Source organism: Hetaerina americana, unplaced genomic scaffold (assembly GCF_022747635.1).
Source record: "Hetaerina americana unplaced genomic scaffold, ioHetAmer1.1.p SCAF_8, whole genome shotgun sequence".
Taxonomy (NCBI): Eukaryota; Metazoa; Arthropoda; class Insecta; order Odonata; family Calopterygidae; genus Hetaerina; species Hetaerina americana.
In genome coordinates this window covers 64,040,671-64,109,430 of record NW_027287427.1, presented here as the reverse complement: position 1 = coordinate 64,109,430, position 68,760 = coordinate 64,040,671, and the positions used below count along the sequence as shown (strand labels likewise).

Here is a 68,760-nt window from a genome sequence, read left to right as displayed (position 1 = left end):
GCTCGTTATTAGCGATCCTTTCACTTCAGCACTCAATGAGATGGGATTTACATGATAGTCCCTGAACAGGTACATGGTCTTTACCAAAAATAACCAGAGCAAATCCGGGGAAAAAATTAATACAGATGAAAGCACAAATTACTAAAACTCTTCAAAGTACTACCTTATACATCGATACACCGATGCTATCGCCTTTTCTAGTCGCTGTACGCTTCCTGGAAAGCGTCGATGGAAATATTGTTCAGAAACCTCGTCACGGTCTCCTTGACGTTATCCGGTGTTCCAAAATGGTTGACTTTCAAGCTCCTTTTTATTCTTGGGAACGAAAAGAAGTCCGGCGGTGCCATATCGGGGGTTTGGGGCGGTTGGAGCAGCGTTGGCACCTTGTGCTTGGCCAGGCACTCGGTCACGAGAAAGGTAGTGTAGGACGGCGCGTCGTCGTGGTGCAGCCTCTACAGTTGGCAAAAATCTTCTTTCTGATGCATTGCACTCTTTTCCGCAGCCGTTGGGGGCCTTCAACTTACCACTACGTATTTGCTCACTGTCTGTCCCTGAGATACAATGTCTTCGTGGATAACGCCTTTTTAGTCGAAAAATACGACGAGAAAAAATATACTTTTTTGGGACAGATTCTGTATAATAGTTGAAAGTTGAGGAGGCATATCCAAGCAAGCATTCGATCGTGGAAAAAATTAACCTCTCCGTAATCATTTGAGAACTACATATACGATATATAGTATTGCGGATTGATGCGAACTATAGTCAACCAAAGCTGACCAACGCAGCCGTATCCACAATGAACGGTGTTACGAGTACTTTTGACGTAATGCGAATTTTCCTAGTATTAAACTGCAAGTATATTGAGTGAAAATCTTCAGTTGTTGATCATTGGAGTGGAAGTAGGTGGGCCACTGTTCAGTTCAGTTGGATTTGCTAATAAGTTAGCCAGCCAGTCAAAGGGTTACAGTAATTTCCTAGCTCACTGTAGAATTAGTCTGGTAGGTATGTGATGAGAATTAATCATAAGAAAACAAATGGAACGCTGAAAAAGCAGAAAGGCATATAAGGTTTACCATTAAAAATATAAAATTACATAATATAAGAAGGTATGATCATTAAAGTTGGGGGACATAGACTAGAACAGGTAGAGCATTTAGCTATCATGTGTGTTGGAGGAGGGTTGCCAAATCTAGGGACTTCAAAATAAGATTTACGTTAGGTAAAGTAGTGTTTACAAAGAGGTGAGAGTTGATGATAGACATCCAAAGTAAATATGAAAGGACTAGTAAAACTTCTATTAAAGAGCTCACTAAGGTTCGAAAACTTAAGTTGTTGAGGCAAGATGAATAGCGTAGATTGGATGCTTTTGAGATGTGGCAGTGGAGAAGAATTGAAAAAATAAAATAAATAGAATAGAAAACAAACGATGAAGCTCGGGGCAGGGTGGGAAAAAAAGAGACGGCTATTGGGAGAAATCTGAAAAGGCAGAACAAGTGAATGCAGGATATACTGATAAGCAATGGAATGCTGAATACATAAACTAGACTAGGCAAAACAGTTCACCTAATTGGAAAGTGTTTTGGATGAGGGTGAGATGAGAGTGGTGGGGACACTAAAAGAAGAATTTCTTTAAGTTAAGAAGCGTTTACGAAGAGGCGGGATTTGATGACCGGCAAAATAAGTAAAAATGTAAAGAGAAGACTATTGCAAAATTTCATATGGAGGGTGGCTTCATAAGGCCCAGAAACAGAGTGTTGATATTGATAACTTGTAAATCAAACCTAACCGGGTTGAGCGGAGTTGAAGAATGATTGTAGAAATATCTTATTCAATGTGCTTGAAGTGCTATTTAAGTGTCGCCAAAATGAATGAAAATAATATTGACTGTTTTTGGAATACAAATTAGGTTTGAATTTGATATCGCTGGACTGTTAAAATTCTTCCCGATTTTTGTCGAAGATGTTTGCAGCCACTGCAGTCCCATGTACGCATCTTCAAGGCCACATTGTATCGCCACTTAGCAAAAATCAGTACAATAGCTAATAACTTATGACAATACCACACTAATCCGATCACCCCTCGCCGATTTAGGGATTATTTCTTACCGCTATACATAATTATACGCGTGCATTTGAAAAAAATGATTTGTATGACTTCCCAAGGTAATCGCTGGAAAGGTAAGTATATGGGAATCACATGTTGGGATCTTTTTTTTATTCGTTCCAGACTCTTAATGCGTGCATTGAATTTATGATGAAAGCTATGAAGGTTCAACTCATGAGTTGATTAGGTCTTTCGTTTCTACAGCGGCCGTCTGAAAGATAATCTACATACATTTCTTCTCTGAAACACACCTTTTTATTACTCAATTTTCTGAGTTCCCTGAATAAACCGCCGGTTGTAAATAAATCAGCAATCACGTTAACCATCACAGTCGTGACAGTGTTACGTGGTTAATCGTGAGAGGGTCGTGACTTTTTCACGGTGTCGCAATTGACGTCTGCTAAATAATTATCCTGCGATTGTTATAATTATCGTTGAGTATTCGCTGCTCGTTGTGTAATTGTTTCGCATTATGCATGCTACCCAGACTATTGGAAAGGAATATGATTACGTGATTCTAGAAACTTCATGCGTAAACTGTGCAATGTGCTCCTTGAGGTAAATATGATGCCTCTCTAAAGATTTTAATTCAGAAATAAAACTGAGGAGAGACATTTGAGCTAGAGGAAGAATTTTCTTTTCACTTAGCGTCAGAGGTGGAAGAAGCGAGAGGTAAATATTGAACAAGTTATTGTATGTGAAGATGATTTTCCTTCAAGAATAGCTATCGAAGGATAATTTAATTAACAGCGTGGTCCCATAAGTACCCTGCTTGACCTAGAGACGGCGGTAGTTATTTGAAAAATATCAATTTATTAGAAAGTGCGCAATCTATTAAGCATAAGTTTCAAATTTGAAGACGCCACGTTGTTTAGTATTTGTGTGGCAACCATCGATAGTTAGCACTTTCAGTGAAAAATTTGTGAAAATGGAGAAAATTGGTCATCATTATGAGACACAATACTTTTATTTGAAAGGCCTCAGCTCAACCAATATAAAAGCTGAACTGGATTCTACTCTGGGTGAGTCTGCTCCTTCGTTTACAACGGTAAAATATTGAGTAGCAGAGTTTAAACGAGGCCGTACGAGCTGTCAAGACGAGGAGGATCGTATTGGTTGACTGAAATTGCGCGAGCCAGCAGACTTAGTAGGCATTTCAAAATATGCGGTATATATTAACAGACAATTTGGACATGAACAAACTGTGTGCTGGGTGCCGCGTATGCTCACACTCGAAGCAAAACCATTGTCGTGAAAAAGTTTCAATTGAGTGTTTAGCAAATTTTCACAGCAGCTAAGCAGAATTTCCGCACCGTTTCATGACCATGGATGATACAAGGGTCCATTACTTCACACCCGAAACAAAAGAACAATAAACACTATGGATTCAAAAGGGAGAGCCGCCTCCAAAGTAGTCGAAGACCATTTTGTCTGCAGGCAAAGTCATGGCGTCGGTTTTTTGGGATGCGCGTGGGATAATATTTATTGACTATCTTGAAATAGGAAAAAATATCAACGGAGAGTATTATGCGAACTCATTGCAACCTTTAAGCGAAGAAATCAATTAAGAATGGCCGCATATGACTAAAAAGAAAGTGTTGTTTCATCAACACAATGCACCAACTCACAAATCCGTTATTGCAATGGCCAAAATTCATGAGTTAAAGTTCGAATTGCTACCTCATGCACACTATTCGCCAGATTTATCCCAGCCGGATTATTTTCTGTTCGGAAACTTGAAAAAATGGCTCGGTGGTGCTAGTTGTAGAGCACGTTAAATAGGAAAATTTACACTGACAGTAAAATGTGTTAGATGTGTCTGCTTACATTGCTTATTTACCACTCATGTGACGAAATCAAATAGGAGTTTACAATTGGTGTATCGTATTGAGTGTTAAAATTAGGAGTTTAAACTCCTAATTAAGATCCTGATTTTGATTAAAAGAAATTTGGATCCGATTTCTGCTACCAGGACAATGCAAATATCCTACAGATCCTATCCGCCAATCCCTTGTTGCAACTGTATAAATTGTAGATTGTAGCGTACCCAAACATATAGTAGTCTTAGACCTTGCGTCCACGATATGTTCTACGACCGTATTATCAAGGAGCAACGAACAAAAACATTCCAAGATATTCAAGAAATATTTTTTTCAGTTTAATGAACTCTAATTCTCTGTATGTGTACTGAGGAGTATATTATTTGATATGGGGACATCTAATTTTGATGTTGTAGCCTTTAGCAACTCATGAACATATGAAGTACATGTAGAGCAAGTTTACATGTTGCATTAGTCCATTTCTGGCGTAATAAGCCGTAAAGGTAGCCGTAAAATAAAATATCTTTAGTAATTACGAGTAATAATGTACTGCCTTATTCAGGTATCTTGTAGCAAAATTCAAGCCACATCATTCTTAGGAGAAAATGTGGTATTTATTTCATTTGTAATCCATAGCAAAGCCATAATAATGCACTACGTTGTGAGACTCTGAATTGCAACTATTCACTGAGGTATTTTATTCCAAGCAAGTCACTACTTCTTCATTAACATTGGTGTACAAAAATACAAATAAATAGTAAATAAAACGTCGGTGGTGAATACGAATAAGTGGCCACTTCCTCGTTCATGTGCTTTTCAACGTCATTTCAACTGCAAGGATTCCGAGATACGTATAATTCTTTGCAAGTAAGGTATGATTTTTGTTAGCATTCAGCACTGAATCGAAAAACCTAATTCAAAGATCAAATGGAATTTTTAGTACAGTTACATTGATCTATAAAAACACAACTATTGAATGGAATAATGATACATTTTCGTATCCACGCATCTTGTAATACCTAAACCATGTCCTTATAAAGGAAAAATGTGATTATATATAATTTATGATCAATAGCAAACTCACAAGGTTCTCAATTGTGATAAACTGAATTACAACCCTTCACTCAAGTATCTAATGTCATAAAAGCTTCTACTCGATAGCATTTGTTAAAAAGGCAAAATAACTCACATTTTCAGTAAAATGTAATGACTAAATGGGAGTAGATAGTCACTTCCTGATCTGAAAACCATTTTCTATAATGGTATCTCAGAAAGCAATTATCCAAACAATAAAGTCACTGTGATTTCCTTGTGTGTTTGTGTATATCGATTAGGAAGCACTCACTTGATAGGTGGTACCCTGCTGATCTTCACTTAGTGATAAAATTTCTTGAAATAAATGCCATTATAATTAATAAAATATTTATCCATGGTATCGCATGAGTCTTTGGTTTAGTGGGTGACTTGTTAGGTGTTTATATATCATCATATATTTACTTATAACCGTGCATGAACAAATATTCTATGATTGGCACTTACAGGAAAACTGTAATTGTTAATACATCAAGTTATTATTTACACTTACTTGTAAGCCAAGCTACCCTAATTTTTTTCTGACAATCAACTAGCACCAGGAAGTTGAAACTGCTGCTCATCCTCAACGTGCTCTCTAGATAGATGCGTATAATTTTCACAGAATCGACGACATGATTCCGTTGTCGTCGAGAAAGCATCTGCAGGAGTCCCTTTAGCCCACTGGGAAATTGCTGAAGGCCCACGACAGAGGCTTCTTGGAGCTTCTTATCACACGACATTTCGGCCCTTTTTGAACTGTCACACCCATGACTACATTTTTATCATGTCCATCACAGCATCACCGCATGTTTCACTCAATTGAGGATGAATTTCGACGGGTTTTAAACCACCCAAGGGGAAAAAACGGATGAGTATACGCTGGTCTGGTACCCTAAACAACATCATATTATATATTCAAAACGCTGCTAACTTTAGCAAAAGCTATCCGAACTCTTTGCGCTGTATGGTGCAGTCATCTTCATCATGTATTCATAAAGAGAGCCTGCATATTTTAAGCCAAATTTAATTTTAATTTGTGCTCCCAGACTCGAGGAAAACATTGACATTCTTTAGAACTTGGAGGCACATCCAAATAAAATTATTAAATTTATTCACTCATAAACATGGCAGAGTGTTGTGTTGTATGCTGTGGGTGTGCATGTGTCTCGTCAAATTTCCGTTCTGGCGCCGTCGGCAGACAATAAAATCAGCTTTTAAAATTTCCAGCCAGAATATTGCAACCAACTGGGCAGTAGCAAGTCATAATTGTTTATTTGACAAAACAGACGGGAGCGAACTGTAGTCTCGTGATGTGGAGCCTCTGAGGAACTGAATTCTTAAAAGAAAATTTTCTAGATTTTTTTAGATTGAGATTTATACATTAACCTTCAATCCACCACTACGGTGTGTGGCAGGGGGTGATTACACACCAGACTATCCTTGAAGCAAAACACGTTTCCCTCCTGGAGCGGTCGGACAACGTTATTCTGATCCCTTATCGTTCTTTTAGTGGAAGGTGGTAGAACTTCAATGAATGAATGATGGTAGTACTTTAAAGAACTGATTACTGAATATGAAAGGCGAAGACGGGGGGGGGGGGGAGCAGCTAAATCAATATCGCAGTAAGTGGCACAAGGTATCCATCTAGAAGGTGTTACAATAGAAGACTAGCAATTATGGCATCATAGGTGATCTAGTGACGTAACACTCACTACGTCCAATAAAAGCGCTCAAAAGTGCGCAGGATCTTTGATAAAGAATGTCAGATTCTTGTTATCCACGGCCTTGGTCTCAATAGTTGACCTAATGAATACGAAGAAATGGTTAGTGGCTGACCATTCCATAGTTCATTTTAATTAATGTCTCGATAGTTCAATCTCATCCGAATTCTAATTCTCTAATTTGTTCTGTTTTTTTGATTGAGTTTTCTGAAGTTGTAGTAGTAGAGGCGATCGATAGCTGAGGTCATTTGCGCCATTAGTGATGGATGGGAGGGGAGGAAGGGTGCAGAGAAACCCGGCGTTAGAATTAGCCTACTCTTATCGAAAGGGGTCCGCAATTTAACGTCCCATTCGACGGACAGCGTACTCACACAAAGCGCTCTCCACAAGGAACCTCAAGTAAGGATCTAGATACCAGTGAAAAAGATTTGCCGTTTCCAGGATTCGATCCCGAGTCTTCCGAGTGGAAAACCAGTGAGCTTGACACCGCACCATCCCGATCCCTTTGAAGTGGTGTCTTGAAAGACACTCGTCTAACGGTTGATATGACACCTCACATTCGATTATATGAAAATATTAACTGCCATTTTATCCATTGATTTATCTCCTAATAAATCATTTGAGAAAACCAGATTTTATACCCGAAGGTTGACTTGGTAGGTGATGCTCGATCTTAGCGAATACTAAGCCTTAAACGGTGTGTGAAATCATGTATCAGGGTAGAAGGGGGAAGCATTTCCTTTCCCTGTCCTTCCTGTGGTTCCCAAAAAGACCTGGGGCCCAAGTCTATAACTTGTTTTCTCCCGCGGAGGAGGAAGATAATTCTCTCCGAGAGAAAATGAGTCTCCCAACCCAAGTCCGTAACTCTGGGAGCAACTTCCGGGAGACTCTGGCGGGAGAATATTTCACGTCGGTCTTGAAAGATTTCTCCTTGGTAAAACTTAGCTCAACAGATTCAGGCTTGAGGTCGTGGAAGTTCATCATAATGAAATAAGGACAATTTGCACTTTTCCACAGTTTATTTAACGTACGACGCGTTTCAACTCACAGAGTCATCATCAGGTACAAGACCTGATGATGACTCTGTGAGTTGAAACGCGTCGTACGTTAAATAAACTGTGGAAAAGTGCAAATTGTCCTTATTTCATTGTAAAACTTAGTATTTCGACAGTGATTTGTCAATTCATTCTGAAGCTGTGAGGCACGGTATGGACCACTGAGATGAATTTCCGCATTTTAGGAGTAGTTAGATGAAAGCAATGATACATGGTTCTGTGGAGGACTTTTAGAAAATTCTCAAATCTTTTTCTTGAATTACCGAATCGCTAAGTTTCTTGTCAAAATGGTACAGTGTTTTGTTTTTGTGACCATCTTCAGCCTGTTTGTTTAAGATTTGTTGAATTCTGAGTGCGTGCAAACAATAATTCACATTTATGTTCCGAGTATTGAGGAGTTGATGTGTATTGATATTTGTTGTAAACGAATACCTACGTTCATAATACCTACGGTGCAAATGTGCAAGATTACAGCCAATGTAGATCTAATCTGGCTTCTTATATCTGTCGCAGTAAATAAATAATAGTGTTATGTTGTTCCAGGTTATAAGCTAATTGGTTCTTTTGTAAAAAAATTCTGCAAAACTCATGAAAGGGCTGTATTAAAATATAGTGTCATACCACTGATTAACTGTCATGTGCCATTGACTATCGTTACTTCTTAGAATTTGAGTTTAAGATGTCTATGTAATAGTAATATAATTATAAATATTTGTAACATTTTTCATTTGTTCGTAAATGAATGTGTTTTGTGTAAATATTACACTAATGCTAATTGCTCACCACATTCTGCATAATGTATCTTTCCGGTAATAAAGTACTCATGCATTAAAAATTGTAATCATATATTTTCATAGATTATGCTTAAAAAAAGACTTCGTTTAGTTTATGAGTTAGGTAAGAATTAGTTATTTTACAAATACCAGTTTATGAAGTTTTTTTACCTGTAAAACAAGTGTCTTAAGTTGTAGCAGGTTAACTAACTAGTTAGGCTGGTTTGAGTTTGCATTACAATGGATGAAAAAGGTTACTCTTACACCATTTGTTGATACCAAAATCTGCTATCTAGCTCTTGAAATTCATTATTAACTAGGAATGGTACGGTTTACAAGGTATGGGAAATTTATATTCTCTTCCTGCTGAAAAGTTTAAGATTATTCTTTTTCTAAGAATTGTAATGATATATGGCTTAACGCTATGATAATTGAAGACATTGGCCTTTCATTAACTAATAATTTATGCAAAGGCACTATCAGTAGAAGTCAGCGTCATTTTCTTTGATGAAAAAGCTGCAGTTCCCTAATTCAATCCTAAAACGTACATACACATCCTACCATATTACCTTAAATCCCACAATCGCATGCCTACGAAAAAATATAGGTATTCATCTACTGATGATTTATTTAAACAATTTAAAACTTTTATTTCATCGAAGCACTAAATTGGTGATCAGTTATTTACAAGGGCAATTGAAATTGTCAATAGAGCCATCAATATTTCTCTCACGTATCTTTCAAACGTGCAGTACCTTCAAATTACCATTTCAGAGCCAAAATTAGAATGCACTTAGGTTTCTAAGGTAAAATTTTATTATCTCAATAGTTTCAGCCTCAACTTTGTGGAAGTTCATTTTAATAAATGAAAAAGAAAAACTTTGTTTCAATCCACCACTTTATTTCAGGTACGACTAGTTTGTCTAGAGCTCAGGTACCTGAGGATGACGCCGTAGCGTCGAAACTAGTCGTACCTGAAATAAAGTGGTGGATTGAAACAAAGTTTTTCTTTTTCATTTATTAAAATTTTATTCTTTACTCCAAACATCTCACCGTGATTTGTACTGGCTAAACTTATACAGCATTAAATATCGCAATGTATTTCTTGAAGATGATCCAATAACAAATTACCTGCTTTTCTCCGGCGGTGAAATGATGGACTATAACACTACAAGGAGTGGGTAAATTCATTACTTAAATATTTATAGAGGATTAAAAATTTGGAAGAAGCTATTCCTTTTTTCTAGACTAAAACAGCTCATGGGATGAGCTTGGTTTGGCTTCGATCTAATAGTTTTTGATCCTCACGACTTCCATTTGCTTTTCTTTTATTTCTAAGATTACCATCGTAAACTTTTAGCTGAACGGCTAATGCTGGGTATGCATTCAAATGTTGTGTAAAGATTAATTTGATTACGTAAATTTGAAATGACCTATTATCCACCTACGGAAATAACTACGTTGATGCTAATCCACCAATGGTATTTTTTAGGAATTCATATTCCTATTAATCCAAACGTCCTGGCAGATTGTTGCGGTAACATTCTCAACCTATGTATTTGTCAAAATATTTATTAAATATGAAATACAATAACTCTTACATACTCGGCATAATACTCGTCTGCATTGTATGGATTTGGGTGACATAACATGTAACTAAGGAGTAGAGAAAGATGTCATTGGCTCGCGAAGCACTTCCCACAAGAACTTCTATTCTTCCATTAACTTCTTTGAGTACAGACGTTTCTACCTTCCGGTCGGCAGGAAGAGTTTTCTCGCTCAGTTACAGACTTGCGGTGGGAGAGTTATGGAAAAGGAAACGTTTTATCTATTCACCCTGAGAGAAAAGTTACAGACTTGAGCCCCTGATTCCCGAAAAACCACACAGCTTGGGCGAAGCTGATTGGTCTTCCGATTCACTCGGATCTGAACCCAGGGCCTGCGATCAGTTGCTAAACGAGGATGAAAATTAGCCCCTGTATCCGTTCTCTTCGTCACATCGTTAATATCGTGGAACTCCTGTTATATCGTGAGGGCATATGCTACATCAACATGATACATTGCAATTCCCCGCTTGGGTGTACTTGGGTGTATGGTATAGGGTGATTACGCACGCGGCAGGCAATAACAATATTAAACAATGCTTCAATATTAGTTACTAATGGAAAATTAGAATTTAGAAATAGTTATCACATTATTGTACATGCACTACGCTACTTAACTTGGAAAAAAAATCCTAAGCATGTGGGACAAGATGCTTTCCATTGAGAACAATAAAATAAGACTAAATAATAAAATAGCCAAGCACTACCCAGCTGGAAATCTCCCAAGCTTACCTAGGGACTTCCTTAGATTACTGATGAATTCCCAACTATTTTCCATGGTAATTGCGATGAAGTATAATGATTTCCATTAGGGTAGGTTGTTTGACATAAAAAGTTGTTTCCTTATCTCCGTCTTTGACATTAAATCTAATTCCTTATCTTTGAAGGGAAAAATGATATTACGAACCCGTTGGTTCTGCAGGTGATCGCTTTAATATTTCTAAAACGACCAGTTCTAATGTCAAGCATGACTAGTAGTAACGGCGTGAGATGGATTGTCAGTGACGGAAGACATCTGAAAGGGATAGTGGATCCTCTCTTTCGCCCCCTCCCCCGGGCATCCCCTCTCCCAGGTCTTGTCTCTTTTAAGAAGTCGCACCAATCCTTTCCCTCTCGCCTCAAGCATCCTCCGCCCATTCCATCCACATTCAGCCATCTCGCCCTTCGGTGCGAGCGAATGTTTATCGACACTTCCCTCCCTTCCCCGTCGTCCGTCCTTCACCCACTTTCACTCCACGACGACGGCGATTCTCCTGTGCGGCGGGAGGAAAGGGGGCTGGCGGGGGACTGTCCGCCATAGAGGTCGGTCTTTCGCGCACGCTCGCTTCGATTCCTCGTGCGTCGGTTGGTTCTGGGGCCAAACCGCGGGCGAAACAATTAATATTCGCGCGCTGGCGACGAAACTTCTGTTGAACTCTCCCAAGAATTTTTGGTTCGACGCCGTGTATTTCGTACAAGGGTGGAATGCAGGGCCGGAATGCGTGGTGGCCCTCATCATCTCCTTTCCCCTCTGCATATCATTAAGGAGGTTGCAGCGAGATTCTATGTACGTGTCATCCTCATAAAATTTTCTGTGTTTGTGGTCCTGAGGGCACTTCATCAAATGGTGATAATGAAATAAGGTCTTCTAGTGTCCATTGAGTATAGTTCTTGGTAGAAATTGATGTCAAAAATCCAAGATTTTATACCTGGCGTAATGGCAGTGGGGAACTATCACAAGAAAAATTGGTTAATACTGCAGAAATGCACATTATCCATACAAAAACTGATAAATTGTGAGCTATAATTTAAGAACTGTACAAGTGTTATCATAACAGCAACTAACCGCCTTTTTATAGCATTAATTACGAGGGTCATCCGGAAAGTAGTACCCGTTCGTGCCGCATGAAGTGCTGACGACGCGAGTAGCCGCTGGACGAGGTCAGATAGCTTCAGTGGCTTGTCTGCCTTCTCTGAGCCAAGTTGCGTGACGCTAGCATTGCCTGTGTTGTTTCTGTGATTGTTTACAATGTTTAAAAAAATTGAGAACGCCGCCAGTTGTGAAGTGAGGGCAGTGATTAAATTCCTCAATGCAAGAAACGTTCGCCCATGTGATATTCATCGCCAATTAAAGGAGGTGTATGGAGACAATGTAATGGACGAGTCGTCTGTTCGGCGGTGGTGTCGCAACTTCAACATGGGGAGGGGGAACACACACGACGATGAGCGTTCGGGGAGACCGTCTGTCATTACAGACCAACTGGTGAGCTCAGTTGACGAATTCGTGAGGAACGATCGGCGCGTCACAATTGATGACATCTGTGAGCATTTTCCCAATGTTTCTCGAACAATTGTTCATGAAATTGTTAAACACCATCTGCATTTTGCAAAAATTTGTGCAAGATGGGTCCCTCGCGTATCTCAATGAGCTGGCGGCGAAGGACTATGCAGCAGGAATACAGAAACTTGTCACACGTTATGACAAATGCCTTAATTTGCTTGGAGATTATGTTGAGAAGTAGTTTAAAGTATCCTCTTTCAAATAAAATTTTTTATGTTTGTTAATATTTACTTTTGTGTCTTTATTTCACGAACGGGTACTACTTTCCGGATGATCCTCGTACTATGTGGAAAAAACATCCAAAATTGAATAGTTTCTCAAATTGTCCCTACAGAACTATTCCAAAATAAGTTTTGGAGCAAGTTTCAATAATGAAAACAAAACTTAAAGTGCCCTAAACTGTATATTCACATTGTATCTGTTTACGACTTCCCCATGGTGTAGCACGTTGGCGTAGCGGAAAGTGGTCCTTGTGCGCTCCTAATACCCCAAGGGCTATACTGAGTGCAGTAATTAGAATTGCTCTTGCTAAGGTCACTCATGCCAGATGGGTAGAAGGGTAGTCCGCTCTGTTTTTCTGTGAGGTGGCTTCGACGGCGTCTGACTACAGTAGGGCAGCCATTTGAGCGATGTTGTCTCGTTTAAAACAGTATTAAGGAAGGCAACAGGAAAGAGTAAAGCTAGAGATATAAGAAGAATTGGGTTAAACTAAGAATCTTTCCCAAGAAGGAGGGAATAAAAGGATAAATATATCAAGGAGGAGGCTCGGAAACGTGGTTGTCCCATCAAGATGATTGACACAGATTGGAGGATTTTCAGATAATGGTGTGGAGAAGGACCAAAAAGATAAAATGGAAGGATTGGAAATCAAACGAAGAAGCACTAGGTGTGGTGGGGAATGAGAGAGGATATTAGGGGTAAATCCAAAGAATACGGGAAAGATGGATGCAGTGCATTTTGATTGACGATGTAATGCTGAAGACTGTCAAAGAGGGGAGGATATTAGGTAAGCCAGGTAGGGGTAAGAAAAGGATAGGAGAGTTGGACGGAATAAATGGAAATTTAATGCATGAGGAGTTGCAGACCAGTTTATTGTAGTAAGGGTTGTCAGCTTTTGTCTTTTTAGGAGAGGTTAGGGAATGTAGGAATGTGAAGTTTGTGTCCATCAAAAACATACCTTCAAAGGTAAAATCACGTAAAAATAATAATTCTAATCGGAGGAGTGCAATAATCCAGCGCGGACAGCAGTGGGCTACTTACCAGTGGGCACGGTTTTGATTCTGGGTGGCTACTCAGTGGACACTGACACACTAAGTGGGTGGACACACTCAGATTCACCCAATCCTGTGTGGTGCTTCCGTAACCAGATATTCCTGAATAATTATTAGCGGCACAGGTAAAGAACTAACCCTCCTCATTATCCTGGTGTGTTACATTCGCACGCCATATAGACAGGCTTCCCTAACCATGGGCTAAAACCTAGACGTGGCGAAAGGGCTTCTGTATTTTTGATGACCTCTTGAGCTGTGCAATGGGGAACAATGGTATTTGCTCTTTGTAGGGTCACCCATGTCAGAGTAAGATCCAGAGGTAATGTAGTCCACTCAGCGCCTGTTCCTCAGTGAGGCGGCTGCAAAGACGTCAGACCCCAGTGGTGCTGCTATTGAGTGATGGTGTCAGGTTTAAAACACAATTGAGGATGGAAACGGGAAACCACCTAAATCTTATTCCATGAACTGATAAACGATAGCATTATTTGACTGAATCCTGACAGATAGCAGACTCAGCCCAACCGGCCTTGTGCTTTTCCCTGCAGTGGAAGAGGCAAGGCTTCTGTGGTTGTTATCTCGTGAAATCCTTGCAAAGCGGCAGTGACAGTAGAAGGGGTGAAGATACGGAACCGAATAAGTTAGAATAGGGACTTGTCATATTAGGACAATGTTGGGGATAAAAAAATTAGAAATAATAAGACTAAAGGAAATATTGATAGTAAACGGCTGTGCAAAGTGAGATAGAAGAATAGCGGGGATTATTAGAGAGATAGCTATTGAGTAATATGCAGCAGAGGAAAAGGGAGCCAGCGAGAAGTGGCAATGTTATTGAGCAAAAAGGAAGAAGCAGCAGGGCAAGTGTCTGATATAATATTATTAATAGAAATAAAAGCTGAATCAATGTTCTTGGGCCTTGCTTAGGTGTTCATGCCACCAAACAATCATAGAGAGAAAGAATTCGGTCAGTTGTAAGATCAGCTAGAGTATACAGGTAATAACCTGTATAACCACGGTTGTTTCCGGAGGGAAACATTGGATAGTGAAGGGAACTCAGAACGCGGCGGCAGGCGAAGGAAAAGATGAGATAGGGGACTACAGTTTTGGATCATGCATTGATCGAGGGAGATAATGACGAGCTCCTCGTTTAAACGCCACAACAGGCTTAGGCACGTGTGAAAAACGCCGAGTGATTCAAAAATATATCAGTTGAACTATATAATGGTTAGGCACGCATTTAGGAACAGCGCGATCAATTCGCACAATTTCTTGGAAGCGGATGCGATTCAGAGTGTAATATAGACATAATGGCGTTTAAAGTTCGATGCAAAAAGATAAAACAGGGGAGGCAATTTAAGAAATGGAATTTATTAAATTGAAGAGTAACGTCAAGAAAGGTGTATCAAAAGCCATTCGAGAGAATGATGAATGTGGACAGGGAGCTGGGTACTTTAGAGTCAAAAATGGGAACACACGAAAATAGGAATACGGAAAGCAGCAAACGAACGAACAGAACCAGTAAATGGAAAAAGGACAAGAAAAACATGGATTACGGACGAAATAATCAGGGAGATAGACGAGAGATGGAAGTGGAAGAATTTAATGTAGAGTTTGGTAATGGTAAGAATAAAGAGTTAAATAATGTACTGAGGCGGGTAACAAATAGAGTAAAATAAGCGTAGTGGATTACGCAGTGCAAGGATATGGAAAATGTACAAATTAGGGTGTAATTGGGAAAGGAAATAAACACAGGAAAGTGAAAGCACTTTCAGGAGTTAGGATGGGAAAATCCGTGCATAAATAATAGCTTATTTAGGAAAATTATGAATTGAAATGAGGGAAATTTAAGAGCAATGGAATGAATACGTAGAGACATTAAATCGTAAAAATATTAGTCCAGCACGCTTAGACAAACGAGTACAAAGAGAAAATGGCATAGATAAGGATTTCGGTCTAGATTTGCTCGTTCGCGAGATAGAAAAGACATTAAAAGAATTGAAATCAAATAAGGACGAGGGGGTAGACGACATTCCTAAGGAACTACTTCAGGTTTAGGAGAACGTGAGCGGAAGTGTTTTTATGGACTATTTCGTAGCATTTATGAGGGAGGGATTTGGCTAGAAAGACTTCGTCAGATCAGTGTTACTTCCTATTCCAAAAAAGGAAAAGGCAGCCACATGTGAAGAATACAGAAATAACCATGTTGATCTCAGACGAACCTAAAGTAGTTCCCAGGTAAGAGGATGGAGAGCAGGGCAAATGATTACCTAGGGAATTGGATAGTTGGAGGCGTCACTTTGTGGATGCGATTCATACTGCAAAAGAAAATACTCAGTTCTTACACACACCTTAAGAATTTTTCCAGGATTACTTAGGGAATGATCAGTTTGGGTTTAGGAAGGGGAGAGGTACGCGTGATGCCATGGCAGTCATGAGGCCACTAATCGAATGGAACATAGGATACAATCAGGATGTATTTGCCTGTTTAGCAGATTTCGAAAAAGCGTTTGATAGAGTGAATTGGGCAAAACTAATGAGTATATTGTAGAAAATAGGAATAGATTAGAGGGACAGGAGGCTAATCCGCAGCCTGTGCATATCTCTGACTGCTCAGGTGCGAGTGGATATCGCGGAGTCCGGATGGGCAGTGTTAGGAAGAGGTGTAAGGTAGGGTTGCCCATTATCATTTGTCCTGTTCAACGTATCTGTTGAGGAAATTATAAAAGCGACATGATAGAACTAGAGGCCTGGAACATGATAGGACTTGAAAACGATATGGGAAGAACTGGAGATAGGAATGGAAGTCGATGGTAAATTCATCAAATTAGTTAGGCTTGCGAATGATCAAGCTTTAGTTTGTCAGTCCGCCAAGAGGTTGCATGCATTGATTAATGCATGGAAAAATTCGTGCAATAGGTATGATATGAGAATAGAGGTTAAAAAACAAAGTTAATGCGATTTTATAGAATAAGAAAGTCTACGTTAAACATTGAAACAGGAGTTCACAAACTAGAGCAAGTGGAACAGTTTACCTTTTGGAAATAAACATGACCAAAATGGTAGAAGTAGTAGGAACAAAAGTCGTTGAATCTTTCACAGAGAGAAGGGACCTGATGACAGGGACTATGAGTAAGAATGTTAAGACAAGGATCTTAGAAACTTTCTCTCTTAGTGTGGTAGCGGAAATATGGTTCTTTAAGGCACATTATAAGCGGAAACATAACAGTTTCAGGTTTAAATTTTTGGAATTCCTTCATTATGAGGGTAAAAAAGAAACTTTCTTTTCCACAATAAAGATTTAATATTACACGACCATGGTGTCGATGCTGATGATGATGCATAGCATCGGAACCATGGTCGTAAAATATTAAGTCTTTATCGTGGAAGTGTAAATTTTCTTTTTTGCCCTCATAATTATAAGCTTAGATTGGAGGCATTTGAAAAGTGTATGGGCAATAGATAGAAAAGTTGGAATTGACTGTGAGGAAAAGAAATGAGAACATTTCGGGTATGTTGGGTGAAGATAGGGTATCGTTGGGAGTAATCATAACGAAGCAGGAAAATGGTAATGGGATGTTGAAAACTGCAATAGTGGGGAGAACATTAGGCAGAGAATAAAGAGGCAGGAATGAAGAGGAGCTTACTGTAGCGTTGAATGCCAGATTGTATTTTTTGCAATGAGAGTAAATATGTTGTCGTACAAGCTATAAGGGATAGGCTGTGTCTATCCAAAGCTCACCTTACACAGTAGAATGGGAATGATAATACAGGCAGGCTTAGTTACTATGAGTTGAGTTCTACCCTTATTCCGTCAAACTAACTTTTTGGTTGATTACGTTGATGTTATATGGATGTCCATTAAAAAATAAGAAAAGGCTACTGAGTTGGTGATGATGTCGTCACAATTTTAACGATAACGTTCGTTTTTCCTCCACCCATGTCGTTGAACGGTTCTTTATCTCTCCCGGCTGGGGAATTTTATGCTCGTTCGTTCCCGCGTCGACATTTGCATTTTTTTACTAGTGCCATCGGCGAGAGAGAGAGGGGGGGGAGTAGGGGTATTGCCGGTTGCGGCAAGCCGAAGCTTTTAGTGCAAGCCATAAAAGAAGCATAAAACTATCTTTTTGTCGAATGTCGCCGTACTGAAACACAAGGTTCGTTGTTATTTGACGTAGTTCTCTGCGTCCATCCCGTTGCCCTTGGTTTTCTCTAGGAAATCAACTGTATTGATTAATTTGGTCATTCCCGTAACTCGGAGACTACTATAGGTACTGGCATATATATAAGAGGGAGTGGAAAGGTGCAACCTTAAGCTAAACAAAATTGAAACCAAGATAATAGCCTGGATTCGAAGTAGGGAAGATAAACCAAATAATACTAGGGCGAAGTCACACTTGAACGAGTGGAAGAGTTTTGTCATCTGCTATTTGGAAAATTTCAAGTCAAAAACCATATGTAAGAATAATATAGAAGCGACCGGTCGGTGAAATTAAAAACGACCCATAACTGGAAAGAGTCATACATTCCGAGTGAGGAATTCAAAACAGTTTAATATTCAGATCAAAATTCACGAGCGGCAAGTTGATCAAGAGGAAACACTTATGAAATAGACCGGAACGACCTGGTCTGGAGAGACAAAAACAGCTCACAAGTGGGCGAATGAAATCAATATAATCAAAGGGGAAGGCACACGGACTCCACTAAGTACTTTTCGCAGTTCTAATGAATATTTTTGCATCTAATGAATATTGATTTCACTATTTATTTTTTTTCTGTGGGGATTCTCATTAGTTTTACTCACAAAATATTAATTTAAGATAATATTTCTCGAAATCGAATTCGTCTTAAATTATATTATCACTGGTTATTTAAATGAATAGTTACTTTTTTACTACAGTTTGACTATTTGAATAACTAACTGTTTGAAGTCATAATTTACATTTTAAATTATACTATCTTCTTAGCCTTCCACTCATGAAAATCCTTATCCTTTGCTTTCCAACAAAGACTTCCGGATTTTGCTTTAGAAGGCCGTCTTCAATCTTGAGAGGAGTACTCTCTTCCCTTGTTCTTTGGGACCTCCGTAGGAAATCTGCGATTTCTTCGTTGGCCAACCTTTTTCCTAATTCCTCGGGGGTAGTCGACCAGATGCCCCAATCTAAGCCTTAGGTCCCTTCTTCTTAGTAAATACACCCCAGTATTTGATGTATGAAATTGTTCGGATTAAGATAATGTTCGATAAAACAAAATTAGGAAAGGATGTTAATGAGAAGGAGTATCAAAATTACACTTCGGCAAAATATCCTCCGAGTGCAAACCAAAAAAGTGAAAAGTATGAGAAGTATGGTCCAAGAGAATTCAAAAGTATGAGAAGACCTCGACCACGATAAGGAAAACCTTTTTCCTGAAAACGTCAAAAGAATGGAATCAGAAAGGATGGCAAACAGTATCCTCACATTCCAGGAAAGTATAAAAATAAAGTTTCCACGAGACTCGGGATGAAAGAAATCCATCGGGATTGAACAAAACGTGGAATCAGGGAATAGGACGCAGGATACGGAAAACGTGTTCAAAAAATTGTGGAGGTGAAGAGTCAGTCCAAGGAGAACAAAAGGAATATTTGCGGAAGAAGAACAAGCAGGAACGAGTCATAAAATGAAGGAATTTTGGCAAGAGAGAGATTAAAACTACTTGTATTGTAAATGCGATCCATAGTTGGCCGAAACGAAAATTAAAAAAAAAATACAAAATGCATGGCGCATCAATGGTGCTCCCAATACGATTGCGTGAACAATATTTCCTTTTCAGCACGAATAAATGCTTCTATAAACCGCATGTTCCTTAAAGCCGAAGGATGGGTACGGGGAATAACGATATAATAGCGTTATCTGGGGACTTCCCATGCATTGCCCAGCGTTAGTCACTCATCCCAGCGGTGGAACATTTTCAAAGTGCTTCTCTGCTCACTATTTGAAAATATTCAAGTGAGGATTGGCAGGATGGAAAGATGACCAAAAGTGAAATAAAAAAATCAACAAAAATAAACTTTTCGTGGGTGTGTCTGGAGGTCAGTCAGCTCTGGCCTGGGACTCACATCCCGGTGACCCTGGGCACTCTCTGCTATGCCCAGGTGGAGTGATATTTACGGTACCAAATCTTCCTTACTGAAACCGAAAACCTACTCCGCAAGTGCGGCCTTCCACATCCTGAACGTATGCATTACATAATCCTTCGTGTTTGGCATGCGAGGTGAGATTTGCCTATACCCGTACCCGAAATTTCAAACCAAACTTCAGATTGATTTCTCTCATTGTGATGATGATGAAATGCATCGAAATCCAAATCATAGTTAAACATTTTTTTATCCAGTAGAAAATTATACTTTTTGGTTTTTAATGAGTGATTAATTAATTACTGGTTTTTCTATAGTGATCCTTCCAATTGCAGAGCGTTCCCAACGTAGGGAGGAATATGGTTGTGGAACACTGGACATTCTCGTTATATCATTAATAGTAATCCTTAACTTTTTTAGATTGTATAGTTAGTTCCTTAGATTTTTAAATTCCACTCGACTCTCCTTTGAACCTATCCCCATACGTCTCCATGCATATTAATGTGCTGTTTTAAATTATCCCCGATCCGAAAACAGCCAAGTTTCGGATTTACACATGCATAGATTTCCACGGCATTGATCATTTGTTATCTGAATATTTCGGATTCTTACCGGAATATTTGGCTCAAATAGTGATGGCAGCTTCACTAGAAATCTGCTAGACTCTTTCGACCTGTAGAGGCTGGCGGCTGACAACAGTGGGCATTACAGTCCCTTCGTCTTCCCCGAGTTTTTCATCGAATTATTTCTCCTTCCGCTCAGAAAATTTTCCGTTTTACGATCCGTCCGATTGATAATAATCACTCCCCAATTGATCACCACATTCGTATTTTTTTTTCAATCTTCTTTTCCCTATAGAAGCTGATAACCATGCCTCGTCTGCGAAGAGGATAATGCGTTATGTAAGATTCCGTGTTTTCCCGTTGCGCTATTCCAGTGAATTTTTCGTGGCTTTTCCACCAGTTCAGGATTTCAGATGCCACGACGTTTCGATGGACAACTCCACCATCTCACTCAGGGTTTGATGGAGTTGAAGTAACTTCGCCGTTTTTTGTTGTAGCTGGAATGAAATGCATCCTCGGTCATTTGCTGCCCGAATTCGTGAGACACTTTTGTGCTTTAAGCATGTTGTTCTCCTTGTAGAAACCCTACCTAAATACCGCACGGATATGTATGAAAAGTAATTCAGTATTTCATCCTGTAAACTACGGAACTCTTTGCCTAATAAAGTAAAACTATCAAGGCACACATCCCAATTCAACGGGAACATGTTTGAATATCTGTCTACCACACTTCCAAAATGACCTTATTACTGTTCTATTAGGCTAAATATTTACGCTATGGTAACTATAGCTATTGTTTTATATATATATGTATATATATATATATATATATATATATATATATATAAACACGGATGTAGATTTGTAGAATATAGAGACACAAAGAAAGGACATTCACAATATGTTATTTGACGTTTCGACAGCTCGGCTGTCGTCTTCAGAAGACGGCTGTCGGTTCTGAAGACGACAGCCGAGATTTCGAAACGTCAAATAACATATTGTGAGTGTCCTTTCTTTGTGTCTCTATATTCTACAAATCTACATCCGTGTTTTTATATATTTGTTCGTCTCCGAAGAGCGTTCAATTTCGAAGATATATATATATATATATATATATATATATATATATATATATATATATATATATATATATATATATATATATATCTTCGAAATGGAACGCTCTTCGGCGACGCACAAATATATAAAAACACAGATATATATATATATATATATATATATATATATATATATATATATATATATATATATATATATATATATATATATAGATATACCTAGCCCATGGATCTGGTCATTGCATATTTTAAAATACTTGCTCTAAGTATTACCCACCCCTAAACGCTCACCTATCCATGACCGCGCGAAAAAAATCCCTTGTCAATGGCTTCTCATAACAGATGGGTAAGGGGATCCGGAATTTTGATGCAAAATTGCTCTGAGCGGAGCCAACCAACAAGCATTTCGGTCGTGAAATCACGTGTCCAGGGTGAAGAACTCTTGTTTCTCTGCGAAATCTCGAGTTTTCCGTTATTATCTAATATCTCACGCCTCCAGTGTGTTACGTCACACGTTTTCTGACCTCTGCCCACACCCTCGTCAGTATCGATCTCTTTTTTTGCTACAAATATTCAACAGGCCCTCCTCGCCTATTGCATTACCTCACACCAAACCCAAAAAACCCTTGCAGTGTTGCAAACTTCGGTGAAAATTATGCACTATATGAGTTGGCCGCGAGACTTTCCTGTCACCAGAATACGAATCTTGCTGTTTTTAGTCTTATTTTGTGTATGGCGTATAAGATTCACGTGTCTTTTCGACGTTCCACGTATCGAGTAACATGGCAGGCACTTATTGTACCCCTTCCTTCCCGATATCACACTGCTATACTTCACCGTCTTCCTCTTTCTCTGAATTGACATTGACAAACCCGCAGACAAGAAAAAAATAACAAATCAATGTTTAATTGAGGGTGAAAGAAGAAACCACATGGATTGGTTTACGGGAACCCGCGACCGCCAGTAGATGCTCACCACATACGCGGTCAACGTGCATCAAGGAAGACTGTTTTAACCAACCAAATAATTTATTCTCTTGTGAGAGAAAATTATTTGGATTATGAGTCAGAAGATGCAAAATTGTAAGTGGTGTAAAAATGTTTCGCGATATCATGAATCGTGGGTGACTAAATTTTTGCCTATGGAAACTTAAACACTATTGAAAGTTATCGAATCCGCATTATATATAATTTAATTATATTTTGTTTCAATAAGGTCAGCCATAAAAAGAAATTGATTGAAGTTACATCTATGTTTTTATAGTATGGGATGATGAAAGGTTTAATTTAGGCTACGTACTAAACTAAATGAACAGTACATTGAACTGCTGATTTCACTCATATATTTTATGACAGGTTTTTGCTAATGTTTTTTCTTTTTAATAAAAATATTTATTTGATATTTTCTTAATCTTTTTCTTCCAACCCATTTCTGTTTCTGTTCTCTAAGTTATAGTCTGTTCTAACGAGATAATTTACTTGGTCGTCTTATGTTTCTCAGTGCTCGATGCTCTTTAACCAATGCATTCTTCTCTCTTCCAATCATCAGATTGAAGATAATTCCATTATAACTTAATTCATTTTTCTCCCAGCATAATTACCTTCAGACCTATTCCAACCATCTTTCCTATGGTTTATCCATTCAGTAATGAGCGCTTTTTTATAAGTCTCGGTTTGGTAATTTTCTTAGTAAAACAACCCTGGATATGTTATATGCATGCAGTAGGTATGAATATTTAATAATGCGATTACTATACTTTTCCTTCTATGGAAGATAATTTAGAGTAGATAATTTTTCTTAACAGATGGAAAACTCACTGTCAAAAAAGGGCATTTGAATTATTTACATTCAATAAAGTCTAGGGATCGTACATAATTAACATCCATCATTTATGGAGAATCTATTCCTCGCTCAAGTTAGATAATCTTTAACAGTATGCATTCGATTTAAAATGGATGTTCATTCACATTCATTCACATGGAAATATATGTAAGGAAACGGGATAGGAACACATATAAAAGACGAACACGGGAATGGTGGGCAAGGTGGAAACGAGTAGATTACAAGCGTAAAAAGGTTTCCTTGACCAGGACTTGAACCACGGATCTTCGACTTGCCAGGTTAGAGCATCAGCCCCATAATATCTATATACATATTTATAATTATTATAATAATTATATATATTATAAAAATGATATATATTTATGATAATAATGAGCTTTCTACCGGGTTAGGGTAGACCTTTGATGGACCACGCACTGCTCACTACTTTAGTCCTAAATCCTAACTTACGAGAATAAGAATTTCCCTAAACCCATTACTTAATATTTTAATAACTCATTGGTCAGCTCTGCGTAGTTTATACTTCCTTTAATTTAATCCAAATGCCTATTATTTTCCTCCCCCTTCCTTCTTTCAGCAATTCTCCCCTCTTTCATAGTATTTAGCATCTTATTGCATCTCAGTATCTCCTGTATCCACTTGTCATATCTTCTTCTAATTTCTCCCAACAACTGTGTCTATTCGCCCAGAACTACATTGTTTGTTTTATTCTCAGTCATTTCATTTTTTCCCTCTCTTCTCCCACTTCCCAAAATTCTCCAATCTACGTTCATCCTCTTGTCTCAGCGATCAAAATTCCGAGCTTTACCAAACTACGCTTCATAACAAATGCTTCCCTGTCATTTCTTTGGGTCTTCCTTCAAGGTGCCTGTCACAAACTTCCGCCTTTCTGTAAAAGGTATTTTACCTAACACACTTCTTCTTTCATTGTCTCTACTACTATAGCTGTCTTCTTAAAAACACTTTCTTAATAGGAGAACATTTTTTCTAGTTTATTCCTTTCAACTTTAATGATTATCTTTACCTGCCTACTCCTTGAGAAACTCATTACCCGCGATTTCCTATGATTGATCTTCATTCCTTACCTATCTCTGTAAAGTGCCTGGTAAATGGTCTGTAAATAGCCAAGTAATAATTGCAAATCTTGAGCGATTGCCTAACAAACGACTAATCATCTGACTGATTTGAAAGTTCCCCTCATACTCGTACGAGTACTCTTTTCACTCCAGATTCCAGGCCTTCGCATTCCTCTCTTGCCATTTCCTCCATACATAGCATATATATATATATATATATATATATACACACACACATATATAGATATGTATACATATATAATTTATTTATATGTATATATATATGTATGTATGTATATATATATATATATATATATACACACACAAACACATACACAAAAAAAAATATATATATATATATATATTTTGAGGGTCGCGGTAGTCCAGTATGGGTTGGACTTCTGCCCGGAGGGTCCCGGGTTCAATTCCCGGGCAAGGCACTCCGGGCACCTGAGCTCCACCCAAGCTAAAGTGATTTTTCGGGCACCAGGTCTTCCTGGGAAACGATAACCGGCACAGGGAAAGGAACTGGCCCCCCTACCCTGATATGTGAATTTCACACGCCGTCGGGCTTAGTACTGCGTGAACTCAATCATCACCTACCAAACCGACCTTCAGGTTGATTACTGTGTTTATGGTTTTCTTTATGTATATTGAAACATGCACAGGTTCCGGTCAAGTTGTATATCCCCTAATCTACTCCTATGTTTAGCAAACGTTGATTGATTTAGCCTGGTTTGCCCTAAGAATCGCTTTATCAAAATTCAAGAAGCATGCAAATGATTCCTGGCTATACCTTATATTTCAAATTAAAATCACTTAAAATTATTCAATCACTCCAAACATTTTCTGATGCTGGGAACTTTGTAACGGACATCTATGCTACAAGATCGCTATAAATTACCAAATTTTAGTGATTTTTGATCAAATATATAAGCTTAGTTTTTCCGAAGTAATTTGCTTTCGTGACTCATGAATGAATATTCAGACTGCCATAGGAAATTTAGATTCTTGCATCGTGATTTCCCACGTCATTGGACACCAACATAGATTTTCAATAGGGCACCGAAATTACTACCAACACGTCCATAATCATGGTTCAAACTAAAAATTTTGAGAATGATGTCGTTGACGGATGGGAAAAATGTACATTAGTACTTGTAACATGTAAAAATCATCGCTTAAGTATTGTTAAAATTTTTGTAAATACTATCCGCTTTGTAATCATTGACGGTCGTCTGAATGCTTTCCTTTCTTGTATGTGCTTGTTTGAGTTGAGTGTGATAGCGAGTCCTTCAGTTCGAAAACATTTGACTAAGAATTCAAAATATAAAATCATTATTTAAAAATTCCTAATTTAAAACTTTTACCATTGCCAAACAATTCAAGTTGTAGTTATTAACGTTTTTCCGGAAGAGTATCCTCTCCGAAGATATGATCGTAGGAGCTCATAGATCGTATACATGTTTATGTAGTCTTAGATGTAAAACTTTTTATTCAGTGTTAAAAAAATTTCCAATAGCATTTCAGCGGCTCAATGAGAGTTTCGTAGAAAATAATATTTGTCCGAAATTGAATTTGATGCAATACATGCATACGTCTATCATTTAGCAAAAACTTTTGGCTTGCCTAGCACTACAGTCCAAAGGTTTGATAGGTATGTGTACACCTACGATCTTGCATATCACCAATCATCTAAATTGCTACGAATCACAACCACAGTAAGTTGATAGAGGAAACTAATGAGTTAATAAATTCCAATTAATAAATATGATAATCATAACATGTTCAGGTTTAATTTTGTGGAATTCTTTCATTCTGATGGCAAAAAAGAAACTTTACATTTCCACAATAAAAGTTTATGCCTAATATAGAAGCGTAGTTTCTTTTCTACCCTCATAAATATGATAGTGTTAAAAATATTGTAGTCTATAAGAAAAAGTAATATTTAAAAGTTATTTTGTACCGACGAAATTGATAGTGAGAGCAAAAATATGATTTTAATGCATCTATTTTTTTTGGCAATGAAATAAAACAGTATTGAACTGTTGGTAAGTTATATGGACTTTAATCATCTCTGATTTCCCATGCGAATCTCCTTCTTAAGCAGTTTCCTTTTTTTTCATTTTTGCGCTCAACAAAAGGCCGATTCTCCATTCCTCTCTTTTTATTCGGGCCACAGATATTTCGAAATATCTCTATAGTGATTTGCCGGCGTATTTCCTGGACTGAGTGTTTTTCTTGGGTTTTCCACCGGGTCATCTGCTCCATTATCGCCTGATCCGGACCTCTGCCGGTGGAATACCCAAGAGCGCTTTCAGTCACGTAGCTAGTTTCTCTTAAGTGTATTGATTTCATACTTATTTGCTCGATGAACTGAAATAGTTCAAACTGTGTCGACAATTAAAAATAAAAAAAAATATCAAAAACACTGAAATGCGTCGTTTCAGGCGAGATATTGTGAAATTGGAGCACATTAATGACCAAACAGTGGCGCCATTTCACTAGTTAAACTGTTTTTATTGCCGTACAGGTTTTTGTAATACTGCATCACCTTCACCTGATTTTATAGTGCATCGCCACCAACTGTTGTAAAAGTACTACCGTTTAATCATTAATATCGACATTCATGCATATCAATATTGTTCGTTACAAAGCCTTACATCACGTTGAATCCTTATTTGACTCTCGGAAAGTTAGACAGTGAAAAACGAAAGTCCACCGATCATCTCCGAATAACTGCAAGATAGCATATTTTATATCGATGATTCTTCTTTTGACAACAATTTACCGCCTTGTTAGTCCACATTTCCTCGGGCCGCAGTTGTAAAATATGTAACCCGACCTCTCTTTCTTCTCATTTCGCATTTCGTTTCGAGAATGAGTTATGAAATCACGCTCGGAAACTTCTCGAAGAAACCAGTCTCATCGGGTATCGAAATCCGCTTGGTGCGTTTTTTTCCCGTTAAGTTCATTTGTCGTTGGTAACCCCGATCACAACTAGAATAGTGCGCAACGCTGACCTTCCGAATCGCGTCCAAAGATTCCGATTGCGGACTTATCTCGGAGAACAAAACCGGGAGAAAGGGAAACAACCTCCCGGATTATCTTATTGGCTCTCGCTGGATGTGGGAGCGGAGGAGGAGAAGGGTGGAGGGGGGGAGTGGTGCAGCACATAGGGGAAGATATATGGCTAGTTTGCTGGGGTTCCGATTATCTTGTTCCCTTCCGTTCGCCTTTACATCCGGTGTGGACGAGGTAAACACACTTTCATGGCCTTCGGCAAAAGCAATGCCAACTTCTTCACGGTGTGACGATATTTTTTCCTCTACGTATAATGTATAGTGGACAACCGTGGGCCGGAGGCATCAAGTGTTCTAATAGATGGGCTTTTACATAGCTATATACTCTGGAAACACGTGATATATTCTCACACCGAGGTTTCTTTCGATTCATACCATGCCACTCCAGTGATTTCGGTTTATGAGACTGTCAGTCTGACGCGGCCCGATTTTACCAAAGTAGAGAGATGGAGACTTGCAGATGACTGTTCGTTCCAGATTGAACATTCTATTTGTTCAACTGCTTGCTATTGCTTTTCCATTTAGGGATTTATATGATCGAATGGATTAAAGTACGGCCAAAATACCGAATACTAGAGGCATTTCAAGGGTAGATAGATATTGATGCGCACAGGAAATCTTGGCCATCGATACTGATTTCGTTAAATTATGAGATATTCTTCATCAAAGAATATTGTTTTTACGACGTACTTATGAGTGAACTGGCAATTGTAATCCAATTGGTTGCGAGTTATGCTTCTCAAATATTTAAAATAAGATTATTAATGTAGGCAATGCGGTATGACGACGGACGATATTATCATTGACTTATCGATAACTAGACGGGAATACAAGACTGCGAAATATAAGTTAGCAATTTTTTTAAGTGTATATATATATATATATATATATATATATATATATACTCTTGTTTATATTTACATTGATATATACTTGATGATTTATATAATTGTATTGTCAAAATGAAATTTAAAAAATAACCAATGCGATTTTTTTTTACGTTTAACACAGTGTGATGGGTGAGAGTAAGTTAGAGCTAAACCGGAATTGGTAATTTCGTGGGAACCAGTGACTATTACGAGGTAGAATTGGTGTACTTCTGAGGGACCGTTATGTGAGGGGGGATGACGAGAAATCAGGAGTGGTGGTAAAATGCGGGAAAGGAAAATAAACAATCCCGAAATAACTAATTCCGGTTTCTAGCTCCAACTTACTCCCAACCATCAAAATATGTGTTTGTATGTGTTTGGCTGTGTGTGTGTGTGCATGTATGTATGTAAATATATATATATATATACACACACACACACATACACACACACACACACACACACACATATATATATATATATATATATATATATATATATATATATATATATATATATATATATACAGGGTAAGGAACTGGCCCCTACCCTGATGTGTGGATTTACACGCCGTCGGGCTTAGTACTGGGGGACTCTACCATCACCTACCAAACCGACCTTCGGGTTCATTACTGTGTTTATGGTTATATATATATATATATATATATATATATATATATATATATATATATATATATATATATATATATATATATATATATATATTTCAAGTATCCCTTTGTAATTTTGTACCTGATGATGCCGTATTGTGGTGAAACGCGTGGTACCAAACCAAATTAATCCTGTGGAAAAGTGCGTTCTCTCTTCAATTTGATGGATGTACAAAACTTCCATAAGTGACGCCTGAACCTGTGAGCCTGAACTTATAAATTCTTCTGTTTTACTCGCTGGGAACTGTTAAAATGTGTGCTGTAATAGATAATCTCACGAGTTGTGATTAGGTTTTTTGCTGGCATATAACTACAAGCACGTTGAAATTCATAGGAAACTTTGTGAAGTGTACGGAGATGGAATAATGAGTGAAGGCGGAGTGAGGCAGTGGTGCATTCAGTTTTAAAAATGGCCGCAACTCTTTTCACGACGAGGACCGCAGTGGTCGGCCTAGCCATGTGACAGATGAACTGGCGGACGGCCAATTATTGAACAGCATGGACATTTGTCCATTCACTCTTGAAGTAACAAAACCACTTACCCACAACAATCATCACTTAGTTGGTGCACAGCACAAACTTTCCGATGAATGACACCAGCTTTGAAGTTTATTGCCAAATAAAACCTTATCACAAAAAGGGATTTTACATTTAGTAGGATTTCCAATTGTATTGTTCATTTCGATTGTCTACTGTAAACAAACGATATGCGGCGCGGCCTTCTAAACACTGCAGCTCGAGGCGTACTGCTCTGGTGTGTCTGTCGATTTAGCAAATATTCGGCTACCCCCACTACTTTGCTCGCAACACGCAAGCATGAATGACTTTCTGGGCAACTTTCGTAAATGAAGAGCTAATTGTTCAAATGAAACTTTAATTTTTATAATATGATTCAATTTTTTAGTTCCATTATCTGATCTAGCTATTAAAATAATGTACCATAGGAGTGTACAAAAATAATGCTTAATTGAATGTGGGGAAAGTGACCAACACAATAAAAAATGTACGGCTTCAGCCTTTTACGATTCTTATTTAATCCGACTCAGTTCTGACTTTGAGTCACCTGATTTCTTGCTAGTTCATACCGTTATTAGCAATAGTACTTACCCACTTAAGGAAATCGCACAGCTGCTTACGTATATACTATTACATTTGCTTCCCATTTCGTTACCAATATCCTATGCGTAGCTATTTCGCAAAGACTATCTATCTCGTATTTTGACCTGATCACCCACATCACGAGGTTGTAATATGGGTGTTTAAAGGTGACGTCATCAGGATGATTGCAGTATGATAGCCAGCATTACGGTGTTAGGCTCTTATGCAATCCAGATAATTGTTTGACGAGCATTATAGGATAGTTTCGTCACAAGAAGAGTGTTGACCAAGGTATTTTTCCCATAAACTCATGGTAAAAGACATGCTTTCAGGTTTGGATCTAGAAAATTCTCCAAGCGAGATCAATTCTTCGAATGTAACTTCATGTATTTTTATGTTGACGCTTAATATAATTCGAATATCTTATTAGTTAGGCTTCTGTTCAGTTATAGAATGGAAGAAGACCATAATTTGAGTAACCTCTAAATTATTTAACATTGATTTTAATAATAAAACCTCCAAAGAGTATTGCAGGACCCTTGCTCCCTTTGGGCCGTCCCCTGAGTGACAGAGATAAGGAATAAACAAGGTTTATCTTGGAGGTCTCTTTAAATATGTAAAATGTGATCAAAACAGAAGCGTCAGCTCGATAAAATAGCGCCACAGGTTAAATCATGCATTTTATATTGGTTTTAATTTATTTGATTTTTTTTCTCTTGAACTTTTCTCTTTTAACTTGTGGTAAACATGTTTTTTTAATGAACAATTTTACTGTTCTTAATTTGAAAAATTTAATTTTTATATCACTCTATTCATGGCCTTATTTGGCCACTTTATTTCCAGTTAATGAAAAGGAATTTTAACATACTGCTTGTCTTTTATCTTTAAATTACATATATTGGTGAGAACGTTTGTTCATAGACTGAGTCCGTTGTCACATTTCCTTTCTCCCATTACCGGATGTCTTGGACTCTTTCTCAAGCCTTAATTATCGAAGGTTGATGGGGATGAATTTATTTGCCATTTTCCAATGGTAAAATGGTTATTGTTGAATAAGCGATATGACTCATGTGTAATAACATGAGCTAATGATGAGCTTAAGGGATGATGAATTATTCATCTGAATCTGAAGAGTTTTAACTCGCGAAAAGAAAAGCGTAACCATTGAAATGACTTTATGGAAGCTCTGCATTTTTTTCGAACATTTTTTCAGACTAATCAAATGCTAAAATAATATTCTGTTCATTCCGAGAGAGAGGCTTAAAATTTTCATTAGAAAAATCTGGGAAAATCTGATGTGAAGTGAGGCATATCTTTGGTATCCTCCTTCGCTTCCTTGAACACTAATACGAAATACAACTGAGAGTGAAAAGCTGATTTTTATGAACTCCTATCTATGCAATTTATTTCCGTTAAAGGATTATGTATAGGAGGTTATTCTTCCCGCTGTCATATTACGCACTTGTGATTCAACAGTCAATATTAACTCTTTTGAAGATCCATATTGGGCAAACAATTATCTCAAGCGATACAGTATTTGGGTCAACATATTAGCAACTGGAACTTTTATACTGATCTACTCATTTAGTTTGATCAAGGCTTCGATGTATTTGATGTCAGCTTAAGTTTTTACGAAGCAAACCTCATCAAATACGAAAAACAATAAAAAAAGCATTGCAATAAAGATAATTAAATATTGAAAGCATTTGAGATAAAAATAAACAATTATTAATGAAGAAATGGAAAATCTAATGTCAATAAGAACGCATGATACAGCTGTTTCTGAAGTGAACAAAAATTATGTGCTACTGGAGAAACAATTATCAGCGTGCTCATTCCATGAATTTATTAATTCTTGTATATCTTACTCCTAGTTGTTTCTTAGTTTGAATTCGGGGTTATTTATCAATAACAATGAAAAAATGAGTGCATAGGAAAATCAAAAATGTTAAAATAAGATAAATGAGATACACATTTTGTGTTCATCCAAGGTTATTCGGCGCACTTCACGTAATTCGGAATCGTAAATGAAGGTCAACTTCTAGAAGCAATTTTTTTTAACAACCCGGAAGAATATCAAAGGTGAGAGGACATAAATTAATACACAGAGTGTTTATATTTGCAAATTAATTCTTTTAATAAAAATAATTTTACAACTTTCGTGAGAAGGATTTCGTGCATAGTGTACAAAAAGTGAGTTACATCAAAATCATCTAGATGGCCCTATTAATTATTCAATAAATTACACAAAAAACCACATAGATCTATGTCGCACAAAAGTATCTCCAAAGGAGACAAAAACTTTCTCACATACTGAACAGATGCACAAAAATCTTCCACCTCCACAAGGTACTTAAATAACGAATACTGAAATCACAAGCGCTTATTTTACTAAAATTAAAATCACTTACAAATTAAGAAGCGTACGATGTATGACAATGAGAACATGAATTGAGGAAAGTTTTTTGTTTTTTTTAGACATCATGTGAGTACCACGACTTGTTCCCTGAAAATTATTGCACTCTTGTTGATTCCCGAATTCCGGGAAATAATGCGATGATATTTAAAAAAAATGGGTAATTGAATCTGAATAATACTGAACGAAACTATTCGAGCCTTTGGACCTTCGATCGAAAGGGGGCGGCCTTAGATGTAATGCTTAAGATCCAGCCTGGTCCGCGGGCTAATGATCCACGCGTGCGATGCATTTTGGCTACCTGCTGATGCTTGACCTAGGAACGTGAACGCAGGAAAATGAACACAACTGCTACTAGCAAATTACTGCATGCTTTTTGTCCAGGTAGAAAGCTAGCCTGTTGATCACGTCGCACAGGCCGTAGAGAAACAGGCACTCCCCGCATGAGCACGCCGGACCGCATTTTGCGGGGCTACCTATCATCCTCCAGCAACAGTACGCGAACACCAAAGTGACGACGGGGAACAAAAGCATGTTGGAGTTTGAAACAAGAGCGCAAAGGGGTGCTTTCTTCTAAACTCCTTCTGGGAGTTGAAACTCGATGGCGATGAGGATGGGGTGAAAAGCGATGGGGTACAAAACGCAGCAACAGTAAGCGCTGCCGAAATGGCGGGAGGAGTCGGCGGATTAAGACCGAAGTTCGCGCCCGTAGGGAGAAAGCCGAAGTTAGCAATTTCTTCCCTCGTTCCTATTTTTGTTATCTCCTCTCACTACCCTCCGTATTAACGTTTTTAAACGTTTAATTGTCAAAAAAAATTGTCTCGGCGATTCTCAAGACTGTCACAATCACTTCACAGGGGGCAAAAATTAAATTTTTCCTCTCCTTAACCGTGACTGATCGTGGATTGTCTTCCTTATCACAATGTGATGGTGGGACGTTCTGGCTTGTATAGCCCTCAACACACTAGTTAATTGAACTTTTAACACAGTTGTTGCGGCAAAATCAACTCCAGTTCTCTTTTTCTGGCGCTGGGCAGGGGGGATATTGCAGCGCCGGGGTTTGTGACCTGGTCCACCGCGCAGATATTCTCGGAAACCGAAGACTCAACAAGTCTTCCACAGCAGGCTGAAGATGCGAAATAGACACCACGGGGTGATCACATATCCATCTTCTTCCCCGTCCGGAAGACCTTATGCAGACCGATCCCGACCACGAACACCAAGAGGACCACTATGGCCACGATCACTGTAATCTCGACCGACTGCGGGATGGCTTGATTCACCTCCTGCGGAGGGCTCGGCACCACCTTCACGCTGACAGTGTCGTGGTGTTCCTTCGGAGGCCTGTGGTCCGCCCAGTTGACCCACGTGTTGTTCCAGAAGGCTGGGTCCGCGTTCGGGTCGTCCTTCTCTGGGTTCCCGGGAGGAACGGCGGACTTCCGGTACCGCGACAGAGACTCCTCGAGACTGAGGATCACCATTGGCCGCGAGGCGGCCAGGTTGGTCGTCTCGCACGGGTCGTCCCTCAAGTTAAACAGACACGGAGCCTCCAGCGGACGACAAGCGTACTTGGGGCTTTCCACGACGTCCGCCTCCTCTTCCGTGGCGCTGCCTGCGCCGTGCTGCTCCGTTCCCCTCTTTCTCCTGCACCTCACTTCCGCCTGTGACCTCAACATTCGTATGAGGCCCTCTTCGAGCGGCTGGCGGGCAAGGCCTCGGCGCGCTCTGCGGGTCCGCACAGAGTACGAGGCCGTGGCGGACTTGGAGCCGAGGACGGCCTCGATGTCGTATTCCGGCTCGGCGGAACCCCGCCCCTTGTCACCATACCAAGCGTCGTTGCGCCCGCCCATTGTGGTGCCTGCGGGGGAAGAGAAAGCGGGAGGGGGTGGGGAGTTAGTGCATTACTAAACCTCAGATGGCGTTCGAGTATTTATAAATGTGTGTTTTTGTGCGTGTGTGTGTATATATATATACATATATACATACACACATATAGCTACGTATGTATATATGTACACACACATAGATATATATGTATATTTTTATATACACACTCACACCGCTCAAGAGATTTACGAGTCGACATAAATAACGTTTTCGACGGCTAACCCACCAAACATGAATTGATTGATGATGCACTCCACTGTTTTTGTAGGTTTGGCGCGTTTGGATGACCATGAAAGGCGGAAAGAGTATTTAAAAAAAAGAAATTCGCCGTTGACGGATTTTAAAGACATTTAGAATGCATCTCGATCAGTTTATGAACCTCGTAGTAAGTGCGTTTAGGTCTCATCTCGATTCTCAGTGCTAAATAATGTTGACAATTTTATACCACTACCGCGCATTCGAATTTAATGATTTACAATTATACGTGTTTTTGTTTTCAATTTAGTTCGTAATAAGTTTCCAGCATTTAAGCCCTTACTAATTATCGTAACGAATGAGTGGAGTACCCTGAGATTTAACTATGTTGAAAAACGTTAACCACGTGTTGAGTAAGAAATCGGATTTTTTCATAAAAGATATCTGAAAGACAAACAGAAAGATCACATTTACTAAACTACTCTCTTTATTCATATTTTATTTATCGATTGCTACCAATAAAATCGATGTTGTAACCAACTGTTGTAGAACGTTCCGAACTTGCCATAAGCCGTTATTTATTGCCGATTGACATGGGATGAAATCTTCACATTTAAACCTAAACTGAAAGATTAACATTGGAGTGAAATTAGTGACAGAAGTGCAACATGACTTGGGTAGAAAAATACTTGAAATTGAGTGTGCATTTATAAAAGCTAATTGTGGTCGTGATTTGATATTTGTGGTTACGACCACTGGAGTATATTTTTCATTGAGCCTTCAATTCTCTCGTTCTTGTTCACTTAGCAGTCATATGGTTCGGAGGGCCTTTCATTCTTCAAGAATTTTATACTTTCCTGTCGCACAGTTACTCATTTCTCATGGTCATCCGCAGTGGACTCTCACAGTGTAAGCTGGCTCACCCCGATATCGGGAAGTAATGTGAGATGGAGCTATTCTCGAGAGCTGAATACTCCAGATGTGATTCAACTTCTCGGAAATTTCTATATGCAGTGTTAGACGGAATTATTGTGCACACGGAATTTCCTCTAATGCATATAATGTACTCTTGACATTAAAACATGCGATGTGGACATTTTTAGAATTGATTTTCTCGACGAAATTGGGCTAAAACTCTCGAGGAACGCACATTTTCGCGATGCGAAAAAACTGAATAGTGATCTCTGTAAAAGTGATTTTTTTTCCGGTGATTTAACTCATTCCAGATGAGAATCAAGTCATTCCTGTTTCAAAAAAGGTTAAATTTCTGCTACCGTATTTATTATTATTATTAGTTTTTCAACATAGAGTTTAAATATCCATTTGTTTAATTGAGATGCTCTTGTGGCGATATTTCGACTCTAACAGCACTAACCTGGAACGAAACAAAGCCAAAAGGTTGGCTCGATTCCGTCATCCAAATCGATTTGGACCAAAAGTCTCGCAAAATCGCTTATACTCTTTCTTCTCTTAAACCACACGTTGTAGCTCCAAATATGACAGATAACACCGATGAATTTATCTTTTATACACTCTTTTATATCATTGTAACATTCTCTCGCCTTAATAAATAATTCAAATTATGATATTTTAAATTCAATCGAACATTTACAAGCCGATTACTTTTCAACGACGAGATATATTTTCATCTAACGAAAGGAACTTTTGCAACAATTATTTGAATCTCGTCCGCTTGAAGTTCAAGTGGTTCTTTAAAACGACGATAGGAAAGAGAAAGGCGAGTTTTTAATCCGTTTGAAAGGAAGTGTGTAAGTGGCTCCATCAACGGCGTTCACTAGAATGACGAGAGATTTACTCACCATTGATGTATTTCCAGTCTCCCCGTCGGAAAGACGCGTATTTGTCGATGTCGTCAATATTGTTCAGGACTTCTGTTCTCGGGGACGGCAGATCTTCAGACAGGGCCTTCCATTGGTCGACTCCGTAGAGACCCTTAATTTCAGACGTGTCAGCACCTTGAATGGAAAATTTAAATTAACGAACTACTTGCAATGGCGGTCGGTAGGTATTCATAATATTGGGGAAAATGCATTCAGATTTTTAAGAAATTCAAAAATTCGGAACCTATAAATATTAATTAGTTAAAACATGTTGTAAAAAATCACTGAAAAAATGAACTAGATATTTTTTCACACATGACATCAAGTTACTTAAATTATCAAGTTTATTTCTTCAGTGAATAAATGAACTTCTAATTATTACACGCAAAATACCAGGAAACTAAACATACCAAGTTTATTCAGTCCTAATGGATTTTTATGAAGTAGAGCCTCAAACCATCGAATTCTAACTATAAATTTCTGGAAATCATATTTTACAATGCGTGCATATATGTTCCCTGATGAAAGGCGTTCCATGTTGCGTAATTTTCTAGTTAAAAAAATATGTTTTGATATTGATATAATTGGTACGTTTGTTTGAATTAAACAACTGCATTTCATAAACCATAATATCCATTACTTATATTTCTAACTGAAGAATGTTTGAACTCGGTATAAGATTTTATGTCTCTGAGGGGACCAGTGATCACATTGCGAAGTACGCTCTTATTTTACTAGCATTCAATTTAATCACGAGCATCAAAATCTACTAAGGATGATCCAATTTTTTTAAAAAGATTCTATTACTCAGAACTCGGGTCAAAATTAGTCTGGTGTGTGTGCACCCCATGCCACATACTCTAGCGGTGGCTTGCCGGGCCAGGAAAATACTGAATACTATTAGTCTGCATCTTTGAATATGAATCAACTAACAATTGGACAGTTATCTCGAAATATATTGTAGTTTTTGCTATTAAAATATTTACAGAGGATCGTTTTCAAATGTTGCTAAGAATTTAGAACACTATCACATAATATAAATGTATTATGAGGGAATAAAAAAATTTTAGCGTTGTATTTGTATCTTTTTGGTGAAAATATGAGGTTGCGCAGACCTTGCAGTGTCTTATTAATTGGATTGTGAAGTGCAATTTCACCTGTCATTTCGTATTACCTTCAGACCAAAAAATTCATACTATTGTTGAAAAAACAAGTTTAAGGGACTTGACTGATGTTATCCTAATTACGAATAGTATTAACTTACAAGGAATGGAAAAATGCTCTTATTGTTTCGGTGGAATGCCCAATTTAACCACATATTTTTCATTATCTTCCTACCAATCTACATATTTATATAACATTAATATTTTATTGCCATTTATCAACCTTAGTAAGATAGTAGTTATATCATAAGTGATGTGCAATACGTTTCTGTACAAAATTCTCGACTAGGCTAAAATATGTAAATTTCATACGCACTAGAAAACTTTGCTTGAAACTGTATGAATGAAATGTCTTTGAACTTTCTAGGCATGAAATAATTATTTCGGTGAAGCTCTCTGAAGGAACTTAAAAAGCCTTTGGAAATCTGCGAAAAAAGGAGCCTATTTTCCCCTTGTACCACTTGAATAAAAATTATCCCTGTTTAAATAAGCGGAAACTGAATGCTAACCTATAAATTAATATGCAAAGCTAATACTTAGAAATTTCTCGTGGGTGCATGGGTAATGAGATCTTAAGAAATTTCATTGAATCACAAGGCGCTTGACCCCTTCTACGAGTACTACGAATACTAGTAAATGACTCTGGCACAGTATTAAACAGTTTTATCTGTCACACGACGGCAAAACTTAATTTTAGACACTTTGATTGATGTTTGTATTGTTAAAAAATGTTTACTTTTAGTTTTTTATTTAAGTGATTTCTTCCTTACTCAATCTATGTAGTAAATGATAAAATAATGGAAATTATCCTATTACGACTGAAACGAACAATTATGGACAAGGATGACGTCATTAAAGGTTTGAATATTTTTTTTGCACAATGGTAAAATTTCGACAGGTTAATTTATGACAGCTAAATTCAGGTACGTTTCACCTTATTGAGGTATTGGCACGTACCGTCCCTAAAGACACGGTCATACGGTATAAAACGCTAGTGCCATAAATTATTCCGGTGAAAAGTTTCACCGTATTACGACATCTTCAGGTCTTGTACCTGATATTGCCGTTATGCGCTTAGGACCATAAATTATTCCGTGGACAGGTAGAATTTCTCAATAAAGTTGAATAAAGCAACACTTGGGGTAACCTTGTAGAATTTCTGCATAACGGAACATTAAAAAAAATCATTTCGGAATGAAACCTTATGATTCGCGTATACGGTTTACATTTGAGTTTTTAAATCAAATTATGTTCGCTGAGAAAATTGGCGAGAGAGGGAGCTACGTGGGCCATCATTAACGAGCTTCGTTGATCGGGAGAGAGAGGGCTCTGAAAGTGGGAATGGGATGAATCAAACGAAGAGGAAAGGGAGGAGCGGGAGATGTTTATTAATATTGGGGGGCGTGGAGAGATTAAAAAAAAAATATGTGGAGTTCATCGATTACCTGAGGTCGGTTTTGCGGTTTAAAGTCCAGGATATTGCAAAAGAAAGTTCAAGTAGAGGAGGGCCTGGGAGGTTAACACTTGATGATCAACCGAAACATTAGTCGCCATTTGGACAGTCCATATTTTCTCCTCAAGCACCCTGTGCTACTTCTGTGTAATCGACCTGATGTTCGAGGCTATGCTGTCAATGTTTTTCACGCAGCACTAAGTAAATATTTGGGGAAGAGCGAATGCTCCCATCAGTTTGCAAAGCTCTTACGTTCTTTGATTCCCGAGTAGGTTTCGCTCACATAATAGACAGTTCGTGTCAGTTCTTTTCATTTTTAAGGCGAATGCCTTTTTGGTTCGTTTGAGTTTTGCCGCGAGACATAAAAAAACCCATGCCATTTATATATGACTTTGTTTCTTCTCTTTGGGAAATGAACTTGTATTTGACGATTTCCTGGAAAGCATCATTAAAGAAGGCATTCTTGACATTTTCTCCAGTTTTCTGACGATGGCGAGAGATGATACGTCGGAAATGACTTGTTCCTGTGTTATCTTAGCCATAATTAATTTCTGTTTAACTTATCTTTGTCTTTGTCTCTAATGCTATCCGTAAATATGCTGAATTACAGACAAACTTTTAGACTAAATGAAACACCATAGGGGGATATCATCTCTGACATGCAACCTCTCTTTTTGGACAGCATGGAAATGATACACTTTCTGAGAAATAGTTTGTTGCTCTCAATATCTATATAATTAATCTCATTTTATAAGCGATGAGAAGTATTAAGTTCTAACAATAAAATAAAGCAATTTTAATGTGATTCAGAGAGAGAGGGAGAGAGAGACACGAGCAAATCCTTACCCACAACATCGTCTCAGTATATTTCACTTATTACCGTTTTGAGGTTATAAAAACCAGAATATCACGATGCTTTAATAATTCCGTTTTAACTGAAAAAATTATCCAATGCTATAGTGATAGACATGCGAGTAAGTTTAGCTTACCTGCGGCTGACAGGAATGTGGGAAGCCAGTCACTGGTGTGCATCAGCTGGTTGGAAACTCTCTGAGTTTTATTCAGAAGTGGACTCCAAATGGCTGCCACATTCCTGACTCCTCCTTCCCAAGGTGACTGCTTCATCTATTGGTAGTAATCAATAGATAATATTAATATCACACTGCTCGTTTAGCACTTACTGAAATCAATGCAAAGTCTACATTAGTGCTATGAATAATATTCGAAACGTGGTCTTCACAGTTTAAAATAACTCTCACGTTTAATTTGGATTGGCATTGTAAGTTACAATATCGAAAGACACACTTACTCCTCTGAGTGGATAGTTGGAGCCCTTGTTGAAGTGGATGCCATGAGTAGGGGCACCGTTGTCGGACATGAAGAGGACGATAGAGTTTTCCAGCATTCCTTTTCTCCTCAGAGCATCCATAACTTCTCCGACGGAGTCGTCAAGTTTGGAAACCATAGCTGCGGAAGCATAAACAAGGACACCATTAGAAAAAACAGCAAACACGAAAGTCATCTACGTATTATCGTAAGCTGTTTTTATATCTGCTTCTTCGAGACAAGTTTTACCAATTGGACAGAAAAATCAGGGTCTTTTTCACTCATGACCCCTCGACAGTCAATGAATGCTAAAAATATGACTTTTTATCTTTTCAACTCTTATTTTATTTCAATACCTATATGAGGCCTAGAAAATAAAAATAAAACGGAAGAGGAATCCGGCAGTGGGAAGCTTACTGGAAAGCATGTTTGTAAACTCAAAAAGAATAGACCGAGTGAGTGATGAAGAAAACCTTCGTCACTAGCGGTGTGATCGCAGAGAGAAGCTTACGGGAGAAAAGAGGAAGAGAAAAACTATATATATATTATTTATAACCATAAGGTCGCGTTTCTGAAGGAAACATAACCGATCTGGTATGTTTCACATACCGCACGCAAAAACCACGTGAATTACTATAATAATGGATCAGGAGCTAAAGAGTCCCACGCCAAAGGTCACAGCAATTAAAGTGGACGTAATGATTACAAGCGATGAGGCAATGGCGCGATTGGAAGGAGGCTTGATCGCGACGTAATAATCATTTGCGCGGTCGGAGGGTTCTTGCCGGACCGGAAGCCATGGCTCCTCCGAGAGGTCTGGGCATGCATGAGGCGACGGGGGTTACGGTCTGCTGGGACTCACCTGCGTATGATCGTCTGTGAGCGTCCTTGATGTGGTCCACGCGGGCTCGGGCGTCTTCTGGGGCCTGCAGGGGGTCGTCTTCGTTGCCCGAGTGAGGTGCCAAGTGGGCGATGTACATGAAGAGCGGCCTGGCTTCCGCCGACGTCGTGTCGTGGTTGAGAATGGTGCGGACGGCCTCGGCCGTGAACAGGTCCGTCGAGTACTGACCGACGGCGTCCCAGTCAACGTCCAGGTCGCGGCGCATGTCGTAACCCCTCCAGGGACGGAACTGCGGGAGAGAGAAACCGATAAGATGATTAGAATTCGAGTTAATTCTACGGTTCGGTCGCGTGGGGATGACATTTTGCCGCGGGCTTGGATGCAAATTTTCTCACTTAAGGTAAAGTCGACGTGGGTAAAAAAATCGCGACATCACTAATCCTGGACAAACTTGATGTAAAATAATCAAGTCCACAAACATTTGATAAACGCTGTCGTTTTGGTGATGTACGTAAGTAAATCTCGATTGCGGAACAAAAGAATGCACCCATTTGATTTTTATAATATTAAGAATTATTCACCGTGGCCATGCGATTAATATGTTTCGACTACTTTTGACGATGTTCCAGATAAAACTTTTGATAATAATGGTATTTATCATTTAATATCAATTTTCAACATCTCAAAGAGTAATGATGGAGCATCATATTCAGTGGACGCATCAATTCATTGTAATTCATCGGACTCATGCGGTCAAAAGTACTCATTATCATTCCATTACGTATTATGATGAGCTGCTATCTATTTTGCATTTTAAATCTGAAGAAGAAATACATTTAGAGGGCTATATTACGTTTTAAATATAATTTGCCACATATTTGAAGATAAAATAAATCAAGAACTCTGCTCTCATGCGTCGCTGTTAGTATTTATGATTTGCTAAATGATGAATGTATCTAACGAAACACGATGTAGTAATTGTAATAAAAAAATGATTGCATCGGAAAAGGAGGGAAAATATTGACGAGCATAAACTTTGATACAGGTGACCAAAATGCGGCTAAATGACATAGAAACATATAGCTAGAAGTTAGCTGAATTAGAATAGCTACCTCAGGGTTAACTTATGCAACCATGCCAGCTTAAATATTACGAAATGACGCCTACTGTGACTTCTTTGAGTGACTGAAGGGCATTTTACGATTGACCAACCGCCACTTATTTCTTGGGAAGATTCAAATTTCGAGCCGTTTTCAAATATGTTGACCTTCATGGAAGCGGATGTAGTTTCAACAATGCACATGATTACTCCGCTGCAATGGAGCCTTTGTCAACAGCAAATGAATAGTTGAAAATTGATTTGAAAGCAGGGTGGAACGAGGTTGAGTGACAGTCTGCCAACACACGCTGTCTAACATACCTGAAGAAGACTCAAGATGTCCTCACTACGCACTCGCTTCCGCAACATTTCCGAATGAGAAAGATATCGCTGGACAATGCTAATTTGATAAATAATATAAATGTTTGATAATATATTGGCCAGGTAGAGGATATGCCTTTGTGCATTATAAATCAAGATGTTTATCTGAAAATGTTTAATTTGGGATGCTGTAGTCCTAAAGATTATACGTAAAAAATAGGAAACGACGAACACAGCCATCAATATCTACCTCACGATGTATTCTTACGGAAGTCAAGCCATGGGTTCCTTATGATATCAGTAAGGATTCGTATCAAAATTTTACGCAAGTCTAAGCCAAAACAATTAACCGAAATCTGCAGGTTGTATCGAGTGAAAAATTACCCCGCATTACGCTCTCGTAAACCATTTTGCAACATCCGCTGCGACTGTGGTTAATGTTAATTCAGCTTACTGATTTAACACCAAAGAGAGAGGTATTTTTTTCATGCATCATTGTCATTACTTTAAATGTGGAATATTTTAAATTAGCATCACATTTTAATAGTTTTGATAGTTTGATTAATATTTATAATGATTATAATTAATCTCGGTAGATTAAATAATATTGACAATTTTCGGTAGAAAATAGGGAGTTGGAAATTGTTGGATTGATGGGGAATGAAGAAGGAAAGAACAAGAGACGCGGAAGAAAGGAACTCATGTAATCCTTGACACGCGACGTCCCGCGGATGAAACGAAAATCGACCTTTTTTCCGAACCGTCCTTTTAAACTTGACACCATTCCAGAAACCTTGCGGAGTGTTTACTGAGACCATCCTCGCGGAACAGGACCGTGGTTCCTCGGTAATTTACCGCAATCGGAACCCATTTCTACGTCTTTCTACGTTTCGTAAGGGCTTAACAAAATTTAATCTCAAGCCGTAAGGATATGAGGATTTGAGACGCACAGTATTCTCCCTGGTATAAGAATGCGAATGAGCAACCGTATGATTTGGCCGCATTGAGTTTTTTTTTCCAAAGATTGAATTTCGTATAAAATTAGCATAGCGGTTGAGTTTTTTCTTGATCACTTGACGAATACGATTTCTGGCGGTGTTCTACCGTAGGTTTTGGAATGGAGACAGACTAACTTCTGCCGAATTTCTAAACCTTGCCTAATAAGAGGCAACCTGAAACCTTAAAACTCTACAAGAAACCTTAATTCAATTCCGCATACAATCTAACTCCCTTCATTCCATCCAACATGCCTCTTCCTCGAATTCCTAACGTCCCCCTCTCTTCTATCAGTCTTCAAAATTTCATCGCCTATCTAAATACTCAGCATCCACTTAACCTGCCTCCTCTACATTTCTACCGAACATTTTCTCTCCTTTCAAACCATGCCTAGTACATTTTATTTTTTCCATTCTTCTTCACACCCAAATCTCAATAATCTCCAAATTCACGCCCACCATCTTGCCCACCAAGTTTCCGCAACATATTCCATATTTAACCTCGTTCTTTATAAAAGTTAAAACTATTAATGTAGTAACTTGGTTCTTTGTACAATTAAACTCATTCAATGAACGTTTTAGAGTTCGTTAATTATTGCTCGTCTCAAAGGCTAGACTTTCATCTTGCGAAAGGTAAAATTCTGTTCCACACCCCCATGTGAAACGAAATTAAAAATCAACGAACTCGCTACGCGCGGGTTGATCAGTTACGAAGTGCAAATAACGGTGGAAATTAAAATGAAAATGCAGATTCAAGATTAACATTTGGCTACCTTTATATTCAAGTATTTTCTATGGAATAATAATATACGTTAATTTTTAAGTTCAAGTCTCCATTAAACTCCATTTCATATAAGTCGCTTTGCTAATAAAAGAAACAAACATATCTTTGGGTAGATAAAGATTTGATTTGCCAATAGATACATACATTTCTTTAAGTTCGAGTACGAATAATTTTTACACGTCGTTCTTTTTCTGCCTCTATATTGATTTGCGTTTTATAGCGGATTTTTTATATTCAAGTGATAGTCTTCAACAAATCAGTCCTAAATTGTTCTCCTAAGTTCAATGGAGAGCATGGATACCACGAATGAAATATATTTCCAACAGATCTCATACGCTGGTCGCAGTATTTCCAGATTGTTTTATGCCTGGATTGTACTAGTTAAATTCCATATCCCCTATATTGGTCATATTAATCATATTCGATAAAAAGTAGCATTTGTATCTGCACAGAGCCATATTTTCGTCTTAAGCGCTCTTCATTGAAACTCGCATATCCTGTATATAGGGTAACGACTTAAATTTTAGGGGTCATAAATTAATATTTTTATTGGATTGTGATGGTTGATGGAATTTTATTGATAATATTCATTGAAATATGTTGAATTTCAGGCTCAGCATTGAAATTATACGATAAGGCGAAGACGAGTTTTTGTCCCAATCGATTCATCGACCTCATTTCTAAAATAATATCTGGTTTTACCATTGACTTCGGGTTGTTGAGCTGAGAAAATATTTATCATCAGTGTTGATTTTATCGGGAGCAGTTTGAATTTCGGGTAGTATCGTGTAGTGTTGGCGTGGCTCAACTTAGAATTTGTGTTGTCTAAATGAATTCATTTGAACAAATAAGAATAAGCAATATAAATCTGTGACTCGGCTTTTATTTGCCATTAATGCTACATTGGCAAGCTGCGATTGAACGAAGATCGGGCGTTCAATAGAAGAGATTTATCGCTCTGCTTCCAAGTAATTCCAGTTAGTTACTCCCCATGCTTCAAACATTGTTCAGGGTCTTATTAAAATTTTCAATCAAGCTAAATCAATAGAGTATTATTCGCTGATTTGATGACATTAGAGATTATTTCATACGTTTCTTTTTTCATTCATTCATGCGTGTTTCATAATTAGCATACAATTGATTCTACACGATTACTTGGAACAGGTAGGTGTTGACAGCAAATTAATCTATATAGATATTTATAGATGGATTATCAACTCATCGTCGGTGAATAGTCAGTTAATACGCATTGAAGAGATCATCGATCTATTAGATAAAATGAATTTTAAAAAAATAAGAATTGACTGATTTAGCCATATCATTCATTCCCTGTAATCACTTAACAGGCGGTTTAGGGCTGAGTATGAGTCAGGGTTGTGACATTCAATTTCCGCTGCTAGCTCCGATGTTTCGTAGAGCGAAGCATTAGATGCAAATGCTTCGGATACACTTGTGTGGAAACTGAACGTGGTATATGGTCAGTTAACTTCACAACAAGTGTCCTGTGCGGCTTGCCTGCTTTGACGCTCTGGCTTCCCGCATGCATTTTGATAAATACTTTTTTTAGGAACAGTATCTCATTTAATTTGAGTAAAAAAGGAACAGGCGAAAGTAATGCATATTTGATCCTTGTGACTGGGATTTATGAGAAAATTCTCTTTGGTTCATGGCCATGATTAGAACTGAGCTCCTTTTATTCCGTGTATTCGAGAGAGAGTTGGGCGAGACAAATTAAATTTAGGACTTCCGACTTGTAAAATATTAATCTATCTTTTATTCGACACGTCAGGGGAGGATATAGAGAACTGTCGGAAATAAAAATGATAAGCAGAGTGGCGAAGGCTTGTTGAGGACTTAGAAGGGAGAACGTTTGAGCTAGTAGGGTAGGCGGATGAAAAGAATTCGGAACTTTGTACGGGATAAAGAGAGGAAGGAAATGTGCAGAATTGACATAGGGTTTGTTGTAATGTGGGTAATCAGAATGTGCCCAGTTCAGCGGGGCTTGAAAATATAGTGGCGGTTAGTATATTTATTCATCGAAAACCTATCTTAAACGGTCAAGGATCATAGGAAATACAACTTCTGAGGTTGTACATTATGCTAAAGCCTGAATAAAAATAACTCGAGCGAGTAGGAAAAGACTTAATTTGAGTTGTGAGACGATCTGGATAGAGATAAGCAACGTCTTTCGGAAATAATTTTGATTAGCCCTCTGTGGCAATGCACCGAACGGAAACGGAGCTGCGTGATGAAAAAAAAACTCTGTGTGACTTACCGTAGCCTCCACCGTGTGGTCGTAGTAATCATGGTAGCCATTCCAGTAGCCGTAGTGAGAGTCGAAACCACGGTATATCGGCGTGTACTCCTTCTTGAAGAAACCCAAATGCCACTTGCCGATGGCTCGCGTGACGTATCCGACGTCGCGGAGGTATTGAGGCATAGTCTTCTCCTTAAGCGGGAGCCCCCAGGCTTCGGGCTCCAGGATAACCAAGTGTTGCATTCCTGCGTGGAAGGAAACAAAAGAGGAGAGGGTTGAGTGCGGGGAGGAGAGAAGGTGGACGCGGAAGACGGTGAACATCCATCTCGAGGCAAAATAACACGAGATGGGCCGAATGTCGGCGAAACAAATACAGGCACTGTCTGGTATAATGAGGTTTTGGAGGAAAATAATCCCGTATGACTAAAGAAAATTATCGGTGCGGGATACTATTTCATAATTTTTCGCGTGCAATGAGGATTTTCCCCTCGGAATTTTGGACAAAACATACGGTGGGTGTGGTTTATTGCCGCTAGCAAATAATCCTTTGCATTTCCGAACTTGAGTTTTTTTCATTGTCATCTAATTTAGTTACTTCACTTTTTTAGCGGATCATGCAAATATTTTTTAAATTTCAATGTTGATTGGTAAGTGCCATAGAATTTCTCATAAATTTAAGTACGAAATTTTGTATGAAGAAGATGTGTTTATGCCTCGTGTCGACAGTTACTGAAAGAGTCATAGCGGGACGTGATGACATGGCGAATTACCATGCCCTCAATCTATAAAGGTAGCAAAGCATGAAATGAATTGTCATCGGATTTATTCTATCGAAACGTTTTATTGATTCTTTTGTGAAACATCGGGCGTTTAATGCATATTCCGAGCAAACATTTTTCGAATTGATCTCGAAAAAATACGATTGCGTATTATTTTATGAATATTGCAATGTAGTTCAGAACAGAAAAAAACAATTTCCTAAAAATAAATTCATAACCTTTCTAATTTTCTTTTAATAAAAAAATCATGCAGAATATTTATATTTCCTTTGAGAATAATTACGCGACATTTTTGTAAGTATACACAAAAATATGCATTGCGAACTCTATTTATTTGTTCAGGAAATTTTAAAAGCTAACTCGTCAGACTAAGCAAAATGGAATCTTATTAGGTTCGTTTTAGGTTAATATCATTGCGAAGCAGGTGGAGAGAGGATGCGGAGACTTTAGCAAAATAATTTAAACAATTTATTAGAGAAACTTAACTATTCGTCAACTACTATAATGATTTTTTTATTTGATATAAGGACGCTTTTTTAATACGAGTTCTCGTGGGAGTACTATTATTTTTTATAAATTAATTTCGGGATTTACCTAGGAGTTAGGTCTTAGCGCTGTCTTTAATTTTAATTTTGAGTTTAATTTTTAATAGAGCTCAGTTACAAATTTATCACATTTTACTCCACTGAGTTCAATATTTACGTTAATTTGCCTTAGTGTGGCTGGCGGCGTGATGCGGAGTTTATTTTGAAGGGAGAATGAAAGTAGGGTCTTACCTGTATGAATGGGATGCTTCCCAGTCAGGAGCGCTGATCTCGATGGCGTACACAAGGCCGGGACGTAGTGCTGGTTGAGGATTATTCCGTCGTAGGCCAAAGCGTCGATGTTCGGCGTCGGTATTTGGTTAGAGCCGTGAAATCCGACATCATTCCAGCCCTGCAAAAAGAAATCAGAGGGTTTTTGCTCACCACCATCCTCTCGAGAAGCCGAGATGCATTGCCCGCCGGGGGTCAAATGCCACAGATCAAGATGGCGTCCGTTTCTTATAACGGCGGGCTTTATTTTCAGTCCGAGAGCGTAACCGGGCTTGTGTGGGGCGATGGCCGAGGGTTAAGGTTGAGCAGCGAAAGGAGCTGGAATCTTCTTTGGATTAACATTACACTGGTGGGGAGAGGGAGGTAGAGTTGTCGCGGAGAAAGGCGAGGAAGAAAGGGAAAGCTCACGACATACAGCGGATTGGCAGTCATACAATTTTTCCGCGATCTAGTGCGAAAAATCGTGTGATCTCGTTAACACACAATTGAAGGGTTAGGCAAATATTTAATATTTTTCCTTCCCCATGGACCGCACCTTTGAAATAAAAATATCTAGAAGAAGATAGGCAATGAGGAATATTTTCACTTTAATTTATTGATCAGCAAATAAAATTGATCTCTTTTCTCTGAATTATATTTGAATTGACGGAAAAATACTGTTTTAGTATACTTAATTCCTTCAGCTTCCCTTATTTCCATTATTACCACTCGCGTCAACTTTTGAAAATATTAAATATTACCGCTATTATAGTATTACTTATTACCTTTCTATTATTATATCTATTACTATTATAAATGTATTAATTTTGAATATTATTATAAATTACTTATATGATGGAATATTTCTTTCTTTAAGAACCCCTTCACCATGTTTCTGTTGAAAGACAATTGTTCGGGAGTAGAAATTTAAACTACGCATTAAATAAAGTACTTAACGTGGCTCCGGTGTGGAGGGAAATGCCACATTGGACAATGGAGGGCAAAAACAAACTAGATTTATCAGCATTAACTCTTGAAGCAATTTTCAAAACCGGCTTTTCGTTTGTGACACACTTACCATGTCGTCTGCCAACATAATGATAATGTTCGGTTTTTTCTGCTGGGGTGCTGCTGGGTTTCCATTGGTAACTTCTGCGTTCAACAGAAGGGTATACAAGAGAGCACTGAGGGCGAGGTACTGCCTCCGGCTGGTCATTATGGCCGTCTGGAAAAGTTGGAGATAACAGTTACTTAGAGGTGTATGCATAACTTAGTGACGGATTTTTGTAGTTCGTCGGATCATAAAATAAAATTACTGAAAAACAGAGAGAGACCCGCTAAAAAAAAAACACCGCATGCTTTTCTTGGCCGTGGTCAACGTATTTTCTAGCGAATGCAAATCTTAAAAGTGGTGCAGTTTGAAGGTGAAAGTTTGCTGTTTTAAGAGATAGTGCTCCATTTTGCTTATTCATTTCTTAAGGCCGGAAGATCTGACGTTTCTCGTAAAGAACTAAAAAGATTTGTTGTCGCTTACAGACGAATATTTTTCTATTTACAGTCTATCTTATTAATAAATACACCTTCTGGAGAGCAATTAATTCTCTTATACCTTATATGTTTTCATCACCCCTATTCATTTCATGCATCATTATGATATAAACTTTCACACTTTGTGGAAGTGTACATAAAAAATTAGGCAAATTGGAAAAGTTCATTGCTAATTTCTCTTAGCACAATTTATCTACTTCAAATTAAAAAAAAATTAACGCATTCCATAAGGGTAAAGGAATTTCATTGATGAAAGAATATAAGATCAAATAAACCGACATTTTAATTTTTATATGCATGCTGCCCTCAAAGTTTATGATTCATCATCCCGAAAAACTGAATCCGAACCTAATTCTAGCGTTAACGGAGTTCTTGAAGTTGAATATTTGTTACTATTAAGTGAAGAAACGCCTTACGTAATACCATGTGTATGTCTGGGGCGATGCGGCATTCTTAAACGGCCGACAAATGCCCCGAGTAAACGCCGCGAGTGTGTTCTCATATTCGGTATCGTAGCGGATAAGGAAGCTAGCGGGTGTTGCTAATCACGACAGGTTTCTTGGCCTTTGTGGTCACGTTTGCAGGTATTTCTTAACGCAGACGTAAGTAAAAGTACATTTTGAATGTGAGGTATCTGTATTTAAATAAGCAATATATATCTTTAAAGTACAGTTGAAAATAAACCGAATAATTATATAGCTGTACGATTTACAGTATCCTAAAAAAGTTTTAGTATTTAAGTAGGAGATTGAAGTGTCTCTTATCTTTCATTATGATCTATCATCATTAAACTTTTACACTTACTGAGTAAGGAAGGCCAATAAAAAGAACGCAGGATAAATGATTAAAGATATAAGACGGGATCGGTTTTCAGTATCGGATCGTAGTAAGAGAAATAACACTCAGCATGGGGCCCGGAACAATCTTCTGATTACATGACTAATGATGGTCAGATACATACATACGTACGTAAGAATAATTTATGTATGGATACGTTTTGAAACGAAAGTGGATGCTTTTACGTCAGTTTTAATGGCGTATATTTGAACGAGTTATTTTCTGTAAGGGGCGTGAGGTGGCCTAGTGTTTATGCCTTCGGCCTCTAACGAAAGGCCGAGTTTCGATTCCTATTGATTCTGTACACCCCAGATGTGCGAAATTTGGGTACTATATCCTGTATCTCTACCCTCACCTATTAATATAACCTTCGGGTAGATTAATATGGTTGTAGTGGTATTTTATAATCCTGAAAAATGGAATGTGAAGTTTGTAGAGGTCACGGACAATCGGCAATGGGCGGTGATTTCAACGGTGGAGGGTCAACGGCCGGCAACTGTAGCTAGCAATTGCTGATACCTAATCGTATTCTCTGTCGTTGAACTCGCGCATATGACTAAAAATCGCATGACCTAGCAGGTTTTCATTATTAAGGCTTACTTCAATGTTTCCATTTTGTGTTTACCATTGAAAAGGCGATGCCGCTACACCTTACATAATGTTTATCAAGCCAGAAATGAATTCCTACACTAATTAGTAAGCATAAAATACCACCTGTGCGATGTTTTTCTCATTATCCCCAAGGTAATCACATAACGTTTTCAATTTTGCAACATAACGGCTCATTAAAGGGACATACATCGTTGCACCTACATGTGTGATTCCTTTTATAAAACTAGATAAGAGATAAGTACGCACTATTTCATTAAGGTTGGCATCGCCTAACGGGAGCGTGAAAGCGTACCTTAGAGCTCACCTTGCAAATAATAATTCGATCGTTGCATAACTGATCATTACACATACATATTATATCTCTATCCCAAAAACTGCTACCATTGTTTACTTAGGCCATCATGAGGAATAATGAATTATGGGATAGTCTGAACTGAATTTTCATGCAAAAGTTAAAAAGTTTTTCTTAACAATGTAAGTACTAATTAAATGGTACGTAAATCATTAATGTATTTAAAAAAAGGATAATGTGTACGGTAAAGCAAACCTATATGGGACAATGAGCAGGTTAAATTTAAAAACAAATAACTATATAGTACGAATCAAGGCACTACAATTAACTTGAATATCTCACGCTGACGACGCTCAATATATGTACAATATTCAGGATCATAATTTTCGACGATTCAAGACATCTTTCAGGATATTTTTCATGATTGCTAAGTGACTCTAAGACATCAAAATAGGATTATAATGGTGCGATAGCTGTACGCTGAGGAAAGGGTTTTGTCATTCAAGAATCTTCTAACCATCTGATATATTGCAGGTCATGCATAGCCAAGTGTTAGTAAGAGGATATTGCGAACAAAAATACACCATTATTTGCACTGGAAGATGGGAATCACCACCCCTGAGGTACGTTCGCGGAAAGTCTCAACGTCAAAGTTCACAAGACGCCTCTATTTTTCATTCAATCCTCCACCAATTAGTACAAAGAGCTTTCATAAAGAGTGCAACGCAAAATATCGCTTATTTTTCGGAGCGATTTTATAGATTTTCCCCTTATATCGAGTCGATACTAGGATAATCCTAAAGAAAAAATTTAAATAATATATATTTTGCACAATTTACATGAATATAACTCAGTCATTACATAGCTGTGGCGATCTGGTTAATTTTTTATCACATATCAAACAGATACTTAGAACAACCGCAATTAAAATGCTATTGGTGTGCGTTTTGATCAATAAAAAGGAGTGTGGAAGTTATTAATCAGTAGAATTTATTTCCATCCATCCGAAGCGATCAGGTAGCGGACGACCTCTTTAGCATGGAAGTCGATTTCGCATGTTTTAATCTAATACAATTTAGATATCATCGCTTGGAGTAATTGCCCTCGCTTGCGAGCGTTGATAATTTTTTGTACCAAGTTTAGAAAGCACCGCTTCCATTGCATGCCAATTTTTTGCTCTTCCTTAGGGTTGATGACAGGATACTCCTATTAAAAAACAATTTTTTTACACTGCAACCTATGATAATTAGACATAAAGGTTAACATAGGTCGGCAGTTGAAAGCTTTAATGTTGCAAAAGGCAAAATATACTCTGGGTGCCCACGTGGATGGCGGCCTTGAGGAATCAAAGTCGCGTCCCATGTAAGGGACGGGAATGTGCGAATAGCTATTGACCTTATTCTTGTCAAATTTCACAACCTGCTACACGTTCTCCCGCGCAGTAACACGGGGTAAATGGTTAAGAGGTTGTTGCACTATGAAAGGAAATACTCTTCCTCAGGCCCCCCTACATTCAAACTTCTTTTCAATCCCTGATATCTCTTTCATTCACGACACAAAGTGGAAGAGATTACTTTTAAAAAAATAGTGTTTGTGCGCTTACGATAATTTTTAATGGGCATTTTTCTTTAACGGGAATTAATATTTTCTAAATCAGAGACAAGTTCGATAGAAATTAGAGTCGGAACAAAATATATTTTTCTGCAAGAGGGTTTTAATTATGAAAATAATATCCAGTGAACGAATTTAGCCCTGATCACACTTTCATTCAACGAAAAATTGCACGAAGTATTAATAAAATGATAACTGCAAGTAGAAATCGTTTAAATGTAAAAATTTGTGCTTCAAAATGATCAACAATGACATACCTCATTTTGGACTCTATATTATTTCATTAGAAATGCGTTATGACGTTTCTAATGATTCTCATGATAAACTTTTCAGTAAATATAATCCGGATTACCTGAAGACCAAAACTATCTTTCTACCTGAAGGTGAGAGTAGAGCTCACCTTCTAGCAATAACCCCAACGGCGTGTGAAATTCACACATCAGGGTAGGGGGGGCAGTTCCTTTCCCTGTACCGCCAATGGTTTCCCGGTAAGATTTGGTACCCGAAATATCACACAGTTTTGCAGTAGCGGAGGGTGCCCAGAGACGGAAATCGAACCCGGGTCCTTCGGTGAGTAACCCAGCGCTCTACCTACTGGACTACAACGTCCCACGGATTTGCCGGAGCAAAATAAAATTTAAAAACAAGCACCACTGGTCCTTTCGCTCGTCATCTCATTGCTCCACTTAAAATTAATGAATTCACTTGAAGATGAGTTTCGAGGGTCGAAACCGATCTCCTCTCTGCGCAGTGCCCTCCCGTCGGAGTGAAGACTTTTCCCAAAAAAACTTCGGACCGGGCAGGTTGGAAGATAACTCGCGGGCGAAGCTACTTACTTTTTGTACTTGAAGCTTTCAACGGTCCTAGTCCTCCAGCGATGCGTGCAGGAGATCGACCCTTTAACGCCGAGAGAGAGACACCGTCGAAGTGAGAACAAAACTGTTGTCCTCAAAACTGAAATATAGTATATCCTCCCGATTTTAGTAGCGATGGAAGGGAACCCTTTTCTCTCCACAAGGCCTTCGGGAACTTGAACAATGTCCTAAAGCCCCGCTCGGCCTCAGAGACAAGACTGTGGGTTTCCGGCGGCGCACGTGGGGGTATATGAGCTAACGAGCCTCGGCCTCCCCTACTCGCCCCCACTCCCCCTTTCCGCCATATCCACCCCTCTCCGGAGCCCGCCGCGCCAACCGCCCGACTCCATGTGGACCGACCCCTCACCGCGCGCGTCCGCCCGACAGGCCGGCCGGGACGGGAGTGTGAGTTTGGGGAGGAGAGGGAAGGAGTGGGGTGGTTGTTGTAGGAGGAGCAGCGTGGAGAAGGCAGAGAGACGGGAGTGAGGTAGGTTGGTGAAAGGAGAGGAGGGGTCCCACTCGCCCGCCCTCTCAATCCCCCCACGGCGGCCGTCTCTCTTACGCACGGAGAAGCGCATAGGAGGAGGGGAGGGACAGGTTTTTCTGGCCATGGAGTGGGGGAGGAATCGTGCGTGAAACTCTCTCACCCTCTCCCCGCGGGATGACACGTAATGATCGCACACTCTCGTCTTTTTTTTCCGGTGTGCGAACATACTACGGTCCCGGAGAGGGAAATACCCGGAATCGTTCCCCGTTCCCGTTCTAAAAATAGACCGCGGTGCGCGGGAGTGGAGAAAACCAACGTGGGTCCGTGGGTCACACGGCCATCCGGTAAATATTCCGCGGTGACCGGACGGGGGAAATCAACTTTTCCGATTCGGGAAAATAGCCGACGATCTGCATCCCATTTAATGACGTCGGGGAGCGGAATTGACGCGATTGAAAGTGCAGGTGAAACCAACATTTGCGGAAAATATTTAGAAGGTGGACGCTAAAAATATTTTTATACGGTATCAATTGATGGCACTCGTAAGAATTAGATCTCTCCGGACCCGGTTGGGGGAAGGTTACATCTTCACCTGCTGAGCAAGGGGTTAACGGTTCGTTCCCCCATATAGGCTTTCCTCCACCCAGAGCTTGGTGCTTTCAATTGCCCTAGTCGTTTTTTCTTCGCTAAGCTCAAAGGTAAATGGTTAAAACTTGTCTGTTTTTGGGCTAATACTAAATAACATAAAATAAGGAGCTAAGATAGTGTTTCGGTTACTAAAGTGACCGTCATATTCCAAATGGAAAAGGTACAAGAAAGATGGGTTAATCCCTGCACAGTCAATTCCTTAGCAAGACTTAAAGCTAGTTGTCTAATTCAAGTCTTGCTTGGGGATTGACGTTATTTCGGAATGAACGCGTATTTCTCACTAAAGGTACACGTAATTATCTGGAGACGGAAACTTCAGTGAATTTCATTTTTTTGCGTAATAATTGACGTAGAAGTAACTTCGATCAGTATCCAGCCAATATCTTGCCTCTTTCATCTCGACATTTCACCCATGCCAATTTAATCTATTCGCACGCATTATGGTGGAGAGTTGATTTGATGGCGAATTCGCATTCCACTAGGGGAACACTATGAAATTATCATTGTGCCTGTGATTAGGTCTTCACTCAGTAGTACTTATTACTGAGCGTGAATGAAAACAGAAGCAGGAATGTGCACTTTCACTCTTTATCTTCTAAATCTATGTAGACTGAGAAAGGCATGAGATGAAATGGAACACTTCCGGAGCGCGTGAAACGGGGAAATGGATCAACATGTTGCATTTTGTGAGTTACATCTACACCACTACATCTACATCAATACCCTGCGAGCCACCAAAAAGGTGTGTGGCATGGGGTGCAGCACTAGGAGGAAAGGTTAAGGGACGAGGGGATTTGGGTTTTCAAATGGATGGGGGTAGGTGGGGGGAACCTGCAGTATACATATATATATATATATATATATATATATATATATATATATATATATATATATATATATATATATATAACCATGCGCAGTCCCTACCTTGTAGGTTAATACTTGTGTCGAACTGACTCTTGGGGGATTTCGATTACAAGCATTGTGGTCTCTTATTGTTCTTGGAAAAAATGACATTTTAAACCTGTTAATTTTGCAGTCTATCTCTCCAATTTTATATTCGTGATCCCTCCGCCCGTAATATGTTGGGGATCTATATCGTTACATATCGGAGTTCCATATTGTTAGTGAAATTGGGAAAATTAGAAGTTAGTGGAATTAAAAAATTAGAAAAATTGAGTGGAATAATTAAGTGGATCGATTAAATTGTCCTAAGGATCAGGGATACCGTCGATATTTAATCATAACTTAAACAATGAAAAATGATTTCCCCGCGGACGACAATCTCGCCGTTGTGGAAGGGCATGTGCTTTCTGATGACCCCTGAAGTTATGCTCGCGGGAGCAATGATATTTACTCCTGGTCACCCATGCCAGATAGGTCAAAGGATAGGTGCCAGACGAATGGTAGTCGGCGCAGCATCTGTTCCTCAATGAGGAGTGGATCAGCACGTTGCATTTTGCGAGTCATATGCCGTTGCTGAAATGTTAAAAATTAAGCGTATATGAAGATTGGCATTCTTAATACGGCGAGGGTAATTGAAATAGCGCAACCTTTGGAGGCCGTGTAAACGTATGCAAAAGCAAGGTATTATACTGCAACAGAAGAGCAGAATACCACAAAAATCTAAAAATGGAGAAACGATAGCTATAACAAGTGGAAGATATTGGCTGTTTGCGAAGAAATATCACCACAAACGACAATATCAAGATGACTAAGATAATAGCACGAGCCAAGGGGGTTGTGACGGGATGAAAAATCTCCTCGAAGCACGGAGAATTAGGCTCAGCGTTTGAAAATATTTGGTCGAGGATACATATGGAACCAACTTTCACTATTTGACCAAATAAGATCGAAAGCAGTGGAAATTTAGATGTCATTGGATAGTGGTGAAGATCAATTGAAAGGATAGAAAAATAAATAAAGGATTTCTGTGAAGGGCTGAAGATGGATGAATTCGAATGGACATAGAAATAAGAAGGGATGGATTTATCGCACAGATTTACGATACGATGACTTTATGAAAGTAACTTTTTAGGGTATTGAAATGGAAAGGAATAGACGTGAAGATCTTGGATGAGATATTTGAAGAAAATATTGAAGGCGGATACACGAAGAAAAAAGAATTCGTGAACAGTTATAAAATGATGAAAATATTGTTAATTTTCACAGAAATTTATTCCATTCAATGTCTATGCATCATTAGGTAAAGATAAATGCAATGTCATAAGTTTGGAGTAGGCTATATATGGAAAAAATATAACTTGTGTGCTGTAAAATCGGAGTGGGCAATGTATAAGTACATGGACATGTACACTCCATCAGAGTTAAGTATATAGATCCCAACCCGGAATTTTAAACCTTTTATTTTACCTCACGATGATGCAGGAGCATCGAAACGCGCGGCACATATCATTTTAGTTTTATTTTAATTTCTCAGTATGTTTCATTCGCACAAATTAAGAGTCCGTCACTACTGTTAACAAAGACGTGAAGAGGTCAGTCGGGAGGAACTGCGCCTCATTTTAATTCCATGTTAAGGCCAAATTTCAATTCTATCCATTAAACGCATATATTTGGGGGACCGAATAGTTTGTGAGGTTTTGATTAATACTTTTCCAATTAGATAGCATTTTGGGGATTGCTAATGACGTCGTTTAGGAACTGCGGCGGGTGGAATATCGGCTGACTACGCGAGGACTCATGTTTCAACTCAAAGTGAAGACAGTGAATATGACATGATGTGCATTGGAATTCCGGTTCCTGCCAAAGTTCCATCTGGAGGAACTTATTCTCCTGATATAGAAGTTTGATTATGCTGTTGCCGTGGAGGTTGTTTGCGATGCTAGTAACCACTAGAGATGGTATTCATTAGTAATCGGACTTGAACTTAGGGTGGATGATGAAAGACAATGCCAGTCAGTAAATCAATCTCGAATTGAACAGATGTAGGAAAATATTCAAAGGTGATTTTGCAGTTTATGAAGGGAAATTCCTCTTATATTCTTCCAAGTGGAGGCTGGTTTTTTTATTGGTGCTGGGTATCAACTCGTTGCACCTTAACTAGTAACGCGCTTAGGGTTGAAGGGTAATACTTTCCCTATTCTTCTAGGTTTTCCAAAAAAATAGTTCGGTACCTATTGAGAAAAATCAAAGAGCTCGTATTATGTTGAGCTGTCACGAGAGTTCGAAGAATCTAATTAAACAACCATTTCACAACTAAGGGATTACATGAAGCGCGATTCCTACTTTGCAGGCGCGCACCTACCACGGCATGACACCACAATCTACCATTAAGAGCATAGGGAGGAATTAAAGGTCACGAGCTAATATGGAAAGTTTCGATTCAATCATGAAAATTAGTCAATCCTATTAAAAGGCATAGGTGCAAGCAAGTTTTGGTGCCTCTATATTTTTGTTTCACCAGACTTTTGATTGTGCTCAATAAATCCAATAGACTGTGGGTTTAAATTGATGCATCGATCAGAAGGTATTTTAGAATTCGGTATTAGAGGAATACGGAATTAAAATAAAATGAAAAGTTTCCTTGATCATAAAGGTAAAACAAAGTTTCATCCGTGGATTTATTGTTTAACTATCGTATGCTTTGAGTATTCGTCGCCGGTTTCCAATAAAACACGTCAGAGTCCAGACATCGAAACGCCGGCAGTTCATCGGTTTGATTCAATGGATTTTAATTGAAAATATTTTTAAAATATCCCAAAAGGGTTAGCTGGGTTTAAAAAAATTCAAATTTATTTCAAATTCTTGCGTTTTATCAATATGGCCTCGTAATCGCACCCAGAAAATTTCTTGAAAAATGAAATTAAAATACGAAGCATCAATTTATGGGATGTGATAGCGTCTTAGATAGTGCATTTGACAAATAATTGAACGACCTGAGTTCAAGTTTCGTAAGACACTTCAGAAATGACCGCCATCATTCAAGCTGTGTGGTTTTTCGGGTGCCAAAACGTCATGTGACACCCAAGGCGGTCAGCTTCCGGTCCTCGAAGCTCATTGTCAATTCGACTCCAGTGTTGATAATTATAATGGTGGCATAAGCTAATATTTTTTGAGTATTTTGTAAACACCTTCTTCGCAATCGATCTGCCATCGTCTCATCAGATCCAAAGTAATCGTTTGATGAATTGTTCTCCGACTCGAAAGAGAGGAATTGAGAATAGGAAATAATTTAACCATGCTCATAAATGAGATGAGACTTGATGAATGCGCATCTACTTACTGCGTCGTATATTCTGAAATTATTTCGAAAGGTTAGTCCATTAACTTACTTGAGTGAAGAAAGGCAAAAGACGCTATACCCATCGTTGAAGGGAATTTCCTCGTAGCCACTTGTCAGGCCTCGGGCAAATGGTTCAACTCCCCGGAAGGCGGAGGCGCTGAGAACCTTAAGTATTTCTCTCAAAACACGAAAAGGTCTCTGGAGGTTATGAAAACACAGTCATAACAATCCCTCCATATTTCTCGGGGAACTTATTTTCTCGCAATACTTTAACGACACCAACTCCCACCCCTTTAGGATATAATTTTCAATCGTTTCCTCGGATCATGCATTTATTTATTGTTGTGAGGACAATTATAGCGGGGACAAAGATTTCTTTCCTCCATGGTAGTGGAATTGAAAAATAGTGCTTTATTTTTTAAACGAATAATATTCAATTTCCATTTGATGATATTTTCAATATTTTGCCCGGATTTAGGCTCCTTTTAGGCATGAATTATTTTAACCCATTATTTATTTGATTAATTATTAGCAAAAATTAACTCAAATATGGTCAATAGTACTGCCTTCTTTTCCATTTTAACCAGAAAAAAATATGGTGGTCATCAGTTGAGAGAGGTGATGGTTTGGTGAGGATTCGACTCATCCAATTTCCAGTAATCATTTCTCGTCAATTAGAGAACATTCCAATATTACGTGTACAATCGTGGATCCGATTTCTTGGGAAATAATTGTTTTACCCCGAAGCTGACTGGTTATCTCCTCGGCCTTGAATGCATGTCAATCATTGAAAAATTTCCGCACCCATTCAACCATTCGCTTTCTTGCTTTAGGACTAAAAGCAGTCTTTGTGAAATTCCTGCCAAAACGGTTACAAATCGCTGCGAGCATCTAAAACACGTCGGTGCACCTGTTGATTTAAAACTGCATTCTTCTTCTGCTCCTTACAATTCCTCCACACCCCTCTTCCGTGCCGTCCAATCTCTCCTAATCTTTCGTTCCTTCTTTTGCGACTACCTTACATTCTCCCTTCTATTCCAACCTTCAACATGCCACTTACAATCCATATGCCCTCCAACCGTTTTTTTGTTAATTTATACTTCAATGCATGCGCAAATGGGACTTTTATATCGTCTTGTTCAACTATTATATAAATTGTCACTGTGTTTTTTCACATTAAATTGAACGGATTTCATCAATAGCTATGTAAAGTGATCCCAATTGTATTAATGAAAATTGCATTGACCGTCATCATAAGCTTTGATTTTTTTTAAAACTACTTGCGCGCTTTGGAAAATGTTTGGTCTGATGTTCTATCAAAAATTTTTCCAATTGTCATAAAAAAATAATGAATTCACCATTTACTATAATTATTTTTACTTAAGATTATTGGTGTGCAACCTATAATAATAAGTATAGGCAGTCAGCTGTAAAAGCAAACTCTTGGCTGTGTATGAATGCTGGAATCTACTTTCCCATAAATCAACAAAGGAATTTCACAGCGTAAAAAGTCCCGGTCAAGGGAAGTGATTTTCACGCAGTAAAATTACTGCCGTTTCGGTGGGCATCAGCAGATGACGACTTATTTTAAGTACGTAATGGTCGCGATATTTCCCGCACTTCTTCATTTTTTCAAAAATTTATTTTCAGTTACTTTAAATCTCATAGTTGCTCAGCTGTACCTATATCGTCCTCACGGTAAACTTCTTCTCTATACTAATCTCTCCACTCTTGATGCCTTTTCTGAATCTCCTCCTACTAGGTCTTCTCTTTCACATCCTTACGTATCTTAGTTTTTCTTTCTCTTTACGCAGATAATACCCTTGATTCTTTCCGCGATCACTGTCACACGATCCCGTGGTAGCCCGCCGGGCATTAAGTAAATGTTGACAGCTGAATCTCAAAAACTTCCTTCCTTAATTCTCCCTTTAGCCCTCTTCCCTCAATAGTCCAGGACTCTATCGTACCAAATCACCTCGTAGGGAAAATTAGCTTAGTATGGAAAGAGTAAAAGGGGGTCTGGTTTTGTATTATTCCGTACTCCTTTAATCGAAATATATGCTGAGTAATAATTAAAGAAAGATACTTCAAATACTTCAGAAACTTATCAAAGAAAGATACTTAAATTAAAAAGTCCAAGTTTTGGAAACATCCAGCGCTACGCCCAATGTATTCAAACCTTTACACATCGACGAAATGCGTACTCATTCAAATTTCTCTCCAAAAAGCACCTCTGAAACGATTCTGTCACCTCCACGATTCGAACCCAGGCCTCCTGGGTGAGAAGCCAGTACAATGGCCATCGTACCATCCCGATCCCCATAAAGCGCTTAAATTGATGGAGAGGCGAAAGCCGAAAGAGGTAAGCAAGAGAGTAAATGATAAATGTAGAATAGAGGGTATTTAAAATTAGTATATTATATATTACAGCAGAAATTCTTAATATGTTATCTGTAGAGATAAAACAATTGTTCCGGTAAAATTGTCTCATAATATCTGATCTAATTTGTGCTATTAAGTTATACGAATGTAGATGATTTTTCAAATTTTTTGGTCTTGATGTTTTATACTTTTGTTATTTCTAACGCTGAGACTTATTTACGTTAATTTTGGTGGTGATGAATTAGTTCCTTTTCGCCGGCAAGAGATTTTTGTATTCGTCCTTAATGGGATTTGTATGGGTTTGAGGGTGCTCCTATTACAGCATGACTTATTGGTGCCGCAATCTCTCCAAAAGCCATGCAGGGAAACGCATGCATAACGGTTATTTAAAATTTATGTAACCATTTTGGTGAAAATAACACTTGCTTCGAAAGAGAATGTGTGGTTGATGACGTTCAGCGCGATAGGGAGGGAAGGTGGCGGAGGTGAGGAAAGGGCGTGTTCGGCTGTTACAAGGCTGTTACAAGGCGAGGGAGGGCGGGCGGACGGAGGGGGCAGGGCGTGTGGGTGGAGGGTGTGAGGGAACGTCAGGGGTGGGGGGTCTGAGGGAGCGTCGGGGGTAGGGGGAGGAAGGGGGAAGATGAGGGGTGGGTCAGAGTGGAATCCGGGGAATAACCGAGGAAAGGTTTTCCTTTTTCTCTCCCGCGAGGCTTTTTTAGCGGACGGGCAAATGACGTCCCGGGGCGAAAAAAAAAGATCTCGGATCTCTGGTAGATTGGGCGGGGATGGAACCTGCGTTACTCCAATTTTGCGGAGGGGTCTCTTGAGGCAGGAGTCTGCGGGGACCGTGAGTCAACCGGATATGGCTAATATACTCAAAGGATAACGGAACCACTCTTCTTTGTTCGCCGCCATGTGTCAGATTCTTCAGAAATATCGCGGCCAAATTAATTCTTCCGTTGCTTTTGTTACCAATCCATATCGAATTGAAGGGAAAACGTAAGTATTCGAAATTTCATACTAAAGCCTGGATGCCATCAAGAGAACTTTGGGTTTGCCAAAAATTATTACGTCCGGCAGTACTTGAATATGCAAAAATTATCATGAAACAAGATCAGTTTTGTACGTGGGTGATAGTAAGCAAAAGAATGAATATATTTTTCATTTCTGAAAGTCGACAAAGAGATATTTACTGTCAACCCCTTACAAAATCTGAAAAGTACTTACTGTTCAAAGGCGTCGTGTATTTTCAGAAGGTTTACTAGTTGTTTCGAATATGCAGGAAAAAACCCCACCCTTGTTCTGTTATAGTCTGAAAATCATGAGGACTATTTAAACGATCGTTGTGAATCCAACTTCTCAGACACATGCTATCTTCAAGCTTGGTGAGCCGGTTACGGAAGTATTGGATACAATCGATACATGCTCCGGAGTGAATGACTGCAGCAGATTAATACAATGTGAGACTCCGTTTTTAGGCGTTTAACTATTTAGGAGATAAATTTATTCGTGGTATATTTTTAGTTTTTTTGAGTCCTCCCCAATTACTTTAAGTTCTTTCGAAGAATTTCTAGCGTTGAAGTCTCTATCAATTCTCTGATTGTAAACTCGAGCATCTTGGCCAAGCTGCAAGGTTTTCTACAGTTCTATTCGATCAGAACATTCATACAGATGCTAAATACAATAAATATTTTTATAGTTAAAACAAAAAGAATTCAAGAGGATTTTTTCAAGCAATTTGCTGCGTTGTGAAACTGCAGTCGTCGTTCTTCAAGACTTAATACGTACCTATGGTATACTGGTATATTTTCCGGTAACCTATTATTTTTTGTAAATTCTAGTTAACATTGATGAGTAGTTCATTTATACAGGATTGCAAGTTTTATTGTGAAAGAATCATTTAAAAATGTTCAAATTGGCTAAATTGTTCATGTATACAGGAGGTCATTACAAGCTAGCTAGTGGAAAAATTTATTAAAAATCTTAAATCGGCTAAATTGTCCAAAGGGTCAGACATACCGTCGATGTTTTATTAAAACTTAAACAATTAAATATGCTCCCTTTGCGGACAAAAATCTCGATATTCCGATGACCCTAGGAGCTACAAGGGCTATGCTGACCCCCTAGACCTATTCTGGTGGGAGCAATTATTATTGCTCCTGATAGATAGGTCGTGTCCGACCCATGCCAAATAGGTCAAAGGATAGGAACCAGGCGAAAGTTAGCCGATGCAGCGCCTGTCCCTCAGTGAGGTGGCTCCGAAGGCGTCTGACCCCAGTGAAGCGGCCTTTTCAGATATGGTGTTATGTTAAAAAACCTATTGAAGATGGCCACGAGAAGTTACCTTAATTATGTATCCCACGACTTGATGATGAAGTCGTGTTCAGTTTGTGTCAGTTCAAAAAGTAGTTTAAACGACAGGCTACCTTAAATATCAAGTAAACATTGAAATCAATGTTAAACGAACTGGAAAAAATGCCTTAATAATCGCTATTAAACGAAATCGTCAAAACTATAAACTCAATGGTGTTTCTAGCGGCACGAGTCATTAACCCTTGGTTGATTCGGGAAGTGAGATAAGATCTAACCCGCACAAAACCCTACGGCAAGTGAAATCAACTCTTTCGGAGTAGAGCATGCCTTTTCTTCACCCCCACCCGTCCGCTTGTTCTCACTAAGTCCTGCTACTTTCGGAGAAAATCACTGAGTTTAGCTGGAATCGTCCAGAGGCGTCGCCCACGAAGGGTTCCGGAGTTTTCCGATGAACAGCCAAGACCTCCTGGGCTAACACATGGTCAATTATTCAATGCAGCAAGTAGTGCAAATTATGAAAAATGTCCCGCGTCGTAGTATGAGTCTTACGCACAGGTTACATAGTTGCGCAGCAAAGGTTTGAAAGTCATGGCGCGTGCATTAATTCCCCATTGAGGCATAGGGAAGGCCCCTCTCTCCCCTTATCTCTACGCATGTATGTAAAACTTTCCGCTCGCGTGGAATTTTTCCCACCGGATGGGTGACAGCGGGTTGCGCGTAACTGTGTTGTCGCATTCATCCTTGGTTCAGGTACATTTTTTGATGATTCAAAGGGGATATCTTCAGACGAATGTAACCGTTCGTCAAGATACATAAGGTACGTACAAAATGCGCTGCATCCAAGAGTTACTAAATGTTTAATTACGTATACATTTCTAGAAAGCGACAAAAATTATCCATTGCTCAAGTAATGGTATAATTTGACCACGAATTAGATTCCGATCGGTAAACTTTATGTATTTGGCACGAAAATTGTTAACTGGATCCTCCTGTTCATAAAGTCACTAGATACGTAGTTTAACCACTAATTAGTCATATCTTACACACCACTTCATCTCATGCGACCTGACCTCGTATGAATTCAATATTTATGAGTGATTTTTTCAGTTTTTATGCAGGAAACATATAATAGTTTCATGACTAAACGCAAAATTACCCTGTGAAAGATTTGTACTCAGGACCGTCAAAGTATGCATGCACGTTAGGTATTTATAGATGGAGCATATATAAATGAAGCACTGGATCGAAAATAATGTTAACAGAGCCTTAAATATTAGGAGCAATATAATTTTCTTGTTTACTCCAGCAGTAAAAAATTTATTGCGAATGTATGAAATGTATTATGGAAAAACGAAGCAAGTGGAGAAAAACGAGTTCCATCGAAGTTCAACATTAGATCATTGGTCGATCAAAATTATTCGCATAATCATGTTAGTCTCATTGGTACCTCAATTTCGATGTGTATCGAAAAAAACTTAGTTTTTGTAGAATTTTCTATTTGAAATTTCATTAATTTTGTCTATATAATTAAATAGGCATAGGAAGGTAAGATGCGCATGATAATGATGGATTCAAAATTAAAAAAAAAATTAAATGTCGACTTTCGTCGTATTTCTGTATGCTATAACGTATATATTGGTTATATTGATTTTTCTATCTATTCAATATTTATTATTGGGGACATTGTGTTTGCAAATTCAACTAATATATACTACCTTGATCAAAAATTTCCCGGAATTTATTCAGAAAATTAAAAATACAAGTTTATTCATCTAAATCTATATTGTCCCCTTCAAAGTAATCCCCATCGACTGCAACACACTTATGCCAGCGCTTGATCCAATCCTCGAAACATTTTTTATATTCGGTTTTCGGTATGTCCATCAGTGCTTCCTGCGATTTTTCCATTACTTCCTCTCGGCTGCTAAAACGCGTTCCCCGTAATGGTTTTTTAACTCGATTGAACAGAAAGAAGTCACAGGGAGCCAAATCAGGTGAATTCGGTGGCTGTTGGATGGTATTTGTTGCATTTTTCGTCAAAAAATTACGAATAATGATAGCACTGTGCGACGGTGCGTTATCATGGTGCAAAATCCACGAGTTTTCTGGCCACATTTCTGGTCTCTTTCGGCGAATTGCTTCACGCAAACGTCTCATAACGCCCAAATAATACTCTTTGTTTACTGTCTGGCCTTCTGGCAAAAATTCATGATGCACTACACCGTTGTAATCCATGAAAACCGTCAGCATTGCCTTCTTTTTTGACTGAAAACGACGTGGTTTTTTTGGTCTCGGCTCATTTGGTGAACGCCATTCACTTGCCTGATGTCTGGATTGCGTGTCGTACTCATAAACCCACGTCTCGTCTCCAGTAATGATCCTTTTGATGAATGTGGGATCGGATTCAGCCTCGGAAATCATGTCTTTTGCGACGTCAACACGGTCTCTTTTTTGCATGAAATTGAGGTCTTTTGGCACCAACTTTGCTGCTATACGACGGAAACCCAAATCATTAACCACAATGCCTTGGGCGGATCCATAGGCAATGTTCAAGTCCTCCGCTATTTCTCTGATGGTTAATTTGCGGTTATTGACCAACATTTCTTTTACTTTATCAATTTTTTCACCGACTTTCGATGTCGATGGTCTGCCACTGCGTTCATCATCTTCGATTGACTCACGACCACTTCTGAACCGCTCGTGCCACTGGTAAACGACCGTTGTTTTTAGAGAATCGTTGCCGAAACACTTTTCCAACATTTCCAACGTCCGTGCGCCACTAAATCCGTTTTGTACGCAAAATTTAATACAAGTTCGTTGTTGCAAATTTAAATCCATTTCTGCAATTGTAAAAAATTGCCAACACACACAGAGATAGATGTACTCTTGGCTACGTAACTTTTGCAAATGTCAAGTTATGACACTAAGATTTAAAGGGAATATCAACAACAGATGTACCAATTTAACAAAAAAAACAGAACTCAAATCGGAACGATGGGAGCGCCACACGGTGGTTATTCCGGGAACTTTTTGATCAAGGTAGTATGTTGCGTTCTTATCTTTTATATTTATGCTCGTTGCAATGTACTCTCTGGAAGCTGATTGACGAGTGACAAGACGTTCCTCTTGCAAAGTAATTAAATTTTCACAAGATTCATTCACGATTATATTTCCAGCGATGCTGAAAGAGTTTTAGCCAGCACATTTTGTCTCTGACATGCTATTTTGAGCTCATTGGTAGCTTTTTTTCCACAGCAACCCTTAACTAGCGCAACATCAGTCACGATATATTTGATGTCTGCTGACAAACTCAACCGTTTAGGTATTCCAAGGGTAAACATGCTAAGCAATGTAAATCAATCGACTCGGTTAAATTTTCCAAGCGCGAACGCGATCGACCATCGTGAGAATGGCCAGTCAGGTATCTCTTTAGAACACTAATGCACATTACTGTCGTTTTCGACGGTGATGAAATGCCAACAACGGGAACAAGGTTTAGGGGCTTCGCGTCGGAGCGACAGGCGCCGATACGAAGAATAACTCGCTCCGCAAGTACCGGCGGAATCTGCGAAAGGAGCGGTCAGGTGAGCGACCGCCGGGAAAGTTTTCCTCCTCGCACCCATGCTGCCACCGTACATAGCCACACACGGCCCCGCGCCCTATAAACATAACGGCCGAATGATCTCTCCGCGGCGCCGAGCGAAGACGTCACGGATTAACGATGACGTCGATGGAGTTGCGAACGCGTAAAAAAAGAGCGATATAGAGCGCGTCCTCGGCCTCTCTCCCCGCGTGAATGGAGTGGGCGGGATGATCCACAGGAGGGGATGGGGTCAGGCGTAGTCGGGGAGAAGAGTGGGAGAAGTTGAGGAGAGGAGGGAGGAGTTGGAGGGGGACGGGTCGGAGGCTGCGCAGAGGAGAAAGCGGACTTGGTTTATGCCTTCTCCTCCTGTGGGGAGGGTTGGGGGGAATGGCCGGGAGGGAAAAATGACCAAGGAGTGGATGGGAAAGCGTACGAAAGGCCATGGACGTCTGCTGGCAAGGAGAAGAAAAAAAAAGAGAGACGGAAAAAAAGAAACAACCGTGGTCAGTCCTGATCAACGCTTGAATAGCAGCGAGATTGGGGGGGGGGGTGTAACATTAGAACGGAAAAAGTACTCTCTCCCTTTAAGACTCTGGCTTCATCTCATATTGCTGCTTCTTAATGAAAGATGTTATTTCTTAATTAAACGAAAAAACAAAATAAATATGCCAAATTCTCGAGGCACTCATGGACGTATGGTTGCCCTCCGGAAACTCGTCCATGTTAACGTTTTCCCATTTGGTTAGCAATCGAGGTCCTTCAGACATATTCAAGTATTATTTATTTGTGTAATCAGTGAATCACAGGGAGACACGTAGTCAGGTGGCACATTCAAATAATTAACATAAATATCGGGTTAATTTCAATAGAAAACAACTATCAACCGGTCGCCATGTGATAACATAATTCATAAACATATGTAGTGAGCATGTGAATATATATATATATATATATATATATATATATATATATATATATATATATATATATATATATATATATATATATATAAGATACGTATGTACCCGTTCCTACAAATACTCGCCACGCCCAGAAACAAAATTG

General features: G+C 38.8%; 1 protein-coding gene across 1 annotated transcript; it reads right to left on the bottom strand.

The window, feature by feature from the left end:
• Positions 1-32,249: 32,249 nt before the first annotated feature.
• LOC139697686 (arylsulfatase B-like) lies at positions 32,250-54,244 on the bottom strand. The gene is made up of 9 exons (XM_071596503.1): positions 54,019-54,244; positions 49,361-49,507; positions 48,265-48,424; positions 46,728-46,954; positions 41,275-41,542; positions 40,396-40,553; positions 40,076-40,211; positions 36,450-36,605; positions 32,250-34,405 (listed from the first exon to the last, which is right to left on the bottom strand). The coding sequence occupies exons 2-9, from the start codon at positions 49,496-49,498 to the stop codon at positions 33,705-33,707; spliced, it is 1,944 nt and encodes a 647-aa protein (XP_071452604.1). The 5' UTR covers positions 49,499-49,507; positions 54,019-54,244; the 3' UTR covers positions 32,250-33,704.
• Positions 54,245-68,760: the final 14,516 nt, after the last annotated feature.

Bases quoted from the DNA above. Each gene is read 5' to 3' on its own strand.
- LOC139697686 (XM_071596503.1), bottom strand. From the start codon at position 49,498: ATGACCAGCCGGAGGCAGTACCTCGCCCTCAGTGCTCTCTTGTATACC. The intron at 40,554-41,274 runs GTGAGTCCCAGC...ATGCTTCCGCAG, and splicing joins TCACAGACGATCATACGCAG to CTATGGTTTCCAAACTTGAC. The intron at 36,606-40,075 runs GTAAGCTAAACT...TTTCCATTCAAG, and splicing joins CACATTCCTGTCAGCCGCAG to GTGCTGACACGTCTGAAATT.